Here is a 72,089-nt window from a genome sequence, read left to right on the forward strand (position 1 = left end):
TGCCAAGGGGCCAGCTGTGCATACCTTCAGGAAGACAGTCACTGGCTGCAGGCCTCCCACCCTGAGCCAGATCAGCATCTTGTGTCTGATAGCAGTCCACACCATGGAGAAAGGGGCAAATCCCTCATATTAAGTGGCCACATCATAACTAGCCTACAGAACAAGGTCTTCCTAAATGGGTTTGCTTAAGGGTTGGCGTTCAAGATGAAATAAAAAGCTTTACATCCCCATCTCTTTTCTCCTCATCTAATGTAACATGGGCAATAAGAAATTGTAATTACAACCTTATTTCAAAAAGTACTCCTTGCATTTGCATTTAGATGATAACTGATGATTTTACCTTTCTGTTTTTCTTATGAAACAACTCTAGTTTTGAAATATGTTCCTCTCTTCACTGCCACACTCCTGCCTTCCTAATTGCTTAGCCTTAGAAGGCTTACCCTTCCTCTCCTGTTTCCAGATGCTAACGCTTCCTGAAAGACAACTGCAAATGCTTGCCTAATGTTATTGCTCCATATAAGTGATCACTCATGTTGCCAACGGGATGTTATCCATTCCCCCAGGAGAAGAAAGCACATTATAACATTCTCTCTGCACAGAGGCAGACCTCTGGTGAGGTCAGGAAAATGTTTAAAAATCCCCAAGCTTAAATTCTGATCCACTTGTACCATCCCAGGCAACAAACAAAAATAACTCACTACAGCATTTTTCAAAATGCAGCCAGTGAACTCTGTCGTTGTCAGCTACCACTATATTTTCTGTTCACTAGCAGTGGCTTCAGACTGTGGATTCTCCAGGATTCAAGAGGGGTGTCTGACGTGTACATGGGGCAAGGGGTCAGGACTGCAACTACAGTAACAAAGCAGAGGGCTGTTTGTTTTATTTTCAGCGTTTATAGAAAGATTTCCAAGAACCAAAAATTGGTGAACCTGAGATTTAATAAAAACGAAGGAATCCTAGAAGTCCCTCATAGTACCCAGGGTTATCTTTGGTACTGGAGAGATTATGGCTTTAGTTAGTAATGAATTTTGAGTACCTTGTTCATGAATGCATAAGGATGTGAGAAACCAAAGGACCACAATTTCAGTCTCTTCTTTCCTCCTCCTGCTTTGCGGAAATGCAAGACTCGATAGGTCTTTTTGGACTATCATTCCATTGCTGTTGATGTTAATAGCATGGGTAAATTCTTCTGTTACTAAAATACACAAATGAAAAGGTTACTGTAGTGAAAGAGTTTGAGGAGTATTTTACAGGAAGAAAAAATATCAGTGAAAACCAAAGCTGAATGTTACTGATAACTTCATCTTTCACACAGCAATGAGGCCTGCAAAACCCGAGTTCATCACCAGAGAACTCTTTCAAGCTACGACAGTGCTCTGTACTGTGAATTCTGAATTCTCTCTACATAAATGTATTAAGCATAAAGCAATTTGCATCTTTTCAGACAATGGGTTCTCAGTAAGTTGTGATACAGAAGATGGTCAGTATTTGGATGTTACTGCTAACTTTTTACTCATCTAAATTTAGAATTGCATATGATGGTAGCCATGCCCTACTAAAATAAATAAATCTTTTATTTTACTCTGTTGTAAACATACAAAGCGACCTTTACCAACATCCCTGCCCTAAAGCTCTATGATCCAGCTCCAACAAATAGGACAAAAGTTCAGGAGCAAAGAGGTGTGAATACATCTTCATCCAATATGTCAATACAGAAGACTTCAGTGAACTCAACAATTTTAATAGTTTTATTTGGCAATTTTTTTTACTAAGCATACAGCAATTATCTAGTTTAAATTAAATTAAATTCCTACAAAAAAAATCAACGAATTTGACGTAGGCCAGTGAACAGCCACCATTACAGATTTTCAGCTGTTGCTAACCGTATCTGAAATCAAATTGTGACCTTGAAGCAAGGCAATGTAAACCTATTACCAGTCCCTGTAACTAGTCAGTTCTTTAGGTGTGACTTTGTGTTAGTTTCTCTTTTCCTCCTTGAATTTCCCCTTTTTGCATGTGCTCCTGGAGACATTAAAGGGTAATTTCACGGGCTCAGCCAACAGAAGCTACGCCTAACTTTCCTGAGTTACTGCCTTTTAAACGGTTGCTTTCACTGAGGCTAGCTATAAAAAAAAACATATAAAGAAATCTACTGAAGTCTTTGATGATGGAGGTGGCAGGAAGTTTCACCATTTCTTTGCTTCTCCAAGGACCTCCAGGTGATATACTAGTTTTTGATCTCAGAGTCTACTGGGCTGTTGCCATGAAGAAAGCAATAAAAAATGCTTTTAGTTGCTGATGTATTTGCCTTTGTTTTGCTCTTTAGCTGAGCTCTGCAGGACCAGAGGGGGATGTTTGACTCACACTAGTGTGACTTTGCATTTCACACAGCATGGTTCATTTGGTTGCTGTAGCTTTGCTTGAAGCAGGTCATGGGGAAGAATTAAGCTTATTCCTTCACCGGCATGCAAGCCTCCAGTTCAGGCAGGCTCTTGCTGTGCAACTGCAAGTGTGAAGGTAACCTGCAAGAGTCTCAATACCCCGGCACTGCTCGAATGCCTTGGTTCCACCTCCGACCTTCACAAACCTCCTGACTCTAACATGCCTAATCAGTACAAAAATTACTTAAATTAAAAAAAAAAAAAAAAAAAAAAAAAAAAACCACAACAGATGGCACCTCCCTCCCTTACACACACAAAAACATACCAATCTTGGTAAATTACAACTTCTCTGGGTCAATGGAGGGCCCAGCTGGACCAAGTGTAGTGAAGTGATGAGTCAGACCAAGATGAATTTTGCACAGGAGTCACAGGCTTTGTTGTATCCACTCTCAGGTGGGTATATAGCCAAATGGCAGCTTTTCCCCCAAGTTGGATGGGGTGTGCTTGCTAGGGCACAGCACTGCCGATGTCGGGTCACACAGCTTTGAGGCTGGCCATATCACTTGCATATCACTGGCACAGTGTCACTGAAATGAGGTTGGATCTGATCTCACTTGCGTGTGAAGTCTAGACCTAAGAAACTCAAAGACATTGCAAGATAAATGGGTCACACTTCCATGATCAGGGAAGGAGTACAAGAATTAGACAAATTCAACAACCTGGAAGAAGACAGAATCTGTAATGCAAAAGAAAAAAAAATAATAATTAGGATGAGATGAAAGGAATATCAAATTTTTAGGCTCATTAAGGGAAGGTAGTTGATGAATAGACTGGTGCCAGAGCAATGAAGAACTGGAGGACATATCCTTACATCTGTAAGGAAACTCAGCAGCCTCCTGAGCAAAACTGGAAGTGCCCAAATATCTGAGATAATCTTACTTGTGGCTGAGACAGACTTAAAGAAAAGAGTTGGGAATTGACCCAGACTGAGGGATCAGTACAAGTGTATTTATTAGCACGAGGAAAAATAAATCCTTCATGTATGTAAGTGTAGGTACAACCCCATGCAATCTATAATTTTGAAATGCAGACAAAGGAAGACACTTGGGCAGATAGGACACATACCCATTTTTTGTGTATTACATGTTTTGGCAAGCTGGTAAGATGCATGTCTGAGGCATTTGGCTTGTTACACATCACAGGTAATAGGCCAAGTCAAAGACAGATTCTGCTTACTGCATCAGAAGAAAATGAAACATAGATTTGCTCACACTCGTATGAGAAAGCTGTATTTATTCCAGGATATTACTGGCTGCTGCCCTCCTCCCTGGGCTGCTGGGGCCCTGCAGCTGCTGCTGGGCCATCACTCCCTCCTTGCTCCTATCTAGCTTGGTAGGGCTGAGGACCAAGGTATCACAGCTCTAACCTGTGACCAAAAGCACACATGCAGCTTTCTGTCTTACTGCAACCTGTGTAAGCAACCCATGCAATTAGTCTTGAGCAACTTCTCTATCTCCTAGATCAGCCTGAATTGTTCACAAGGCAGCTCCAGTGATCTGCCCACAGCCTGGCTCTCCCCACTTGCCCAGACTGCACTCTCCTGTGTCCTGCCCACCTCCTCCTCCACCTAGCCAGGCAGATTGCTACATCCTGGGAAGGAGACAGAGCATTAAATTGACTGTTCTGCTGCGATAGGTGCAAAATGTACATCTTTTATCTTCTTCCTACTGTGAGGATCAGGGAGAAATGCCAGGAACTGGAAGTCCTACAGAAATTCAAACTGTCCCCCTTTCCTTTGAACACTGGGTACATTCCCTTCTTGCCATAGAACCCTTCTTGAACTCACCTTTGTGTGATTTGTGGCAGGATCGTTCCTTACAGATCCTGGCATGACTGAGATCTGATCATGTTCTGGGTCTCTAAGCACTAATAATAGTATTTACATGCATTGCAGCAGTAACAAGGAGCTGACAGGTGGAGTGTGGAACACATTGATCTGAAACGGTACCAAACTGGGAAAGGCAGTCAGCACATGAAAGTCTAGTCTTAAAATACAGCATGTCAGCTCAGAGGAGACATGGCTCAGTCTGTCAAAATCAAATGCAAAATGACTGATTTAGGAAGAAATAAATAAATGTGTCGAATGCGGACTGATTCATTAGGCTGCACAGCTTCAGTGTGATTTCTAGTATTTAAGCAGAGAAATCAGACAGTGTTTCCCACTTCTAACTTCTGTTTGCTACAGAGAGTTTGAATAGATGCGGTGCTCTTCTAGACTCCCACCTCTCTCCTCCTTTTCACCCCCTGCGCAGTCCCCCTTAGTTTTTGCACTAGTGCTTACCAGGGGGAAGCTGCACTGTATAACTTAGATCTGTATGTGGAATAACAAGTGGATCGTGCCAAGAGGCACAGGGAGGCAGAAACAGAGCACAGAAGGCTCCCGCCATGGTCAGGAACTGGAAAATAACAAGCGTACTGGTTTTAGAAGCAATGTGCTGTCAATGTACTTCCTGGAGAGCACAGCAGCTACCCACTGACTCCAGGGGCTGCCCCGACACCTCAGGTCCCTGTGAGGAGTGGATAAATATGAGTCCTTTCAACACTGCAGCTCTTATACTTTCCAGATAATGGTTTGGAGAAGTGGTGCTTTCAGTCCAGGCATGAGTTCATAGAGATGTCAAATCAAACTCTTTTGATTCCTGATCAGGAGAAGCAGTGCTGTCCTTTACCTCATTTCCTAGGCCTAGACTCCTTGATGGAGAAGATGCCCAAGTCCTGAAAGAAATGGCAAGCAGAAGTTGCGCTGCGGGAGTCTGGGCACAGGGAGGAGTCCCAAACTGCCTTCCTACAGGGTCTGCTCCTTCAGCACTTCTCTGCTCGATTGAAGCTGCCTTGGTGACTGGAGGATGTGTCCCTGCAGCATTAAAGCCCTCCTTATGCTGAGTGCATTCAGATTGCAGCCTCTGCCACAAAGCTCAGGACGTTACCATTAACTCTGCAGCTTGGGAGCCTGCAAGAAGGAAGATGAGGCCTCCCCTGCCAGCCAGCTCTGGCCCCTGGGCATGTAGCATGGCAGCAGATGCCCCAGAGAGCCTGTATCATCCACACCCTCCACTCTTATTGATACCTGCACTGTCCAGATTTTCCTGTCCCACTGCGGTATAGATATCCAGTTTAACCACATATTGGGGACATTTGTCCTCACTTCTTTCTGCTGGAACATTTGAGCCCTCCTCCCTATTCCCCAGAGAAATGCAGAGTGAAAGGGGACAGAAGAGGGATAAGATGTGAAAGAAGCCTCAATACTCCTTGATTAAAAAGGGAGAGATAGAGAAAGTGTTATGGTATTGAGAAGGAGGAGAAGGAAAGAAAAAGAGAGAGGAAGGTGGCAAGCACATAAAGCGGCCAACAGAGCAGAAACGGAGAGGCACTGAGTGCAGAATGGGAGAAACAGTGAGCAAAAGTGCCTCTGGTGAGGGGAGGTTGCAGGTGTCCCTAGAGCAGAGAGGAGTGGTTGGGTAGTGCTTTTACAGAAAAGAAGCCCCTGGTATGGGCCATGAACCAGGCCTGCAACAAAGTGTGATAAATGCAGACATGTCCAAGACGCACACAGGCAAACATAAACATCTAGAGAGGAGCCTTGCTGTAGAGAAGTCCATTAGAGTTTTGTGACTGAGCTCAGGAGGCTGAGCTAGATCTTCCTCTTACCTTTAAAGGTATTTTTTCAGTCTCCCTTCTGGCTAGAGCTCCCTGTTTTGGTGGGGGGGGGGAAGGAGTAGAAATTGCTTGATTAATTGCTTTAAATAAGGAGCTGCTTCTGGTGGTACAGAGCCTGTGCACATAGCAAAAATGCTTACACTGACAGAGGGAATGTGTTAGGACAGATGGAGGTGCTTCAAGTCCCACAGGAGGTGAGTGGTACATACTGTGGGCTCAGGAGGGGAGAAGTCTTCAGGGAATATACAACAGGATAAACTAGAAAAGGGTCTAGAAATGGCTTCCTCCAGTAAGCTGATAACTCTAAGTCAGGCCCTTCTGACAGGGTCACACTGGCCTCAGGTTGTCCATGCTTTTCTACGTAAGTATTGGAAGAAGTATTGCACAACCTTCTCCCCAAGCTTTGCTGACCTCTCTGGCCTCCCTAAGCAGCCAGAGCAACATGCTGCCAGGAAGGCAACAAACCCAACCAGTGAGCCGAGAGCATGCTGCCCAGCACTTTCTGAGCCCAGAGAAGCCCCGACCAGATAGTAAGCAGATTTTGCTTTGCAAATTACTCAGGGCATTTCCCATAAACCCAATCAGCATCACCTAGAGGCTCTGAGCAGGGAAACACAGTGACATTACAAAATGTCTTCCAAAAGGGTACACTGCCATATTTTTTCCATCATTTCCCCATTTGTGGGGAGGGGGAGGAAATCCAATACTGATTAAGAGGGGGACAACCTTATCATAACCTCAGCATGGCAGCTTTCCAAAACTGCCCAAAATTGTGGTGTGGGACAGTTCTTTCCCTAGAAAACCTTGGCTGAGAAAAGGAGATGAGGAATGTTCTGATGGCCAATCCGTTTTCCACCTAGCTTCTGTGTGCACTGTGCCTGAGGAAAAAGTGCTTGCGGTCTAATATCAGGATAGAAAGCAAGTCTAAAGAGGACATACAGTCAACAAGAGCAAAACAGAGCTGCATCCTAAATAAAATATAATCAATCTTACATGCTTAAAAATTCATGTTTCAGGCTTCCCCAAATCACAACATTGGATTAAAGAATGACTTAAGGACTCTGCTCAAAAAACGAGAAGAAAACAGGCAAACAAAGAAACCTCGGCCTACCTGGAGGTCTTTTTGTCTTCTGATATCTTTGTCTTAAGGTTCACTGTTTTTTTTTAACCATCTCTCTGTGACCATGAGGCCTAGAAACAACATAAAAGTTGAAGACTCAGATTCTCATGCGATCGAAAACATATAGGCATTTGGAAAGCAACAAATACGACAAGATTCATGATATGTCACATGAGTGAGGAAATTAACATCTTTGAACCATCACCAACTTTTACCACTAACACAATGTCACCTTACACTGGCAGAGACTAATGAGGTGCTGTAAGAACCAGCTTCAAGGACTTTTTGAAGTCAAATTTACTTTCCCCTTGTTTGTTTTATGCTGGCACTTACCTACACCTCAGTCAGGACTGGGAGGTCACCTTGCTGGGAGCTTTATAAAGACCCAGTTCTTTCCCTCAGGAGCTCATAATCCAGAATGCTGTGAGGTCTAGTAAGAGAGACTGATAGGACTAAAGATCTGTAAGGCCTTGAGAACTGCAACTAGCAAGTTTCAAGATACAATCTGGGAAATGAGACCTTTCAGAATAGACAGAGAAAAAGGCAAAAAAACCCAGTCAACATACTGAATGATCACAAAAATGTGGAAGAAAGTTAAATATGCAGAGGCAGCTAATGCAAACTGGCAAGTTCCATGGCTCTATTGGTGCTGAGCCAGATGGATTTGTGCCATCTGGCCCACAGTCATGCTGGAGGCTTTGATTAGATGAGAAGCAGTGACTGATGAATGAGAACGCACAGATGCAGGGCAGGTGGAAGGGGCAAGAGGAGGGGAGACAGCACAAGACAGAGCCAGTCAGATGGTAGCATGTTTGGACTTGCACAACTGTTACAATAAAATCTCCAAGGCTTAATTTTAATTCAGATGTCTGAGCCCACTTCCACTAAGTTCTTTCATTTTCCAAGAATGGTCAAAAGTCTCTTTCTGCTGCGCACAAGAGCTTTATGTCACAAGGGAGTATGGTGTCTTATGAGATTCTCAATATTCATTTTTAGATCAGAACAATTTGGGACTATCCCAGGGAAAATTTCTCATACTCTCTCTGCTTCTGCAGATTAGCCCAGAAATGGAATAGAACTGTAGACAGGAAACCTAAACCCCCATTAATATGAATCTGTTTTGACTCAGCAGGATCAAAAGAGCTGTAACTGGGCATGTTGGATCTTCAGCCCGAGTCTGCCCCTTCCTTTTCAAAACCACTCTACTCTTGCAAGCACAGTTTGAGTTTCATGTGAGATGTTTCTTTGCTGCTCTCAGTGTCATTTGAAACTATTACCCCAAGTTACATATTGACCTACAGTGTTATGCCCAGTGAGCAGGAAAACTGGCGAACAGGCAGGCATTGTGCACAGCCAACCCGATACATCTTCTCAGTGTGGTAGCCAGCTCTCACAAACTCTTAGAGTTACTTCGCAAAGCTTCCTTAGTGATCCATTTTGCCTCCTAACAGCAGGGCCTTAAGTGGAGATAGCAAAGCAAGGAGCTTTGCCATAGCAGAAGCATCACCTAGCTCACAAAAAATTCCTATACTTTCTTCTACTGAGAAGGGTGAGAACAACCCAACTATTTCAACATGCATGAAAAAGTCCACTCAGAGTGTGCCAGGATGCCTGCCTGCAGGCCTGCATGAGGAGCATCTGGAGAGTGCCCCCCTTGCCATGTGCAAAGTCTGCCCTCAGACCAGAGATGTCTTGCTCACATAGCTGAAATATGTTCTTCAGAATCAGTTCCTTATATACCTTATATATGGATGTCCTTATAACACACTCCTTAAAAACAATGCTAATGGAGGTGTGGAGCCCAAAATTAGGAAATGCCATGATTAAGGCCACCTGTGCAACCTTACTTCATCACCCTTGTGTGCCTGCATTAGGAAATAATCTCTAATTATCTGCTCTGCAAATTCTTGCTTTACACAGCACACAAGATGGACAGCACAAGCAATGAGCTGCTTTTCGTCTTTGGCCTTTTCTGCATTCAGAATGGCTGCAGGCTTTATATACTGCATGCTACTCCAGCCCTGCTCTAGAAGAGATTATTTCAGAGCTTTTTCTAAATTCTCCATCATTACTGTACCAGAGCATTTGCAAAATGAGTTCACACCACTTCACAAAACCCATTTTAAAGATGGAAAACTAAGATGAGAAAGAGAAAACAACAAGAATACTCCAGTTTTGGCATCAGGCTTGAAATTCCCAGAATCTGGGCATTCCCAGCACTCAACATTATACAGTACTCAGTATCTTCAAGGACAGAAACCACTGAAATCAGCTGCAGCAAAAAGTGTGCAACATGTCTGCGAGTCAAATTCTAACACTTCCACTTGTAGCCAAATTGAAGGAACAGCTCATGATTGCCTGATTTCAGCCACTTGTTTCCCATTACAACATGAACTTTGCAGAATAGCCTGGAACAGAGTTCAATCTAAGGCAACAAGAGAATATTTGGGACTCAAACTGGTCCTTTTCAGGTAAATATACAACATCTTTGTATCTGTACCTAGATACCACTATTTCACTTATATGTATTTTATGCATCCATGGTACCAGTTTATACGTAATGACACACATACAACTAGGCAGCATGTTTCAGGAGGCCTTGCTGCCTGCAGAGCAACTTCAGGACTCTCCAGTTTGATTTCCATTCTCTGTTCAAGTGGTGAATATACAAGGAGGTGCATCCTTTTCTGCATGCTCCCTACAGGCTTGACCCCCTGGAGTTGAGAGGAAAAATAAAATTTCTTCCAGTCTTGCTTTCTTCTCACTCACAGCTCTTTGGCTATCCACTCCTCTTGTTTTGTAGCTGAAGTCCTAGTCATTCCAGCCAACCTCTCCACTACCAGCCTTGCAGTCGGCTGCAGTCAGTCTCTCTAGCACATAAGCTCCTAACAAGCTCAGCCAGCAGAGGATTAACGTCTCAATCCATCAGGCACCACACCAGGTGCCCTCGGTTGCTTGGTATCTCCCCTGACTGTAATCTCCCCTGACTGCCAGGCACCAGCCAGCCACATTGTGCCAGAGCCCTGCCTGCTTGCAGTTCAGACCTGGGGCCTAATCCCTGCGCCTTATTCCCATTTCTGCCCCACTGCACCCTGACGTTGAAGCTGAGTTCTCTGATTACACATCTCCGTCTTTGACCTCTGTTCTCCTGTCTCCTTCAGGGGACAAACCAACCTTCTTCCAACCGCTGGGCCCTAGCATGCATTGCCATTCACAATCCTACAACACCAGTCTCAGTTATTGCTTCCTGGGCCAGCCTCTCACTCTACAGGCTTGGTCCTCACCTCGCCTCAGTCTTTTTTCTTAAAGATTTCCCTCACCTTGGCTCTCTCCACACCACCACCTCCTTGCTTAGATGTCCCTTCCTCCACCCTTCATCTGAGCCAGACCAGCCTTTCTGCCTTTCCACCATGAACTCTGTTTTCTAATCTCTGAACCCTTTCCTGCCCTGCTGGTGTTCCCCAGTCCAATCTCCCTTGCTTTCTCCCAGGCTCACCCTTGTCTCTCGACAGCTCTTGCTTCCCATCTTCTTTTCACCCATTTAGCCTCCTCTTTATGTGCAAATCATAGGCAGCATTCATAATTTAAGTAGGTTTTTCACAAGAGAGAGGAAAAAAAATACCCATCCATAACACAGCTCCTGCCAGATTTCAGGACCTTTGTTCTAGAACACGGGTTGTGAAGAATAGATCCTTAACAAAAGGAAAAGTACTTTGTTTTGTCCTCGGAAACATTCTCCTAGGAAATACTTCAGTGGCTATCATCTGAGAATTCAACCTGATGCAGACATCTGCAATAGAAAACTTTGTTTCAAACTATTGAAGTCTGACAAATCTGTAGCTATCATAAAGCAGGATTTTATATAATGGGGGGCATCAGACAAGTTAAAGCATATACTCTGGTTTTTGCCCAACTAATAGTGATCTTGCCCTAAGAGAAGTGAAGGATGGAGAAAAGTCCAAGTGTCCTACTCTGTGTTGGACGCAGTGTGCAGCTCTGAGCTAATAAATTATGTTCAAGTCAGCTCTGCTTTGGGAAGGTGAAAGAAATTCAGAATCAAAGACAACAGAGCCAGATGTAAGTTCATTTGTGTTGTTACATGTCTCCTGTGCAATGACACAATGTGCTGACTGTGTCTCTAAAATTATTCAGATATGTTTCTGAAAAACTGGACACATATACAAGATAAGACAGCAAAACTCTGTCATACTGTTAACTACAAACTGCGTGCTTTTAGCTCAGGAAGGAAATATCATATTGGTATGTGCACAGGACAGGCTACAGGCATGTGTTTTGTGGGTTTCCTTGTTCAAGGGGGAAAACAGATTTGTCCTCAGAGAGAAGTCCAGAAATTAACTGAGGAGACAGATTCAGGGACAACCATGTCAGGTGATGTAGAAATGCCCCTCTCTTCCCCCAGTTAATTAACACCAGTCCATTTGCACGGGCACTTGACTAAAACATATCAACAGCTCTCCTTTCTCTTGGCACACAGAGTACAATGAGCTCCCATCCTCTCTAAAATAAGGGTGACCGGAGGTGAATGGCTGAATAGCTGAAGACATTTCGTCACTGATCATTATCAGTCAGGCCAGCATCATTCAGCACAGCTAATTCCACCCAGCAAAGGTTTGTTTTGGAAGCAAGATGATGCCATTCCTTGTTGTGGATGCACTGTTTAGGCATGTTACGGTATTGCCTAAGCTCAGCAGTAACGAGAATAACATTGCTAAGGGCAGGTGATGATATCATTTCTGACTGAAAGCAAGGACGTGTCTTTCCCAGCACCTATGTGGAGTAGACACACTGACAATAAATAAGTAGTGGGAAAGAGAGGGATCGTAGGGAGGTCCTGATTCAAGAGTCCCTGAGCACCTGCCTAATCCCAAGCTCGCGGTAGGCCCCAGCTTTGTCCAGATAGAGCCAGGCAAACGAAAGCTTCAGTGAATCAGGGCCGTAAAAACAGGTAGATACAAGACGAAAGCCTTGTCGTAAAACTCACTGTGCTCTCAAGGATTCAGCTGTCTTCTGCAGACATGTGGATAAGAAGGAGCAGCCAAACAGCCAAACAACAACATCAGTGATTTATTTTCACAGAGTGCCCTGATATGTAACAGAATGTAAATACATATTTAATGTGTCCAAGAGACAAACTTCTTTTAGGCAAGTAACGTTTTTCGCAGCTGAAATACAGCTGTTGCATCAAGACTAGACCCTCCACTTCTTCAAAGAATGCTGTGCAATCAAATGGCCACCAGTCACTAGGATCTTGGGTTTTGTATCACATTAGGGAGGAGAGGATGCCAGAAAGTTAGTCCCTGAAGTATCACAGGGTGCAAATCATCTGGAGACCCTGAACTTTTCCAAAACAGCAGTAGATGAGAAGTCTAAAAAGGAAGGGAAGAGAGAAAGGAGAAGGAAATTCTTGTTTCCTTTGAAAGCACCAGTGTTTGGGAATGAACAGGAAGCAATCACCTAAAGCAGATATTTCCACCTGAGTTAGCTGTTTATGGAAAATGGGGAGACGCGAACATTTCTAGGACACGGTTTGTTTCATCCTCATGTAGACGTCTAAAACAGATCAGATGATTCACGCCATGGGAATGCCTGCTTCTCCTTGGTGACGATAAAGGGAGCCCAGAGCGACTAACACAGACCGAACTGTCTGCAGGCACTTACAGCCGGACAAGGTACACCCGTCTGCAGTGTCCCCAAATGCCTGGGTAAAGACCTTTAGTGAAAGACTGAATCAGATTTGTGTGATTAAAAAGAGATCATACGCACAGCAAGAATTGTCTTTGGGGTCACCTTTTCCTGCATCTAGGCTTTCCTTGGAAAAACCCAGTGATGTAGCTGACAGTCTTGCGCCTCCTTGCTTTGGGAGGCGCTACAGAGTCACAGGCCCAGCTGGGAAAGGACGGAGAGTCCATGGTTGTGGTAACACAAACCCCACTTCCAAAACAGAATGGAAAAAAAAAAAAAAGAAAAAAAAAACCCACAAGCTTAAGAAATTGTAACTGCAATTTTTACTAGTCATTTTAGGGAATCCCTCCACACTGCTGAATAACCTTTGAGGTGGAAAGTAATGGCTGGCTGAATTTTCTGACATGCACCCGAATGTCGCAGAAGCTAGCAGAGTGATTCACGGTTTCGGTGAAACCCCGGCCGGGGGAAGGCTCTTCGGGGAACTCCTTTCACTGCATCCTTTTGCAGCACTGGGGGAGGGCAGGGCAAAAGCACAGTGAGGGGGAGCTGGCTGTAGGAAAAAGGCTGTAAGAGGAAGAGGTATGGAGGGGGAACCTCTCATTTCTCTGTGCTTTTGAAGTGTGAACCTTTGGGCTTTCCTCCTCCCCCAGCCCTCATCCCTAAGGAATTCTCTCGAGAGGCCAAAATGCAAAGCAGCACCAAGAAAGCGGTTCTGCGCGGAGCAGGAAGTGAGGCACAGCACTACAAACCTCCACGCTGCTCGGTAGGAAAGGCAGCAGCGTGCTGCAGACAGGGGCTGCCAGATCATTTCCCTCTCCTCAGGACGCTGGCTCCTTAAAAAAAGCGTGCAGGGTAGATGTGCTCCAGCTGACAAGTCCTCTCCCGAGGATGCAAAGAAGTAAATTTATATTTAACTTATTAGATTCGGCTCTGCATCAGGCTCAGTATTGGCTGATCCCACGAGGAGCCATTCAGGTGTCTGTACCCAACATTTCCCAGAACCTGTATTACCCAGGACTTTGTTTTCCCCTATTATCTAGTGTATCCTGGCCTTCATCAACTGTATTTGCATACCTTAACTGGATACCACTAGCGACCAGACTTCTTGCTGGGCATGCAAGTGTTGCACCACTCAGCCATGGTAATTGCCAGCCTTTATAGCAGCACCGTTTCCCAGCTTTTGGTTCTCCAGGGGAATATAACAGGCAGGTGTTATACCGAGGAGCACGGCAACTCAGAGAGTACACCAGCATGTTCATATGCTGAAAAACTATAGAAAATACCAGTCTGAAAACCCCAGTGAGTGTATGATTAACTTGTTGCAGAGCGAGACTGGTAGAAACTAAGAGGCCAGATGTTCAAAGACCAAGCCTCTGCTGTAGCAGGATTTCCAGAAACTCTTGTCCCCTGTCTTAGCACTAAAAATAGGAACTGGGTTTTCTGAAGTGTTCAGCCTGCTCACAGAAGATACCTCTTCGACCACAGGCATAACCCTCTGAAAATCTGGCCCTTCTTTAGACACTTAAGTATGGCTTGAGTTCTTCTGAAAGCCTCTGACTTGTGACGCCTCTTCGTGCTTAGGAAACCCCCCCAGCATTTTCCAACTTAAAATGCATTTAGCATAAAGGCACAGTTGTAAATGGGTGGCTGTTGCTTTGACCTACTGCTCGAAGATACTCTATCTCCAAGTGAGATTAGTGCACTGCTCACTTCGAGGCATGCAAGGGCAGGCACACAGCGAACTGACATTGCTATTTAGCAGCATGCAATAGTAAGATTTTTTTGTCTTTGGGTGGTCTACAAACTGGGTAAGGCTTGATCTAAGCAAAGCAAGGGTGGCTTTCAAAAGAGAGATAACCTCTCAAGCTTATCTGGGGTTTGTGTTGATGTGTTGCTGTTATTATTGTTGCCACAACTAAAAAGGGTTGTTGGTCTTCTGATGTGAGCCTGCAGTTATGAGAATTTTGTCAGAATAATCCTGCGAAGTGTGACTCACAGAAACGTCTGCCTATATTTTATTTTAATAGCAAGGAGTCTACCACAACAAGTTGTGCATGTTTCTCTCTCCTTTATGACGGTGCTACACATTCTCTTTAATATGAGCAACATTTCCACATTTTTTTTTGATTAAAAGAATCAATGTTGAGCATTTCAGTAGCACTATGTCACCTGTAGACAGCCTCAAAACCTCTCACCTGTCACATTTGCTTTCTTACAGGCCTAGGTAACACACAGTGCAGCCTTGAGTGCAGTACCTCTGGTAATGGCATCAAGTCTGGATCACAGGCTTAAATTATCAGGTGCCAGGCACAGAATAATCAAGGGATGCCCTTGAAAAGTAAGTCTTAAATCTGCAGAACCTAACAAACTCGAATAGTTTTCAAACAAAAATGGTGGAAAGCTACAAAGTTTCCCTTACTCACTGATCATTTTAAGTATTTCTGCAGGATTATTTATTCTATGCATAGAGCTAAAGACTGCCTATTGACCTACATGGTAAGAAATTATATTTTAAGGACATCATGATTTCTGATGGATTAACTTTGAATGTGTTAATTAGCATTTTTTTCTTAGTCTGATGATCAAGTTAAAAAAAAGTTACAGAAAAGGGTTCCGATCACATCATTTTTTCAGTTTTCTTACAAGATCAAAAGCCAGAAGAATTGCTTAATGCTGAATGTCAATGTTCCATTTGTCCCAAATCAAATAGTTTCTTCTGGAGCCTTGGTAAAATAGTCAAAGTGAAGAGTTGGTTTCCTGGGATGCTTGTGGGGTAGGCACACTACCTTATCTAACAGCTCAGTGGCCAGATCATTCGCCCAGGACATGGGAGAGCTGATGTTTCCCTCTCTCTATGCAAAGGAGCCTGACCCTCCACCTTATGTCCTTTAGATGACTGGCCTGAACGTATGAAATGACGCTCAGGAGACGAGGAAGGGAGAAGGGCACATCTCAGTTTCTCCTGTTGGCAATGTTTCCCTTTGCAGGACAACTTAAAACCTTCACTTAATGACAGAGGCGAGTGTTCCCATCCCATATGCCACACGCATATCTTCACCACAAGGCTAGAATTTCATCTTTGCCCGTCTGCTGAAGGGACAGGTACAGATGCCATGCAAACTGCAATGGAGGCAAGAGGCTCCCTTGCCCGTCGGCCCGCTACCCAGCACGGCTTCCAGCCTTCCTGCTGAGCTCTGTGAATCTTTACTAAATCTGCAGGAGCCCATCTCAGACCTGAGCCATGCAATTGGGCCTGACTTGGAAGGCATAACTACATGGTTTTGTGCTCTAAAACCATGTTGCACTGACACGGCCAGACATCTCCTGGAATATGCCATATGCTCACACCCCTAGCTTCTGCAAAATTGTTTCGTTAGAGACATAAATGCTCTGAGATGTCCAAAATTCTTTGACTAAAAGGAAAGACAATTCTTACATCTTATTTCTGACATCTTCAGGTAATCAGGAGGATTAAGAGCAAAACCAGAACTAGTCAAATTTAAGGAGCTTCCACAAAAAGACCGGTTAACTTACTTGAACAGGGAAGACTGACTGCACAGTACCCTTGTGCTTCTGGGTTCCAGATGCAAAAGGAAATCATTGTTCTTGCAATGTCCTTGCATTATACTTAGAGCCTAGCCAGTGCTAGTTTTTGACCAAGGCAGATTTCCCCTCCTGCATGTGTTTTCTAGCCAAAATGCTATAATGAAATGTTTTAAGTAAATCATACTTATGCGTTGAATCTGGGATGCTTAGCCTAACAAAACGAGAATCTAAATGTTTGAGGCTTCCCATGCACATCTAATGAAACCAAAAACTGCAGCCTGTGCTGCTGGACGATATATCAGTTTTTCTTGGCTTTCAATCCAATTCCACTGAATTTTTGTATTTTTATGGTAGGTTTGTAAATATCTATGTGGCTAGTAGCAATACATACTTTGAATCTTGATTTGTTGGAAAAGCTTTCAAAATATTACTACTCTTCACGGAGTCAGAAGAGGCAGCAACTGTATATTTTGAAGCCAAATTAGTCTCCTTGTTGCTAACAAGCTATCAAATTATCCAGAGTAGGCTTCATGCACAACTGCACTATAATTGCTGTCTTGCGTGCACTGTGATTTACAACAGATCCTAAGACACAAGATAAAAGCCACTAGTGAGTCAAAACCTAGCTGCACCCGTCTGCTTTGCAAACTGAAATTTTTACCTGGCTTGAGAAAAATACACAAAAGGAGATAAGGATGGAAAAGACTCGGCGCCAGCGACACGATCTGGGTAATTCTGAAGAGGAAAACAAAACCCACACTCTCAGCAAAGACACAGTAGGACCTACTATGATCACGTTGTTCTTTCTGCAAGACTAGTTTAAACCCAAAGTGCCTTCTCTGAGTGTCTGAGTTGTGACAGAGAGAATATGGCCCCAGGTGATGCTAAGATTCAAGTTCAGTAAAAGCAATTATGTGACCATGTCTGTGGACGCAGGGTCAGAAGTGGGTAAAGAAGCCAGAGGACAGTGATGTGTGTCCAGGAGGCTGCATCTAACAGGAAACATTTAAAGTGGTCCACTGATACACACCTTAGGTATATTACATAGTTGAAAATTTTTGCCCACCTGAGAATTTCAAGTGACCGCACCCAGGAATGTCTTAACACTGCTGTAATTAGGGGTGGGACAACCGGTTCAGATAAAATAAAGAACAGCCTGAAACTACACCCAAAACTTGAAATGAGCCTCTCTCATCCTGTTCAGAGTTGTTTCACCTTTAATCTTTTTTTCTTCTTCGCTTATATTTCAAGTTTTGAAAAAAGGGAAAGCAGAAGTACAGACTGTAACGTAGCTACTTCTCTCATTTCACTAACCGAAACCAGCATATATTGGAAATCTCATAAAAAGTCTAGACCTCAGCTCTCCACAATGTTTTACAGAAGTAATCTGCACCTTATAAAATTTTTCTGAGGCACATAGTTCATAGCCTACCATCAGGTTTCAATCAAGGAAACTTAATTACCATTCACTGATCGTATTTGTTTGCACCTCGTGTTTGCACCTTAATCACGTATTTATGATGACAGGCTAAAACAGCCAGGAAAACGCCTCTCCTTTCCGTCACCTTCCACACCCCATCTCCTCACGTGGGCAGCTATAACTCAAGACAGGACACGAGGCAGGAAGACCTGGTCCTCTTTATGGTGTTGAAGGCCCCTCAGATTCCTGACTGCTTTCGCTTGCTTCCATGCCCAGCAATCAGCTGGTTGGGAAATGGAGGATGAGGAGAGCATCTCCGCTGCCACCCTCCAGACAGACTGGACAGAAGACAGCTTTGGTCCTTCACTTTTCCCCACCATGGAGCATCAGCCACCTCCTAGGATCACCCAAGGGCTGAAAACTTGCTCTTTTCCTGCGAAACATGAGGATCTTAAGTCTTCTAGAGTGTGGGTTTGTGGAGGAGGGAGGTTACGAGGGCAGAGCCATTTAGTGACTATGCTGTGGGTCTCCTGGCCAATAATTTCTTATGTATTTGTATATAAATCATGTATGATCTTTATAGGTGACCCTGTTAAGGCCTAGAAGCAAAAAGGAAAATAAATCATGGCAGAAAAATTAAGAATGCCTTGGGACACGAATGAGGTTTTGTATTTCTCTTTTATGATTTATAAAGTAGCTCTGAAAGGCATTTTTATTTTTGCTCATTAAACCATTTGTTTGCTTTACCTTAATATTATCAGGAACACCATGGCTTCCTTTTTCCATGTTGTTAGAGGTCAGCCTGAAAAAACCCAGAGGCAGGGCTTGAGAGTGCTTCCAAAGGCTCCACCACCAGTAATGGAGGATCTGAATCCTTCCTGTGTGGGCTGAGGTTAGTCTGTCTTTTTGCCCCACCTGTCTCAGGCATCTGAGTTACATTTGGTTAGGTTAACCAAAGTAGAGTAAACTGTTAGTCTGACTACAAATTACTTTCTTGTCAAGCAGCATTTCTATGAAGGCCTACGTCCTTGGCTTCCTATGTTCATTTGGTGATCTGTAATCTTTAAATGAGCAAATAAAACCACAGCAACAGAACCCCTGCAGGAAATAAGCCATTTGATAAACTTCAAAACCCCACATGGTGTTTTACAAGTGCAGGAGCTGGAGAGGTTGAGGCAGCAAAGACGGCTCCCCGGCTTGCCGGGCACTGAATCGAGCCTGCTAGGGCTACCTCTGGTAACCAGGACTTCTGAAGTGTCCTCTGGCCGTCGCCGAGCAGACCACGGTCTTCTCCCCTTTTAATTCTTTCCCTCTCCCGCTCTGCCATTCCTCCCCCGCAAGCTATGACCTTGGTGCAAAATGAACACGCTTCATCAGAAAGGAAAGAAAAACAAACACAGCCGTTTGCTACCACCTGTAAACCGTCCTGGATATGTATTACCTGCCCAGTGCCAGACAGTGACGTTCACAGCTACCGTGAGTGAAGTGCAAGCACTACCTCATGCAAATGGCATGTACGTAGGAACAGAAAAACAACAACAGGATTCCTGAGCGCATTACTCCAGTCTGGCAAACTTTTCTATACTATTTTTCATCAGAATGGTCATTAGAGGGACACCTTCCGTTTACTTTGTTATTTCTTTCAATAGTCTTGCGGTCTGTTAGTTGGTTAAGCTGCTTCTTAAAGCTCTTTACAAATTTGCTTTAGAAAAGCTGAACGTTATTGCAAAATCATAAACAAGGCCCTTCATTGGTTTAAAGCATAGGAAATTTTAGAAGATAGAGACAATCCGGTGTTTACTATGTGCTTTTCAGTTTTTGTGTTCTTCTGGTGTATGTGGTCATAGTGCTAAGCTTCCCCGTCACAGGCACACAGGCCAGAAGCTGGTTTAGCCTTTGTTTTAGTTCTGAAATTCTCACGTTCTCGCCTCAGCAGCTGGGTTTCTGCAAAGCTTTGGGTATTTGTGTGAAAAGATTTCGTGCGAGTTTAAAACATAGATGGTTTTTGAAGGGCTGACTGAAGACTGTAGTAACACGTCTGACACTGGCACGCGAGGTCTCAGAAAGATGGTTTTCTCGCAGGCTCTGCTCGCCTGCAAGAGCCGCCGTGCTCTTCGCACGCTGCTCAGCGTTGGGGGCACCACCGAGTTTGAACCACTCCTGGTTAATGAGTACGTTTGCTGGATCTCAAACGCGGTATCTCCCCCTCCGCACGGGAACCAGACGGCTCAACTGTAGCAGGAAGCATCTGAAAGGCATTAAATCTGTCTGCTTTACAACAGGCCCTTTTCAGCGTAAGCCTCGCGCTAGCTGGGACTGGCACCTCGGTGTTTCCGGGCTCGGTGGGTGCCTGCAGTGTCGGCGTTCCTCTGCCGGGACAAGGATGTGCTGTGCCCTCATGACCTGCTCGGCTGCTTTTACTCCTGGGAGAGTTTCTTGGTGTTAAGCATTGACCAGAAAGCTGTCACCACTTTGTGAGGATTGGAGGTTTTTCCTTTCCATTTGAAAAGATAACCCCCTGTCTGCTCCAGTGCTTCTCTTTGGAGAGGACCCTCGGGGGCTGCTAACCTAGTCGAACTTCTGCCTCCTTCCTGAAGGCGGCTACTGCTTTTCCAGACAGAGATATTTACCAGGAAGATGGTATAAAGAGTAGCCACTTATTTTCCAGCTACTCTTCCTTCATTTGCCTGCAGAACCTGGATTCCTCTTTAAAAAGTTTCAGCTTTCTGTTATTTAAAAAACTAGAGCTGAAGCTGACAGTTCTTCTGGACTGCATTTAAGCAGCTCATATTGCAGCAGCCTGCGCCAGCCCCCGTTACGAAACGGGCCACCAGCGACAACTGCAGAAAGGCAAACACGGCCCTTCGTGGCAGAGTGACCTGGGCCCTTCACTGGGCACTGGGTCTCCTGCTGGAGGAGTGCTCCGTGCAGCACGTCTGCTTCCCTCTAGCATCTGTATGGGACACTCCTGGGAGGGGGACCACAATCTCCCTGGCACCTAGAGGGTGACTCCTGTTTATGAAGATTTATGGACCACGTCAGCTAGAGATGATGGATTCAGTATCTCATTACTGTTCATGAGGCATGCAGATCCCATACTTGCTGCTTAGTCTTGCCTCTTGAGGATCAGTTAGCTTCAGGTTCACAGTGGCGATAAATATCTTTTTTAAAAAAAAAAAAAGAGGCATTTCAAGACCACCCACTTTTGCTTCACAGTTCAGGCTCTTTGTTTTTCAAAATATCAGTCTTTCGGGTGTCATATTTTACCTTGTCCCTCTGCTAGTTCTCAAGCTGTGGTTTGTTCAATAAAATATTAGATCATAACGAAACTGCAGTGGTTATGTGTTCAGAAATGCAAAAAACCTTTTTGTCTGTGGTTTTGCTGTCATCCAGTTTCAAAGGTTCACTAGAAGACTTGTGAAACTAACCCACTTGAAGTGTGAATCAAAAGCTCGAGCTGAGCTCTCAAGCTGTGCCGGAGAAGGAAATCTGTCTTGCTCCAATGCTGAGTCAAGCTATTAACCCACTGAAGACATATGTACAGGGAATTTACAGAGCACCCACTTCTTACCACATCTTGTCTTGCTCCTGCAAGTCTGACACAGATACTGACTTCCACCTTCTCTCATCCCTGCTTCCCGTTTGTTTTTTCTCCACCTCATCTTCACGCTCACTCTTCGATGAAGGGGTAAATTCAGGCGCATGAAAAGAGGTAGCCCAAGGCCCACATATTTCTGAAGTTTAAGCACAGGCCTTCTGCACAGACCTCTGTTTCTGCAGCCTCAGAGGACCAGCCAGTCTCTCTACATAAACCCTTAATCTGCAGTCAGTGCAATTAACCCACTTCTTCCCAGTATTTAGTTGCTCTCCCAGCCTGCTACCCTCTACCCTGCCTTAAACAATATTAACACCTTCCCAGGCCTCCCAGTTTATAGCTGTTGTTAAGGCAAGAGTCTTGGCGCAATGGTGGTCTTCATAGCTTACAAAGCAGGGATCTTGCTGCCAGTGCCTAGACAGCAGAATAAATAAATAAATAAATAAATAAAGCAACAATAAAGAAAACTAGTCAGTCAACTTCCATTCTCCCCTTTTTTTTTATTGAATGAAAAAATATTTTTGGCCAAAGTTATCGCAACAATATAGAAAGTGCTTGTTCTTACCAGGGCTTTTTTAAAAAGTGAACATTTAGGGGATGGCTTTCTGCATTAAAACGAAAACTTGTGAAGCATCAAAGACCACTTTGAAAAAGTATTTTTAATGAAAATTTTTATAGAAAAAAGTATTTTTTCTTAACTTTTGATCACATGAGTTCTACACAGTATCCCTTCACAATAATAAAGTAATCCCTCAGGGACTGAAATTATGTGCTCTAGGTAAAATGAGGTCAAACCTCCCATTTTTTTGTCATATTAATAGCCATTAAACTCTGTATATGCTCAGTGCGGACCAGGAGTCTACTAGGAGTAGGGTACCACAGCTGTGGTCACAGGCACTTTAGGCTGTACCAAAGATTTGACCAACCAGTGATCAGAGCTGAGTAAAACATGCTTTGGACATGGTAAATAATAGAAGTGCAGATGGGGAAGATCAGTATTATTTATACATTTGAATGTGTTTGACAAAATAGATTAAAAAGAAGAATTAAAGATTGGGGGGGAAGTTTGGGAAAAAGCATTGAGAATTTCAGAAGCAAACAATCTGTTTATTTGAAAAGCATGCTTTTGTTTCAAATTGTACACAAGTAAAGTAGGAAAGATGCAGGAAAAAAAACCCTACACTGAAGATGAAATACTGTCTTTTGTCTGAGCTTGAATGAGAGCCTTTTGCTGACTCAGAAGGAAATTGTATGTGTGTGGAAGGGTCACTTTGGAAGGAAAAGACCCCAATCCCCTAGACGTATCACATGAGGATTTTTGTTCTTGTTTTTTCTTTATTGCAGTTCAGCCAGCAGATCAAGAATGTGTTATTTATACAGCTCAATTAAAAGCTATGAGCATTATTACGGACTTCCTGTGTTATGAACACCATGTGCTTTTATATTTAAAAGTGATTCCAAGGACCTGAATAAATAGGCAAAGTGAGCAAGAGTTTGTTGTAGCAACAACGCCTTTATTTCTACAGTGAAAACTCCTCATGGCCTCAAGACACTATATAAACTAGAGAAACCACCTTAGAGAAGTGGAAGATGCTGATTCAGTTCTTTTTCTCCAGAGAATGCGAAAAGGAAAATATCCCATGTTTTTTGGGGGGAAAACACTAAACTCAATGTCTTAAGTATATGTTCAGTTAGGCTTGAAGGAAGGTAGCTTAGTATTCAGGGATAACGAGAGGTATTTATACGGAACTGTCAGTTGTATAAATATTCCTGAGCTGTTAAGCAGAACATTCTCCATTAATCCCTCGATATTTGTTTAGCTAAGTGTTGCATCTACCCTGGGCAGCGGTAGCTACAGACATACACATTCAGCTACCGGCCAGTTCATTCCATACGCATACGATACACTCAGCATTTCCTCATTGCTTTTTCCTGCTGCTCCCATCGCCTCATTGCTCAACACACCCTCAGAGAGAGATTTGGTGACTACTGTCTATTCCTGCTGCTACGCAGACATTTTGCCTATGCTTGTCCTTATGTGGAGAATTCAGCCTGACTAAAACACACGCAAGCCTCTGACAACGACTCTAATTTGTTTATTCCCCTCGTTATTTAATATGAGATGTAAAGTAGCTCATCTGCCGCTAACAGTTCCCAGCAGCCTCACCCGCCCCACGCCGTGCCGCCCGGGAGGTCGGCTTTTGTTGGGATTCCTCGGGCAGCAACAGAGCTGCTCTTGGAGATATCCCTGACAGATTGTGGTTTTGCCCCCAAAAAGAGAAGGAAAAGGGTTTTAAACCCTCCTCTCCTCATCCCAACATACATTTCTTACAGAAAGACTAGGCCTGGGAAAGCTACAAGGAAGATACGCTGTAGTTACACAGTTGTCAGAACTGTGGGAAGATGCAGCAGAACTCATCACTTAACGGTGACTTATTTACCCTCGAACAGAAAAAAAAGATCTCATTAGATATTGCGGTATACTCTGAGACTTTCTTCTGAAAAGTGATCGCATGAAACATGAAGTCATTAAAGCCTTAGTCAGCTTGCCTGGGTGTTTAGAAGCCTTCTGTTGTGAAAGTTGTATTTTCACCTGCTCCTCCTTCCTACAGCTGTATTGGGTTTGCTAGAAGAAAACGTATTGCAGTGCTTCTTTCTACGAGAAAAATCAGTAGTTTTGAGGAAATCTGTCATACCTGTATAGGCTGATAAGCCATTCAGCACTTCTAAGATGCTTTTTAAAGCTTTAAGAAAAATAAATTTGCTTCCAACAAATCTAAAAAGCCTTGGGCAGCAAGTTCACTGGGTTGGCTAACAAGTAGATTTTTGTGAGGCTCTTTAAGTAAACATCATTTACCTTCATTTCTGTGAATCTCGAATCTTTCATTCTTTTATTACATTACCAAAGGATTTCTTCTGCTTACAGAGCACTTGTTTTTAGGTGAACAAATACACCGCAAGAATTTCACTGGGGCTATTGGGGGAGGGAGGAGAGGGGGACTGAAATGCCAGCAGAGCTCTGCTTGGGGAAAAAATGAGGGAGTATGGGGGGCGGAGAAGGTAACACACCCACACTTGGGAGCGGAATCATGGAAATAAGGAAGAATTAACCCTTAAGGCTCATTTTAGTAACTAACTAAAATTTTCCATAGCAGAGAAACAGATGATTCATAGCAGTGGGCTCCAGGAGCAAAGGCGGCTGCTGGAGGAGGCCTGGTACATGAACATGGACTTCCCCAGGGACTGGGCGGCAGCTCCACCATCCCGCCTATGAGTTGCTATCTGCAGTGTTGGCTCCTGCTGCTCAGGTCACTTTGCAAAGACCTTTCCCTGTTCTCCCTGGCACACCTGAACTCACCCAGCAGGATCCTGAACCCTAAAAGGAGAAAAGAGCTTGGGGCAACATCAATCTGACAGGCTCACACCTTCTTTGGGGAGAATAAGTTGTTCCTCTGGTATTAGCATGCTTAGAGTTAACTTTTAGTTCCTATTTCTTTATAACCTTAAAAATAAAGAATCTCTTTCATGAAAGAGCATTGCAGCCAATTCATACTAAGTACATCTAGCATCCACCCAACTCCAACAGAGTTCATGAGCTAAGAAGTGTTGTTATTCAGCTATATAACTGTTCATCTGATACCAGTAAAGTCTTGTCGTGTAGCTGGGGTTTAACAAACAGGAATTCCACATGCTAGTGTGGGGGAGAAAGTAGGGTTTTTTTGTTATTTCTTTTCAAATGAAGCACATAAGCATTTGAAGTTGGTTTCAGGGACAGTTTAGGTTGAACATTTTTGAAGCAGATGCAGAGAAGGACCTGTTGGCCACTAGAAGAGTTTTAAATTTTGAAAGTTCCCGGATTTTCAGTGGAGAGATGATATTCTGTGAGGAAAAAAAAATCCAGCACATGCTACCTGGAGACATTATCCACCTACCCCAACTATTAGTTATAAGTAAACATTAGATAGGGGCTTACTCTGGTAGAGTGGTTACCAATCTGAACTGTGATAAAACTTTTCTGTTCCATGCACTCATATTTGCCTCCCTTTGGAGAATGCTTGTCTGTAAAGATGCTTACTGATCCACCTCCTGTGGGAATTAACTGTATCAGGTGGCTGCAGTCATAAAAATGAAACGGAGAACAAAATCTTGGGTATTTATTTTTTTGTTTGCCATACAGAGTGAAGTCCTCCAGAGACAGCAGTCTGAGGCTTCTCCTTCAAGTTGCACCACAGAAGAACTGTCTACTAAAATCCCACACAGCAGCCCTACCAATAGTGGCCTGCCTTAGCTCTTATCAGAGTCTATCCGGATGAGAATAGTAGCTGCTTTTCTACTTCAGCCCAGAATGAGACTCCTTCTGCCCTAGGTCACCTCCCTAGTGTTAAATCCAAGATGCTGCTAATTAAATTAAGGTCCTGGGGACATCTGGAGAAATCATTATCATCTGGATAATGGAGACCATTTGGCTGATAAGTGAACACGGAGGCGTAGGTGTCTCTATAGAGTCATAATTCTCATATTATGCGTCACCTTTCAGAAGAAGTTTGCACCATGAAGTACCTCAGTGTATTTTCAAGGTACTTCCCCAGGTGAAGGAGGCTCACTTGGAAGGACATTCATAAAAGTAGATAAGCATTTAGCTGCCATTTGATGGTTTTGAATCCAAACCTGAAGTCTTCAGAAACATCCTTCATGGCTGCTTGTCTTTGCTACAGTTCTTCAGTATCCTACTGCTGAAGTGCATTAGGTAGCATCATTTTGCCATTTAGTTACATGCACAGCTACCCAAGCAGTTTGCTGTCATAGACTTAGAAATATTGACCAAATAGTGTTCTTCCACCTACTAGATCTGATCTGGCAGCCGTTCTCAAAACAAACCAACCAGATGAGTCTTCACACAGACCCCAGCAGGAACCAGTGCAAAACCCAAGGTCAGGTCCACCATCTACCTGACCTAGGACTGGTGTCACAGCAAAGAGGAAGGTATGGAGTCTAACGAAACCATGAAGGTTTTTCCCCAGTACTTTTATAAACTGGATTATTTTTAGAAATATGCAGATATCCATTCTTCATGAGCATATTGGCTTCATCACAGGTCACTGCATCTGCAAAGTCCTGAGAGGATCCTCTCCCATATGGAATCCAAGGACAGTCACAGAGACCACCCTCAAGAGATGTCAGATGTCCCCATACTGGGACAGGTGCTCTGGAACATCAGTTCTTTTCAGGATTGCCCACAGCACTGAGGGCAAGTCAGATGCATTAGAGCAAAAACACCTTCATTTCATATAGGCTGAATATGGCTTCATGGCCCTTTTCCTGACTTGTAGTGACAAAACATTTTTTTCTCCTTTTTAAAAATTTCATTTTTGTGATTGTGCTGCAGGACCAAGAGGGCTGTAGAGAATCAGCTGGATTTTATTCTCGGCCTTTTATTAGATTAAGTCTGTTGAAAGCAAAACCAAAAATACTGTCAGGTGAGCTCCTGAATCTTGCCCTATGTATGGTATGTTGGTCCTCCTCCTTCTCCCTCTGGACTGTAAGCTCTTTGAGGCAAAGGCTGGTGTGTTGCGTGTGTTTGGGCAGCACGTGGCTTATTTTAAGCTTACTGTCTTTAAAATACAAAGAAATCCCAAGCACCTCAGGCAAGCAGCTGCTGCACATGCCCACATGAATGTGGGCAACTGGCAACTCCATAGTAAAACCAGCCAGGTTGGTGGGAAGCTGGCCAGATGGCAGCTCCTGCAAGCTAAAAGGATTAATTATTTGGGGATCATGCCTGGAGAGCAGGCACAATGAATGCAATATATAATTCCTTGTCACGACTGTGTGTCAGCACTAGGAAATAAGGAACAACCAGTACCCTGGCATTCAGAAGCAGCAATCTTTACTTTCCCTAGGGAGGAGGCCCGTTCTTTATAAGGCCCTGAAGACTAAAAAATCTCCCTTTTAGCCTGAAACTACTTGTGAACACTGATTGTCTAGTAGCCTTTGCTTTCTTGTGATTGCACTGATGTCATACATTCTTATTTATATGATCATGTATCTCACAACTGTAATGTTAATTAACTAATTCATTGGGTCCATGAAATTAACCATGTATTGACTCAAATATCTACAAGACTACTTCGTTTTTTCCCTTTTAACTTAACACATATGAGACTGGAGCTGCATTTTTCCAACCTGGTGTTTCACTAGAGAGCTCTGCTGCTCACAGCCAAAGAAAACGGCAAGCTGACCTCCACAAGTTCCTAAAATTGTCCAATCTAATTAAAAGCAGTTTGTCTGAGTGGAAAAATCCACTTAGGAATTTGCTGCCAAATGTCCCTAGCAGGGCTCATCTGGGGTTGCCGATTTTGCTGTGATCAAGTGCAGTGGGGTCTGGTGGCCTCCTGTGACCTTGGCCCCACCAGCCGCTGAGCTTTGGGCTTGGGGAGGACATGATTCACCCGACACATGGAGTGGGGGGATTCCTCTGTGCCGTGCAAAGCTGCCGCCACAGCGTTTGATCTAAGTATCCTCACTCGGGAGACAAAGGCAAATCTCTGACATGGTCCATTCCTCACGCCGGGCACAAAGGTCTTGGCCGTGCTCCCGTTCAAACTGCACTAGCGACAGCCTGTTTTTAACAGCTATGCATAAGCACAGTTATTTCTAGCACAGTTTCCCTGAACTCTGCCAGCAGAGAGGCTTTTTTCTTCAATCCCTCGCTAGCCAAACCTTGCTATAGTCTCCACCTACATGTGCGTATAGTGTTGCATACCCTGGCTGAGGTGATGGGGAAGAGGAAGGACAACCTGGGTTCTCGTCAGACACCTTTACCACAATACCTGCACTTCACTGCACAGACCCATGCATGCTTAACCACCTGGGACAAGGATGTGGACAGATGGTTTGGCCCTGACCTCTGCATCTCTCCCTGGGCTAAAAGTAGCACTTTGTTCCTCAGGTGTTGGCACTGCTGCGAACAAAAGCTGTGGCAGAACAAGATATTTGCTGAATGTGACTGCACACAAACGCGTGTCAAACCTACCCTCCCTCCATTAAACTGCCCTCATTCACATCAGTGGCCTGGCAGGGTTCAAAGAGGGTCTGCTAAAAGGAATGAAATTGAGATCTTTGTTTTGCCAGTTGATAGAGCTTCCCCTTCCCTCTCCTTTGCCACCCAGCACTATGGCTGTCATGGGCTGGAGCTCTGGGGCCATCACTCTGCTTTGGTGCCCAGGAAAGGGACTCCCCACAACCCATGGGGATTTTATGTAGCTACCTTCCCTGGTGGAATAAAATGGCCTCCTTCAATAAAACTGCCTTCTCTTGATTCAGCTTACAACTTTTTTCAATTCTTGCTTTCCCTTGTCAGGTGCAAAAAGACACGCCACTTGTTTTCTGTCATTGCATCACTGCAGAGCTACCAGGGGACTTCTGATGAACTGCCTGGATTTGGCTTTGGCCCCCTAATCAAAGGAGCTTCTGAGTGTAGGAGGAAAAAGCCCAGATTTCCAGGATGCATTTGCATTGCTGGGGATTAGCCCAAAGGGCCCTTCCCTCACCCCTCCTAACCCCCTCCTTATTGACCTGACTAATCTGCAACTTTGCTGTTGTGGAGCAGGAGCCAATGCATCAGTAATGCAAATAACACAGGGAGAGTCCTCTAATGCCTCTTCGCAGCGTTGTTACTCAGAGTGGAACTGGATTTTAGGAGCTTGTCTGCGCCTGTTGCCGTTTTCTCACCTGAAACCATAATCCCGTCTTTGTGCTTTCAGTCACTTACATAGCAACTATTTGTGATGACTCTGAGGATTATAGCTTCAGGAAGGAAATAACTAGTGATGCAAGAGAAAACCTGCAAGAAACACTCTGATCCTGTTTTTATTATGATGGGACAAACACATTCAGATAAAATAAAGAGCACTCCTAGCCTTCAACCAGTCTCAAGACAGTCCTCAAACTGAATTGTGAGCTCATTGCAAAGTTAGGTTTGTCTCCTTTTTTTTTTTTTTTTTTTTTTTTTTGAGTGTGAGTCATTTTATTTTGGCCTTCTAGCCAAGCCAAGGCAGCAAGAGAAACTTACTCGTCAAGAGCCTGCTCACCTTGCTCTGCTGACCCCACCAGTTAAATCAGTTCAGACAATCACGTAGACTTTCTTCAGAAAAGACCATTTGTCTGTCACTAACAAACCACAAAATATTTGTGCAAATTCCTCAAGTAATAAAAGTGGCCCAGGAAAAGGAGATAATACATGCTCAGTAGGCCCACAGTGGAGCCTAGTAAAATAAATAGAAAAGCTTTCTAGGCTTTTGGTCAGACCAAACTGATAAAAGAGTCCTTTAAGTAACTATTTTAACTCAGAAGAGAGGCTTTAGACATTGCTATGAGCATCTCATTTCTCTTCAATGCCTCAATGACGTAAAGCAACCCAAGTATCTAAAGACATAGGAAACAAGACAGAGAATAATACAGGGGGAAAACTGCAGTGCAAGTCTGTGAAGCAATGTCATGGCCTCTGCCAGGACAGTGTGTGCAGTACAGCTCCCCTCAAAATGTTGGAGTAGGAATAGAGGGAGCAGAAGAAAGAGAAAATGTGGTTTATCAAGTCCTGGAGAAATGATCATATGCAGAGTTTTTTTAGCTTGAGCAGAGGAATGAATTAGAGGGGATTTGGTGGAAGTCTATAAATTACCAAGAGGGCAGATTTATGGCAGTTCCTCTTCCTGTCTCAGAGCTGTGGAGCCAGTGTCACTGTTAGGGGTAATGCCACCAGGATAAGGAGTTGAAGAGGGAAGAAACCTGCTGCCTCGTGACCTAGGTCTGCCTTTGCGGCGATGGCCTCCAGGAGCAGCAGCCTGTTGCACGTGTAGCTGAGCCCTCGCGTGTGCCTCCCCTCGAAATGTCTGGCACTGACCACGGTCAGGGAGGAGATATTGGTGCAAAAGGCTCTCTGTGCTGTTCTTATCTTCCAGAAATGCCTCTTTGCAGTATTTATCATTGTTTTCCAAGAAGGGCCAGTGCGTTGCAGAGAAACGTGCATTAGTTGAGCAGTTCAGCACCTTTTTTTTTTTTTTTTTTTTTTTTAGTTTTGGATAGAAAATAAAGTTTATTCCTTAGTTTATTCCTTCAAGCAGAGTATTAGCACTAAGCCCGGCGGATTGCCCTCTGACCGCGGTGGGCAGCCTGCCCGAGGAAGGAGCACCTCGGCGCTCGCACGGGGAGGCACTGCCTGAGCGCCAGCGGCTCTGCAAGCGGTGGCCAGCACGGGGCTCAGCCTTCCCCTCGCCCCGATCCCTGAGGAGCCCAGGAGAAACGGCAGTGAAGAGGCGGTGGGATTTGCCATGGCGGGGGGGGGGGGGGGGCTGTGGCGTTTCTGGCCATGCGGGTGCATGGGGCCCCTCCTCCCTCGCGGCCCTGGCCCTCCTCACGGGAGCCCGCAGGACCGGGGAGCTGGGCTCCGAGGAGAGCAGAACTGTGACCTTGGAAAGCTGGCGGGAAAGCTATTTGCATGTGTGTTTTATTTAGTAAATATCTCCGAGGAGCCTAACGAAAGCTTTAATCTCCAGCTACCTCCCAGCGTTCAGTAATGACAAAGGGAAGCTCAAACCCATGAACGGGATGATGTGCTAAACTAATACATATTCACCACCCTTCCCACGGAGGTGGCATCAGTCACGCATAATCTTTTTCTTCTAGCTCCCGTGTGTGCCGGGGACTGGTGGTTACCAGCTCTGTTTACCAGACTGTACTGGTGAAGTGGTGAAGCTGGTGACTTTGGAGTGGTGAGTTAAAAGGATTAGGTCCTTTGTGTGCATACACGCATATACGTATAAAATAATGAGATTTGCTTGTTGAAAATTGCTATGGGAAATCTATGCTAAAATATATCTAACAGAAAATCCCAAAGGGACATCTTTCAGATTTTTATTTTTTCTTCCTGCTAATCCTTTTTTTTTTTTTTTTTTTTTTTTCCCCCAGGGGAAAGGAAAAGGCAAGGAAGACAAGGTGAGAGAATAAATGGCAAAAAAGCAGACCTCAAAACTTTACCAGGATTATTAGAAGGAAAGCATGCAAACCTGGGGTTGCAGAATCACCTAAAAATAAGACTGGAAGATTACACAGTCCCACTACATAGAAGGTCAGCCGAACATAAACCTGCCATATTGCAGGTCTGAAAAGTCCGCAGTCTGTTGAGAAAACACTTCCCGTTCCCCTGTGTCTGTCTGTGCAATAACTTGCTTTTTCCAGTTACCTTTCTCAGATTCCCTTGTTCCCAGAGAACAGAGATGATGGAGCACAGGTTGAGAACTGCTGGTCACAGATATACAGACTGCTTACAGGACAATAAAAAATAAGAAAGAAACACAAGAAAACAAAAAAGACTAAGGATGTATTTATTAAGTCAGTAACTCAAATTATTCACACAAGCATACTTAGAACCACTAAAGTAATCAGGAACGTATCATTGTGACTGTTCAGTCGGTCATGACAGACCCAGCACATTATAATCGCATCCCCACCTCAAGCCAAGTTCCTCGACGCCTCTGCGACAGCATCCTTCAATATCTCCAGCGCTGCAGCCTAGAAAATAAATCAGGGCTGGATATTGAAGTAAATCTGTATGCTATGCATGCTGAAAAATATACCTACATATAGCAACTACCTACAAGCCACATAAATCCCTAAATCTAAAACCAACCTGGCAACCTTAACTCCGGCTGTGTCTCCATATTACAATTACTCTGGAAGCAGATCTAGTTTAAAAGGTGCCCTCCCTGAGAAGCATGGCTCTCCCCATCCCTGCTGTGACCATCTGAGTGCTTGACTAGCTCTGCTCTAAGCTAAATTCAATGAATGACCTTAAAAAAAGATGTAGAAAAAACAAGATGGGGGAGAGGGTCTGCAAAACAGGTCAATTCACAGCTCATTTCGAGCCCGCCCACCTAAAGCTTTGGGCTGGTGAACTGGAGGGTTGCAGGAGCTAAGTTTGGGAGCCGGAGTGGCAGTGAGAAGCTCAGGGAGAAAGGACAGGGACTGCACAAGCCAGATATACTGGCAAAGGGGTCAGGGTATAAATTCCTATTCATCTGTCACTTAGTAAAGTTAAACCTCAGCACATCAGCAACATGACTCTCCTGTACATGGAGGCCTTTTCCATCACTTAGACAATATAAAATGTCCTCAAGGAGATGAGTGACATCCCCATTCACTTTGAAGCCAATGCCTGGGGTGCAGGGGGATCTAATTCTGCACAAACAAGAATCAAATAATAGTTCTAGTTCTAATATGAAATACTCGGGTTGTGGAACAATGTCAAGTTCATGTTGTTTAGGAAACCTCAATATGTTATTATTACATTCTTTTGTAATTTCTTGACTTCCTGGTGGCTTGTCTTCCAACCTGAACTTTGCATTCTTTTCTCACTTTCCCATCACTTAATAATAATTAATGAAGGGAAGGAAGGAAATGTTAAAGAAAATTTCAACAGAGGATCAAAATTCCTAACCCACAGTGGTTATTTTCCAGGTCTCCACACAGTTTTAAGTCTCATTCTCGAATATCAGTGCAGACACATTGCTTTCATACCAAAGCATAAGAGATTTGATCTGAATGAAAATGAGACGGAAAAAAACGTATCTGTGCAGCTACTGCCTCGATTCTGGCCCCCAGCAAGGTCCATAGGCATCTATCAGCACATCCCAGTTGAAGCAGGACTGAGGTCTTATCAGAGGAGTGCGAGATGATAAATACCAGGGAAAAGGGGATTGGGCAGGCTCATCCAAAAGGTATAACAGGAATCAGCTAAATAAGTAAGAAATAAATGCCTATAGTTCTGTCCCTCGTCAACGTAAAAGAGTAAGTAACTAAATTAAGCAGAAGAACCTTTAGAAGGAATACAATGGGAAACAAAATCCTGACAGCAAGGTCTGTTAGGCTCTCAAATAGTCCCCCAAGGGAAGCAGCGGACGCTTGAGTCATTTGAACAATAGACTGGACAAAGCCCTGGAAAATACACGGGAGGGAATAAATCTGCATTAGGAGAGGAATGCCTCCGATGACCTAATAGGTGGTTTCCATCCATAAATCTGTGATTGTGTGACAAGACCTTAGCCAGAAGAGGATTGTGGCAACATCAGAAATGGACATGCTCATATTATGCACGTTGGAGCTTGGAGTGACCGCTGCGACCTGTGTTTTAGGTGAATGACAGCTCACCTTTCTGAAACATTTCAATACGTCAACTGCTTCCCATCGCCCGTAGATTCTGGATCTGATTTATGTGTGCGTCTCACCATCCACTCTGCATAGTGTTTACAGGGTGCATGAAGAGGGCTGGAATATTTGTATCTGCTAGTTGTTCTTCATAGTTTAAATACTCAGTCTAAAGCTGGAGCAGTGGCTTTGGGGACTTTCCTGCTTCTGTTTTTTTCTTCTAATGATTGACATCTAGGGGGGCTCCATCTGGGGATTTTTGTGGGAAGAAAGTGCCCATAAGTCTGTTGATCTTAATCTAGGAATGATAATATGTAAAGCTTTCTCCCTGTACCACAAGGAAAAACTCACAATAAGAGAGTAAATAAACAAACAACAGGGATAAAATGAATAGAAAAATAGTGATCATCTTGGTTTACAGTAGTGCACACAATCCACCTTCCACTGGGTGATCAATGTTCCTAGTACCAGCACCGTCCCTTCAATGACTTTAATTCTTAAAGAAACTGTGCTCTTCCCTCGTGGTACAGTGTTGCTCTGTTTGACCTTCTCACTGACTAATGGCACCAGAGACTAATTCAGTTTTCCCGGGGGTGTAACACAGACACGAGGAAGCAGGAGCTTGTTCCCCTACAGGAGATTTGGGGTTAGCGTTAGACATTCCCTTTCCTATTGCCTTAAAAAGAAGGCTCTCCTTCATACCAATGCATGCACAGGCCTGCACTCCATTTCCAATGGCTTACCAAAAGCCAGTTCTTCAAAAAAAAAAAAAAAAAAATCAGGGTTCAAGGCCACCAGTAGGTCCCCTGAGCTCCTCTCCCTGCTGCTCTTCGCTCTCCCCCTCCCCAACTTTCGCCGTAAAACAAGGCACGTAGGGACCCTCTCCACGCCGTTCTGTGCTCTGCATCACCCAGGCTCAGCATCCCTCCTCCCCGCCACTCTTTGAATGCACCAGAAACCGCCCAGTGCTGACTGTCACCCATCACGCCTCAGCAAGCGCCAGCCGGCCTCTGAGCACCTTCTCCCCTCTCCTCACAGGACCCTGCCGAGAGGGAAGAGCGCAGTAGTGGAGTCCGCCAGAAAAAGTTTTGTTTGCTGTTAGTCAGTCCTGAAAAGCCTTATTAGCGCCTCATTACCGAGCCGGACTGACAAAATGAGCCACTTAGGCAAAGAAAGAGCACTGGTGACTGCCATTATTAATTCTGGGAATATAATTTTGTGCAGTACTGAGAAATCTCACGGATTCGGGCTCTGCAGGCAATACATGCGGCTCAAAGCACACCCTGTACGTGTGTATTCACACATCTAGGCGCAAGTGCGCACGTGTACTCAGTCTCCTGATATGTATCAGCTTGGGGAGAGGATGTGAGCTAGTCTGTACCACTCCGTTTTGACCGGGCTTGTCTACAGCTATAATGCTATCTGATCCCTTTTATTGCCCTGCCAGGCGCCAGCGCAGATCAGCATATGGCAAAGACAGCTCTGGTTTCACCGCCCCATAGCCAGCTCCTACCACCGGAATACGAACATCAGTTTCTCCAGACATCTCAAAACTCAGTCCTTCCTGTTGGGTCTGAGGAAATAGTTTAGATTTCCAAAAGGACTTAAAAAACAAAGGTAGACATTAAGCAAGACCTGAAGCCGTGTGGAATTACTCCCCTCACATGCCTGGGTTAATCTGCTCTGAAAATCCGAGTAGACACCTAGCTGCAATTTTAAGAGCTTCAGTCCCTTCAGAAAAGCTGTAACAGCTTGGCCCCAGGGGCAAAGTGCAGAAAACCAACTGGCAAGGGGCTATTCCTGGCTCCCACTGCAATGCGACCCACTGAGGATGAGGTGGGAATAGAAGCTGGCACTTGAGAACAGCAAGAGCTCACATAACTCATCTCAGGGAAGAGAGGGAACGCTTTTCTTAACACTTCAGCTGAGGCGTACTTTGATGATGCAACAGGGTTTTTAGCACGCAGGGGAATGACTAGGACAGTCTTGACATGCAAGGCCTGCTGCCGAGCGCAATTAGAAACTGCTGCGATTTCCTCATAGACTTTGTGAAAGGCTTGTTTGACAGTAAAAGAAAGCACTCTAAGCTTTTATTCTTTTATTGAGATATTATTCCTCCTAAAAACAACACACACAACTGGAAGTATAATCTCAGAGATAACAAACGCAGGTGAAAGTTTCCTCAGTGCCCAGGGAGCCTTTTCCCCAGCAAGGCTTGGCTGTGGTGCTAGAAGCCATGTGCTGGCATATGAGACTGTCTGCAGCGAGCTCCAAAGCAGTCTGCGTCCCGGCCAAATGTGCTGGACACAAGGAAAAGGTCGAACACCAACACACGCCAGGGGGAAGAAAAAAACAGCTGTTCTTTGTTAGCTCTGGCCTGCCCACATGGCCAGGTCATGCAGAGCAGGCTTTCACGGTGCCACAAATTTGCTAGCCAGTGACGGTGGCGGAGAAGACACTGCTTGGACACCTGGCTCTTGCTCGCTCTGCTGCCCGGTGTGTTGATGTTTAATGCTGCCCTGAGGAATTGGCTAAACCTGCTCACTCCAGGGATGATGCAGCCAGTGATTATATTGCCTTTGCAGAGTTAAGGCAGTATCGAACACATTTGGTGGATGCAGGCAGCTTGCGGGGTCCCGCATGCAGAAGAATTCACCCACCATGAGATCAAGAGAACAGCTAGTGCCCGGAAAGTGCTGATGACTGCCCTTGTGCAGTAAAATTACTTATTTTCTTTCAAAGATGAATAGTAAAGCTATGATAAAAAATGAAAAAGATCCAGACAAATATGAAATAGGCCCAGCCTCAGGAGGCCCAGCCAGCACACATATCCCGGGTGCACACATACTTGTGTCTCAGAGGAGGACAGACCCAGCATTCTTCCTCCAGGGGCCTTGAAAAGTCCCAGTATTTCCCACTACTAATGCCATTAGCAAAAGGTAACTAACCGTAGAAGAGAAAAATGCAAGAAATGCCCTGCTTCACGGAAAGTTGTTCTGATGCCTGCTTCCACCAGCAAGGGGCCCAAGAGGGAAACCAGAGCTCCTGTTCTTCCCTGCAGCTCTGATATTCATCTGCTCAAGCTGAAATTCAGCTTTTCCTCCCTTCCCTCTGGCAAACACACTTACCTCCACCTGTCAGACTCCTGCTAAACATGACGTAAATCCAAGCAAATGTCAGTTTACCAAAGCGAGCTTAGTGGCTTGAGCTGATGGCAGCTAGTCCCGTCAAACGTCTGCTCCTCTCAGCTTCTCGTTGTTCTCATGGGAATGCAACCCACTGGGCCACATAGTTTGGATTCCTCACAGTCATCAGGTCTGCTGTTCTGTGATTTACAATAAAGGGCTGAATAGTTAAGAATTAAAGCTGCATCTCTGTGTCAAAGCTATTATGAAGCCTTTTAAAACCATCTCACCCTAACCAATTCACAGAGAAGCCTTTTTCCCCTCCAGGACAAAGGAGGGGAAAGCTCTCCTTTTCCCCCTTTCCACTCCCATATTTAGTTTAATTCAAACTGTTCAGACCTCTTTCTGCAGAGATTTCCTCTCCCCGCCAAAGAACATCCCATTAGCAGTAGAGCAAAGTGAGTCATATAAATAATTGCCTAATCTGTCCAACTTTGCAGTTAATTTGGTGGCCCTGTGTTCTTGTTCTTGTTGTGTTCACTTTCCATGAACAGAAAGCAAAAATGTTCATGGAAAATGGGTTTCAATGGCATGTACGTGAGTGTTCCTGGAAATCTAATTTTACATTTTCAGTAAAAGCATCTCCTTCCACACAAGGGTGAGCAAGAAAAACAAGACACTTAGCTGACCACTGCATGACTGCCTTCCCTCAGTCCAAAGAATGGAAAGTGCAAATGTATCCCAGCAAATACAAGAAGAGTAGTATTGCTTGCAGGTATTAAGTAAGCAGGCCAAAGCAGCTAAAATCAAATGATGCGCTATGATCTGCTCATCTGGCATGAACAGATGTGCTTAATGTTCAGTTTTGGCAAAATGTTGCTTGCAGGGTGGGGGGGGACCTGTTTGTAACTCCAGAAGGTGGCTGGGGATAACGTATGTGATGACAGGTCCTAAATTCCCATCTACCTATTGAGTGTGTAGAACAGCTCCCAAGAACACAGTGTTACCTTACCAGGAAATGTGAAAGAGATGATTAATAAGAATAGGCTTTAAGTTTCTGCAGTCTTGGCTAGAGTTTCTACAATCCCTTCCAGCCCTTGACTAGATATATCTGTAGACACAAAATAAACAACAGACTGGTGAAAAATCAGTTATTTGGGGTGAGGGAGAAGGGATATAAGACATGGGAGGAAAAAAAGAGAAGAGAAGACATACTCCTGCATGATTAAAGAAAAACACTGTCAAACAAAATGAATCTTAATTCACAGCCTCAATGACTGAAAAAATAAAGGATGAAATCATCTGGCTCTGGGGGCCAGGGCTTTAATGTGCTGCTAATAGCATTTGTAACATAAAGCAGTGCCGCTGCGTTAGCATGGTTTCAGCAACCCTGCTTTACATCAGCAGCAGAAGCGATTCATAAATTAAACCCTGTTTCTCTGTAAGCAGAGTGCAGAGGGGCGGCACTCCTGGGCACTTGCCCCCCCTTCCCCTCCCCCCTCCCCCCGTCCCGGTGCTCACCCCACTGCCACTGCTCTCGCACCCATCCGCCTGGGCAGCTCGGCTGACTGGCTCTCCAGACCCTGCCGGCCACTTCTCCAAACACTCCCAAGCTGCTGCCACCCAAGAGATGATGGGTAATGGGAAGGGGGCTCCTCAGAGGGGTATGGCCGTGCTTGCGGGACACCCCTGGGAAGGGACGCTGCGGGCACCCGGCCGGCTCCGAGACGAGGAGCATGCGCGAGGGAGAGCACCGCTGTAGCAGAAATGCTCAGGGTTTGCTTTGTGCTCGCATTCGCGAGGCTGGGGCCGGACTTCGTGCCCCATATCAGCAAGCTCAGCTGCTGGCTTCATGGGGAATGAGCCTAGGGGAATGCTCCAAAACTGAAGTGTCAGTAGAAGAGGTTTTAGGATAAAACAATAAAAATAATGGTAGCAGATTACTAGGGCCAGACTACTTCACTCAAGAGCTCTAAGGGAGCTCAGATGGAAACTACTGACCTGGTCAGTACAATAACACAACTGTTGCTGAGATGGTGTGGCACCACGGGAATGGAAGGTGCCAAGTGTTACATTCATTTTTAAAAAGGGCTTTTAGAGGCAATCCAGAGACCCGTGGGCTGGAAGCTGGAGTTCCAGATGAGGCAAATTGACAGAAACCATACCAGAGACTAAAATGGCTAGATACACAGATAAATGTGATACAACAGGAAAGAGTCGGCACAGTTTTTAGAGCAAGAGGTCATGCATCACAAATCCATTAGTGTCAAGACCTGTGCAAGTCAGCATATTCATAAAAGTTACAACTGCAAAGAGCTGCAGAGCAATCTCAGAAAACCGAGTGACAGGTTGATAAAATGACATATGAAACCCACTGACAGCAAATACAAAGCAAGGAGCACAAGGAAAACCAGACCTAGCTACATGAAGATCAGGGGCTGTAAATTAACATCACTCAGGGAAGAAACCTCAAAGTCAATGAGTTAGCGGCACACCCCCAGCTCACTGCTCAAGGATTGTCAAAACAGCAAAAAAGGGGGAAAAGGAGCTGTAGGAATTACTACAAAAATAAAAGAGCATCAAAAAAGGACCACTTCTGAGGTACCTGTATCTCAAATACTGGGTGCAGTTCTGCATACAGTCAGTCTAGAAAGGATGTAGAAGCTCAGTGAAGATAGACAAGAGATGGTATGGAAGTGTGGGATGTTTTCCATAGGCATGCAGACTAACCACGCTAGTGTTTTCCTGCTTGGTCACCTCAACAGAGAAGGGAGGTGAGTGGGGTCCTATCAGCTCACGAGCACCCTGGAGAACTGAACAAGAAAGCATCATTCATTGTCTCACACAAGGGAAAAAGGGCAGAAACTGGTCTAGTGGGCTGCACATCTAAAACAGAGAGAAGGAAGTACTTCCTTCACACAAAGCAAAACTGAATTATGGCACTCATTGTCACAGGATGCTCTGGAGGCCAAGAAAACAGAAGGATTCAAAAAGTGGTTAGCCAAATTCTTGAAGCCTCAACCCATCTGCAGCTGTTAAACACAATGACCCAGATGCCGCTGAGGAATGCGCTTAACCACAGTTCGCTCACAACTGAGCTGCTAATACTACTGAAGGATCTTGTTATACTTGCCCTGCCCTTACATGCTTTTCCTAAGCATTTGCTTCTGAAAAAAGCTACTTTTGCTGGACCCTTGGTTTGGGCCAGTATCACTGGATATTGTATTGTATATAATATAAGACCTGTATTAGGAACCTAGGATCTATTGCAGGTGATCATAATGTTTGTTTACCTCCCATAACGTCTTGCCTCTGGTAGGGGGTAATATATAATGCTCCATCTGATGGCCTCCATCTGATGCTGCAGAATAAGGCATTTCTGTCCTAAAAAATTATCATGCCCCTTGCAGTCTGTACCAAAGACGAGCTCTTTCTTGACCTCCCATAGATGCTCTGTTAAATCCATAAATCATGACACTGGATTACCTTTATCATTGATTTAACTGTCACCACAAAAGTAGTTAGCAGTCATGAAATAAGCCAGTAGCTGTATTTGAAGCAATGCCCTCCTGAGGCACATATTTCCTTTTATTACTTCTTAAATTAATTCTCTCTTCATTGCATGAAGTGTGCCTTATTCTCACATTGTAGGATGAGTAAAACGGAAGTGCCGATCACTTTCTACCTCATGCACCATAATTTTGTACGCTCAAATGCTCTCCCTTCTGCCACTTCTCCTTTCCAGCTGACACAGGCCAAGATAAAACGGCGATGCCTTTGAATAAGTGGAAGTCCTTACGTTACCAAGGTGTAACTACTTCTCTTCGCACAGTGAGGGAGAACGTAATGGGTTTGGGGACCAAGTCATCCATCACCTGCAGGAGGGGAGCGGGAGAGGGACAACTCACTCCCTGCCATGGCTTGATCATACTGACGCTAAAGGGCTTGGCTTGGTGTCTGCTCTTGACTTGCTCAATGCAAAAACAGCCTGTGTTTTTCATTGCTACCAGTCTAGCATCTCTTGCCAGCTCTAAGTACTTCCTTTAAAAAGAAAATGGGGGGGGAAGGTTTGCTCATTTACTTTTGGAGCCGTGTTAGACTTGCCAGCATCTGTTCCTTCTGAAATGGGGGGAGCGGGGGGAAGCACCAACTCCAGACTGGAAAAGAAAGGAAAAGGAATTAGCTACCAAGCTGCAATGTGAGAAATGAAGTCAAGAAAAACAACATCTCTGAAGATACTGAAGACAAAAACAAATGTGGTAAAGAGGAGCAGAGACAGATTTCAGAGGAAAGGCAGTGACTACAGCACCAGGAGTGAAATGGTGCGCACATAGAAACTGAGTCCAGAGTTTCAGGGTTTCTTTTTTCTCGTTTTTCCTACTATTTCACAGAAATCATGGTCCTGTTGAGATTCCTCTGTACTCAAGAGTCCGTTATGTCAGTGAAAGCTGATAGAGCTGCACTTGTTTCTTTTCATTAGGAAGCAACTTTTTGATATTTCTCGGAATTACTGTTCTTTAAAATAATGCGCTGAGAACCTTGCTGAAAACAGCAGTTAGGATTATTCTTAAACTAGTTCACGTTACAAGCTAGATTTAAAAATACCACCATGATTTTTAATAGTTGCAAAGATCCTAAGTTTGGATGCAGTCCTGCAGAAAACAAAACACAAAAGAACAGTCGTGACTCTGCTACCAGTTCAAGAGTCATGGCATATATGTACAGAGCTCTGCCATTGCCAGCTCAGCAACCAACTCCTTTCCATCACAAAATAAGCAAATATTATCTCTGGTTGCTCCTAAGCACTTGCTTTAATTTTTCAGATTTGCCCCATCAGTGGTTTCCCCTCTCCTTCAAAGTGAGATATGTGGATGTGAAAATAAAAAATTGAGATAGCAGATTTTCAAACCAAACATTATTTGTTGTGAATAAAAAAATCTTTTTTTTTTTTTTTTTTTTTTTCTGTGAGTGCAGCAGGTGAAGCTGGAGCTTGCAAATATTTTGGGGGTTTCTTTGCAGGTGAACTCCTTTCTCACCCTCATTTTCATTGCATATGCAAAATACAAGGTTTTATATCACTCAAGTCCTGTGCTCAGGCCATGCAGAAGACAACCTACAGCTATCCATGTCTCTGTCCGAGAGCTGACAACGTTACACATCCCTCTGTAGCTAGTGTGCTGCTTGCCAGCAATGCAGTGATCCCCTGCCGTCTCACCTCCCAGTACAGCACACCAACTTTTTGTTTAAGTCAGCAGAGACTCCTCTGCCTGTGTCTAAGCCAAGGCTCAGAGGAAAGGGAGCAAATGAAGTAAAACTGGGGAAGAGACTGGGGATCTAGGATAAGTTGATCCACCGTCATGGAAGCACAGAGAGGCCAGTCTCGCAGGCCCCTTCTCCTGTCAGCTTCCTGCCAATCCTGTTCTTCCCCTCCTTTCGCCACTCCCTCCTTCTTCTCTAGGCCCCATTCGGCAAATAACATCTCCATTAGCTTCAATCCCACCGGCTCAGTTCAAAGGCAACTGCTGTTGCGAGAGGTAAGGTGCAGCCCCACCACAGCGCAAAGGTGCCCAGATTAGCTGCAAACCTGCTCCGAGAGAGAGTGCCCAAGGCAATGCTGCAAATGTTGGCACAGTGAGGCTGCAGCTAGTACCTCAGCTTATTCAGAGCTAGCCAAAGCATCTCTGTGCTGGAGTGCAACCTGCGCTGTACATGTACTCCCAGCTTATTTAAGCCTGTACCTTTCCAGAAAGTTCCTTTTTTAAAATTCTCGATTTATATTTGGAAGGTTCTAATTAAGGTGAAAAAAACCCTCATTGGAATCCTTCTTTCATCTCTCTTGCTCTCTGCTTTTTCCAACGCTGCCTTTACCAGATAAGCACCCCGTCGAGGTCACTTTGACCTAGCAGAGGCCCCAGCCTGGTAACGATCGAACCAGTCTTGACCATTTTTGCTCTGTAGAGCTTGTTTACTGTCAGATTTTATAACCCGATTACTACAGACTTTGGTTAGATTCAGACAGATTGCCTACCAGTGAAAGGCTCAATATCCCATTATCAGATTTGTGAGTTAGCCATTCCTCTTCATTTAGTAATGTAATAGAAAGTGTCAGTAATGTCCTACGGACTTAGGCTTAAAAGGAGTCTCACCTATGCAAGTTGTATGTATATATCTTGAGCTGATATTACACTGTGGAGAGCACCAGGAAAAAAATACTTCACAGAACCATACGCAGGACAATAATTTTAAAACATTTTTTATTTAAATATTAAATAAAACACATCAACTAATCATTTTGGTGTACACCTCATTTAAACATAAGAAATAAAATGATTGTTCAGTCATGATAAAAAATAAACTATACATCTTAATTAAACCAATCACATAGTGTCTTTAAATACCCTATTGCATTGCAGTCTGCAGAACAGCACTGTCAAAGATACCTACAAAAAAACCTCAAACTTTTTACAATGACCTCTTTCTGCTCCAGCAATAATTCCAAAGAGGTTCTACAGCAATTGGAAAAGGAAAAAAAAAATACTATGAAAGTAAAGTGCTTGTCATTGCTTAGGACAGGAAACAAAAAGAGATCTGTGGCCTTTTGATCCATGGTGTTTAAACAAAACGAATATTGAAGAGGAAACAATTCTGTGTTTTAAGTACCTGTGCTATCCCTTACAAAACTGAAGGCAGTTGCTGCTCTATGATGAGTTTTTCCTCATCTTCCCCTCTGGTCATCTCCCACAATGTTTTTCTTAAACCACAATAAATTAGCATGAAACTTTGGTGTTTTCTCTGCTGCAAGGCACCAATCATTTAGAAATTCAGCTCAAGTAATTTTTCTCATTTTGAAGCTTCCACACTATGTAGCAGCAGTGGCAAGCTGGAGATGCACCTATACAGACACACAGGTATTGCACACAGATAAAGAGGTCGCTTATGGAGAGCCACAGACAGAGCCACACGACATATTCAACCCTTCCCCCTCCCACTAATTAACGTGGTCAATCTTTGGCTTTTTTAAAAAAGAAGTATCTATATTATTTGCAGATGTAATACTGCAAGTTGCAAGAAGCCAAGGTAACTTGAAGGCACCCTGTGTCAAACCAGGGAGATGGGTCCTTTACACATCTAGACAGAATGAAACTATTTTCTGACATCTGAACGGTAACTTCTGGTCAAGCTGGCTCACTGTTTGCTCACCTGCTTCCAAATTTTGAACACCCGACCCTATTAATTTTTGTAGGGGCATGGTCTGTTCTCCCCTCTATACCCAAGCATAACTTCTATTGATGCCAATAGGAGTCACGCTCTGCCTTAGCAGAGGGTTTTATACCAGAAACACAATATAAGCATATTACAAAATATAAAAAATAACTAGTGTTATAGTTTTCTGCTTCCTATTTATATACATATACAGCATTAAAAACCATACATAAAAACACCTAATCCAAAACTTTATTTTTGCTAATATGCCAAAAACAAAGCAACCATAAACAAACACCCGAAGATTGTGCTGTTTTACTTGCTTTTTAATACAGTTTTGTTCAGAAATACCTGTACTCTGTTTGAGTAGAATTCTGTTCTAGCCTATTCCTTTTGTCTTTGTCAGTATATAATTATAACCTCAATATTGCACATTTCCCCAAGAGTCAGTTCTATTTGGACCCTGATAATGAAATGCATAAAACATAATTAGCAGCGAAAATAAAAATGTGCAGCACTAAGAAATACCTCTCAGGCATCTTTACAGGCAACCTTCATGAGGGCTTTTTAAAAAGAAAACCCTTCCCACCACCCTGCCAATACTAACGCTTCCCTCCTCAGTGCCTCTGCAGGAATATGAAAAAAACTTAGCATTTATAAAACAATTTCTAAAGATTTAAACCAACAAAATACATGCATGTGTGTGCACAGTTATACACACACAACACTGGGCCTAAACAAACACCCTCCCACCCCCAAAAAGACCAGATACTATGTAATTTGGAACTTGATATAAAGGGATATATTTTCAAGAGACTATTTCTTCTGTGCTAATTAGAACAGTCTTTTAGTTTTTCCAGCTGACAAATCAAGAAGTTCACAGTTTTCATTTGAAGTATATATATCGGGGAGGTATAGGATAGTGATGTTGGTTCCTTTAGAATAAAATGAATGTTAACTGAACTAAAATAAAATAAAATAACCCCAAATGGCAATGCTTCCATTTGTGTCTTCAATGAATGAATGCATAATGGTGCATGCCACTGTTTTTTGTTTATTTTCTTTAAAAGAGGTAATTATCTTCACAAACCCATAAATGAATATTGTGAAAAAGGGAGGCTCTGGTCCCTTCTTTGAAAAGCCTCTCCCTGCTGTGTTCACCACTACTGACAGCTGCTAATCTTGCATAACAGCAGAGCTGTATTGGTCTTGAGTACAGTACCAAAGAGTTCTTCCCCAGCCACTTCCCTCCCTGTCCCCACAAAAGCCCCACCCATCTTCCCCATCATTATTTTTTCTTAAAAAAAAAAAAGAAAAAATCAGTTTCTATTCATATTTGTTCAGTGCAAGAATAGTAGAAGCAAAAAGACATACATATTGCTTGTTTCAGTTCTGTAAAGTTGCTAGCTTTCTGAGCCAGACAGCCTCTTCACAATACTTCAAAATTTATTGCTTCTGAGTCGCTCATCCACACGACACCACCCAGCCACACATACCATGGAACAGTGGTGAAAGTTCTTTGCAAAAAGAGCAGCGTGAGCTGTAGCAGTCAGGGCTCTCATTTGACCAGAACAAATTTCCCTAGTTGGCTGGAAGTCAGGTCCTCCATTTCACAATCCCCATGCTGCAAAGTGACAGCATCATAGCTTGGAGACTGAGCAGAGAAATTCTGTTGCTGAGAGAAGGTGGTGTTGACTGGAGAAACGTTGCTGCTGATATACAGGTGAGTGTCTAGAAGGTGAGCTGCTGAGGACACTGGTGACACGCTTACACCAAAGAAATGGGGTCGGAGCAGTTGGCTGTTGCCACCAAAGGTGAGCTCAAAGGAGTTCTCTCTTTGCAGCTCTGACAACAGAAGCGAATTTGATGTTTTGCAGGTGCCTGTGCTATCAGAAGGGATGCCATTTGTTACAGATGTCTGGGAGGTGTGGGGACAAGTTGGCTGCAGTAGCTGGTGATGCTGGAGCTGGAGCATTCTGAATAAAATCCAAGCGTGGAAGAGGTTAACTTACATTGCTAAGATTGGTTCATCCCTCCTTTTTTGCCCCTACCTTCAAAAATAATTTTCCCCTTTGTTTCCTTCTCTACATCAAGCCTCTCCTTATCCAGCCAGGGCAATTAAAAACAACCACCACCCATGTCACTGTGTTTTCACTTGGCTTTTCCTCATGTTGGGGAGGGAGAGTTAGGTAGGTAACCAAGAGTTACCTAGTCACAAATTGGCCTGCTAATAATAGATGTTCTAGGGACAACACATGCAGATAAACCAGAAGTTCAATTTTCTATCTCACTTCTATGGGAATGAAGAGGTGCCACCACACATGACATGTGAGGCCACTGGAACTCTGCCTCCTTTGTGGGCTGTAACTTTTCCAAATTACAAGGTCTTACACTTCCTTGTCATGGGAAAATTACAGGAGGAGGCAGAGGAGGAAAGAAAGCATTCCCAAAACTAACAAAGAAAAATACAGCCTGCAAAGGGGAGAAGTGTTTTCTCCCGCAGTACCAAGGGCTTCTCAATTCAGCAACCTCCAAGTATTTGGACATCATGATTTCTGAGTCGAACTGTATGCCCTGTGTTACATTTCCCAGCACAGGGAGCCACAGAGGAAATTAAATAGTTTATCTGCTGCTACATAGCTAAGATAAGAAAGGAATTCCCAGTGACTAGAATCACAAACCTCTTTTGTTGTACTTACTCCTCCTCTACTGACCCCCAGCAAAGCAACTCAAATGGAAACAACGGATCTCCAAGCCAGCTTCTCACCTCTGCTGCTGTAGCACCTCTTCCAGGAGGCTTCTTCCCTCTCTGCTACTTCCACTGCTGCTGTACATGCAGGTGCTTGTCTGTGTGTGTTGGAAAGGGCTCATGCCACTCCTTGCTACTCGAGATGAGGAGGACTGACACACCTGCCGAGCAAAGCCTTTGATTTTATTCAAGCCGAGAAACCCCTTGGCTCGAGCGTTCTTCCGCAGCTGCTGCCTAAAAGCCTTCAAGCCTGTGGGACATGAGGAAAAGAAACGCACTTTAATCCTCCTTAGCATTTGCCTGGGAGCCTACTTTATAGATCAACCTTTCTGGGCAGCCGCCTTCATTTATATGAAAACTAAGCTAAAAGCCATGATTCTTCAGTTCACGTTTACCTCTCTGCCTGACAGCCAATGCAAAGCTTATGCAACAGAACAGGGCTTGGGATGACTCCACTCTAGTGTGGATGGACACATGCACAGCTAAGGGGATCGCTGCCAGAAACCATGATGTGCAGTCTGTATTTCTGGAAGCAGGAAAGGGGGGCTGCAGTCCCACTCACATCAGGAGGAATATCTTTATGGGCTTGCTGAATCAGTATCCAAGAACCTCTCATCTAGGCAGCTTCTTCAGGGAACTTCACCCTCCTCAGGGACCATGATTATGAGAGGCAGAGTACTCAGGCAGCTCCCATATAATACTAATATTAGGCAAGCAAGTGTCCCTGCCTGCTACCCTTCCAAATGACAGTTGGAAGGGTGTAAACCTCTGGAAATAAAGCAAGGTAGAAGTTACCTTGAGTTAATGAGGTATCAGATGCTCGCCTTCCTTCCTGGAAGCTGACAGGCAGGAGAGAAGCACCTCCCATGCAGCCCTGGGCTTGTAACACCGGAGCGTCAGACTGGGAAGCTAGGAAGGGTGATGTCACCCTAGCTGCAGCTGGGCTCCCCATCATTACTTGACCTGCCAAACAACTGCTCAAGGTCACTGAGCTGTCATTTGAAGACGAAGTAAGGCAGCTATCTGAACTAGTTCCTTCTGTGGGGCTTGCTGAAGAGGAAATGACTATACCTACGGAGAGGAAGGAGAAAAAGAGCATTCCCAAGATGAGCACAGGAAGAAACAAACATGACATCAGAGCATTCTGCCCACCCACACTGGCACTAATGAACAGCTGCGAGTCACAGAGGTTTCCAGCAACTCGTGTCATAGCAAAGCTTGACTCCAGCAAGGGGTCACGAACGAATAAGCTAAGTTTGGGTTCCTGCCCGGCCAGCAGTCCTCTGCCAGCAATTCTAGCACCACTGGGCTATACTAGATCAGGCCCTGCAGTGCTTCTTTAGCATAATATCTCTGACAAAGGAGCAAAAAAGACTCACAAAACAAGACTCCTTCATTTAGTTTAAGGGTCTAGTTGTGTACCAAATATTAGTTAGTGGTAAATTGTTTTTAAACTCAGGCCCCACATACAATAGAAGGCAGTGAAAGCAAGCAGGGATGGGTTATGTCCTGCTTGTGAGAATGCTTCTTTCTAAAATGATCTAGATGAAATACAACAGTGCAGTGTCTCTTCCTGAATATCTATGCTTACTTACAGTAAGACAGAATCATAGAATTGGTATGGTTGGAAGGGATCTCTGGATATCATCTAGACCAATCCCCAAATGAGTGGCCCGTACAGGGATTGAATCCACAACCTTGGCATTATTAGCACTGTGCTCTAACCAACTGAGAATCAGAGAAGGCAGAGCGCAGACCACGGGGCTCGTCTACATCAGTCAAGACAAAAATCAGCACATTGTTCTCTGAGCATGTCTGCCACCGCGCTCCTCCTCTGTCCCTTCCCTCTAGCTATGGACACCCTTCTTTCTTCACAAACTTACTTACATGGAGGGGCATGCTGATAGAAATGAGTGGTGACTTCAGCCAGTGTGTGCCTCCTGCTAGTGTTGTTAGGGATGCGGATGGGGTCATATGCCTTAATTTCATCCTCCAATTCCTTCTCTTGCCTTACTTCTTCACTAATGGTGGTTTCCAGTAGACTGTTGGGGGAAATGGATCGGTTCCGGAAAAGTCCATTGAAGTTGGGATCCACAGGAAAGAAAACAGGCTGCAAAACATGTCAGTTCACAGGTGAAGCACCCTTCACCCTATTTCTGCACTACTTGTTAATCCTCTACATAGTTCTCTGGCATGTCTTCAGCATGCATACTGTTGAGAGGCTACTACAACACCATACCCAAATGCTGAACAAAAGATTCAAGGAAGAGGACAACAGAAATTGTGACTGTTTCAGATCAGTAGAACAATTAAAAAAAAAAAAAAAAAGTTGCACACAATTTAGCTCAGAACACCAACCTGTAATGGATTGTTCATGTCACAGTCCATTTCTGCCTGCAAGGGTGGCTGAATCAGGCTCTGATGTTGCTGGTAAAGCAGAGATGATCGCAGGGTTTCACTAGTGAGACCATCCTGAGACATCTGAAGACAGAAAGACCCACAGAAGCCATCATGTATACTGCAGTTCCAGGTGAGTTTTCAAACACTGTCAGCTCAAGGAATTTCAAAGACACTATCCCTGCAAGCTTCTTCCATGCACATTCCATCAAAATTAGCAGAGTTACTCTTTCAATGCCTACACAAACACAAAGCTCCTTCTCTTATATGAGGCGATTAAACTGGAAGTGTAATTTGAAAAGGCATCCAGAGCATCCTTTAAAGTGGATGAGGAAAAGAAAGGAAATGTCAGAAGAAAACATAAAAACTAACTCAAAGGATACTTCTGAGGATCCTACAGGATGTGTAACAAAGAAGAGCAACTGAACCATGCCTGAGAGGGCAAATTTCCATGGCAGACTTAATCCTCTGGCTCACTAGTGACCAGCACCAGAGGCAGACTATTCTTTGGATCACAATCTACAGCCACTTATTAAGAAATGGGCCATTAGTATTTAATCAGCCTTCTGCTGAAGAAGAGTAGGCCTTGTCCTCTGGTTAGAGGATGCAAAGATCAGAAATGACTCTCAAAAATTTCATAGTTACCATCTTATTTTTTCCCAAAGGAAAGAATAGGGGAGGGAAGAGCGCCAAAAGACATAGCCTTCCAGGGAAATAGTTCTCTTCCTTACCTCAACATTGCTGATGTCAGAGCTCCTTGGCCTTTGCTGACGGCCAGTTGCTGGACGACTCAACATCTGGCTGCTTCGATACTCCTTGAGGCGCTCCAAGAGCAGGTAATAAATTGCAGCAAAATGGTTGTAGCTGCTGTTTTGTAGAGACTAGAAGACATTGAGAAGACCTTGCTGTTATGGATAACTCAGGACACAACAGCCAGAACTCATCACTAAGGCTGCATAACAACACACTTAAAAATAAGTTAAAAACCCAGATCAGTGAACATTTTATAACAATGAATCAAGGCTGACACTGAATGACACTGAATCAAGACTGAACAACATACACAAGTGCAACATCAGATGTCTGAGAGTCACTGAGGAAGTATCTAAGGGGCAAGCACTTCTCACCTCAACAGTTCTCTGCCTGTCAATGCCAAGTGTTTGCATGATTCCAAGGACCTGTTCATTGTAGTCACCTAGGTTAGAATTGTAGTTTTGCATGGAGAAGGACAAAGACTGCTGCTGTTGGAGAGATGGGTCAGCTTGCATCCACTTGTGCTGCTTTATCTGGGAAATGGTTATTCGCTTGGTTGGGTCCACGACCAACATCCGTCGGATTAGTGTTTCACAATCTGGATGACAAAGAAAATGCATGAGCAAGGAGTAAAAATAAAAGTCCAGCCCCAGGTCACTGCTAAGAAACCTTCCCAGTAACACTACTTCTGATGTCTACGAAAACAGAAGTTAAGTTTCTGAGCAGCTGATGCCAGGTCTTAGTACCACACAGTCAAAACCAGCAGCAGCAAAATCACAAGAGGTTTACATATACTTTATAAAACCAACATGTCACTACAGGAAACAAGCCTGAACTGGATATCAGCAGAGTTCAGGTAACCTTTCACTTTGTAGGAGAACTAGCTTTGAGTGGATGCAGTTTACTGATACTAAATCCACTTGAAATAGGTCAGAATTTAGCCCAGAACCAAGTCATTACAACTTCCTGAGCTGCACATACTGCTCATGGCTAAAACTGGTAAAGGTCAGACTTCAAAAGAGAGTCTTCGTCTCAGGAGAGAGAAGCATCTAATTGTTTTTGAATCCAAATCATCAGAGAGGTGATAATACTCTTTCGTTCCTTTTCTTACCAGACTGTTCAAGTGTAAGTATTCAAGAAACAGTGCTAAACCTCACTATTTCTGCTCTCTTTGACAGCATAGCCACGCTGAAATGTACCCCTTTTGCATAGTTAGAATATTCTTAGAATTACATCCATCTCAGTATTGCAGATTAGTCTCACTAAACTTCCCCCCCCCCCTTTTGTAAGTGGGTATTTCTCCAGCTAAGGAGTCAAATATTTTTCTCATCCACAACAATATTCTAAGAAAAGAAATGACAGCCTTTTAGATGCACCATAAAGCAGATACCAGAAAAGAAAATATGTACAACCATCCCATCAACTGTAAGTGCTGCCCTGCAGAAATTACTCGATACCCAAGAAAGAAAGTGATAAAACCATCTCCACCTGTCATTGCCCCAAGAAGGAACATGACAGCTATTCCTTCCTAATCACCCCTTTATTCATAGCCCCCCTTTCTTTTTTTTTCAACATTAAGGATCTGAAAAAAGTACCTTCAGACATGAAGTAAGGGATGCGGAATCGCCCCTCCAGCACTCTTTGCCTCAGAGTTGGTAAATTGGGTCCATCAAAAGGCAGAGAACCACAGACAAGAACATACAACACTACCCCAAGGCTCTGTCAACAAAAAACAGCACAGTCTGAATCATTCCAGTAGAAGCAATGATTATGAAAGACTGCAGACCCTAATAAAGCGTGAAGTGCAATTTCTAAGTAATATCAAGCTCACCCATATATCAAGGTGAGGTCCTTCATATTCCTTGCCTTCAAAAACTTCTGGAGCTGCATAAGGTGGGCTTCCACACCAAGTGGAGAGAGGCTCTCCTGATTTGTAGAAGTTTCCAAAGCCAAAGTCTGTAACAAAGGTGAAAGTCTGGAATGATACATCACTAAAACAGACATTAACATTTCAGAAGTAGCAAAAAAAGAGAGAGAAGGGAGCAGATGTGCTTGTCATCTCTGTCTGTTCATTTAAGCTATTCTCTTTTGAATAGAGATTAAATTTGGAGAGATATCAGTAACTATTATTTTCAGTTACAATACATCTATAGCATGAATCTAGGGAGACTGAATTTGACTATGTGCCTGATGTTGTTCATAGAGTAACTGTGCATTTATTATTACCTGCTAACTTGATATTCATGTTAGCATCTAGCAGAAGGTTCTCTGTTTTGAGATCCCTATGCACTATATGGTGGCTGTGACAATATTCCACTGCCGAAAGGATCTGCCAGAACTTCTTCCGCGCTTCATTTTCACTTAAGTGTCCATTGGAGGTCAGATGATCTGCAATACAAAAGAGGCATGAGAATTAGAAACATCTGGAGGAAGTTTTCATAATCCTGCAGGTGCAGGTTTTTGATCAGGATATATATTACTTGGGAAGGACCACAACAAAACAGTGGTTTCTAAATCTAAAGGATTGATAGCCTCAGTAGGGAGAGCTTACCAAACATTTCTCCGTTCTTTGCAAACTCAGTAACAATGTAAAGCATATCCTTTGTCTCCATAACCTGTCAAGACACAAGAGGGGGTATGTTAAAAAATGCACACCTCTATAGATTGATTCTTTTTTTAAAAAAATGTATTCTCAAAGACATCAGTTCAATTTTTGTTTCCCACAGTAGCTGGCATCTAACTTTGCACCGCAATATTCTTTCCAAGTAAACTGCTAATGAAAAAAGATAACAAATCAATGTATATGCACCTAAACATACAATGGCTTCCCATGACCTTGTTCTTCTCACCATACCATGCCACCTAATCTCCCTAAGATAATTGATAAGCATTTCAATACTTTTATACACATCCCTGCATTATTTTATGTTCATATATATACATACAGTTTTACAATTAATTTGGCATGCTTTGTACATGCAAAGACGTTTGAAGTTTAAAGTCTTCCTTTTTTCAAGGTTAGCAGGTACTCAGATCAGGAGAAATATTTGCAACTTGGACAAATAAAATAGTAGCATCCAATACCCCACTCCCAATTGGTATTGACCAGGGCTATGGCAGGCCTGAGAGGCAAGTAACAATAATTTGCTGTTTGTGCAACTGCAGCACTTGATGCATGTCAACAACTGCTTATACATAGCCAAAAGTTCTATCAATCTATTATCAACTTTTGAATACATCTGATACTGATTTAAATACCACAGAAGGATGTGTGATAAATTTAGTCAAAATAGAGCATGTCAATAGAAGAAAAATAAATAAATAAATAAAAGCTGAGTATTTCAAAATTTCTCTTCAGTTTCTATGGTACATCTTTCAAATGCTGCACTTCCCAGAAACTGGATGCTCAAGGTGTTGATGTTTTGTTTTGGAGGCAGAAGGCTCATAAAAGGTTTTTCAAAAAATAATACTAAAAATTAAACAACTATCAATGCTACTTCAAAGGCCCTAATTTCCAGCACTCTTAACATACAACCTTTTTCGAAGACTCTTGTCCTCCCTTCACTACAACTATATACGGACACAAAAGAAAAATAAACAAACAAGGAGCAAAGGAAAAGAGGTTCCCAGTTTTACAAAACTGAAGGAAAGTGTTCTGGGAAAGATGCCAGTTGGATGAAATTGAGACGCTGTGCTGAAACTAAAACAATGATGAAATAATACAAGAACACACACCCTACATTGGTATGTCATCTAATTCCATCCCTGCTTCTCAGCCTCCACCAAACAGGTAAAGCATCAGTTACAACAACAAAGAGAAGAAACTTTGCTGAAAAGAAATTATGGTCCACTACCAACGTCATTTGCTCAATCAAGTGAGGTGGTTCAACTAGATGGAATTTAACCTGCTTCTATAAAAGCTTCAAAGTAGTATTTTCACTCACATCATTCCACTGAAATGAAAACAACAGAACTGTTAGAATGCTTCTGTATACCTTATACTGCCCTATGGGCAATAATGATGTCAAATGTTACTGCAGAATAATTTCTCTTATGATGGTTAATACTATAAATATCAAGTACTTCAAGTACTTCATATGTGTCAAAGTCTTTAAAAATAATGCCTTGCCTAAGCACCTGTCTTACTGGCTCTTCAACTTTGCACATAAAAAAAATAATAAAAAAGACTGATTAAAGTTAACAAACACTATTATCAGTATAATTTTAATATCAGGTTTATTACTCCACACAGAATTTCAGACCTGCTGCTTCATTTCTTAATCCATTCCTTTCCCCTCATGCTCTTCTATACAGGTCTAGTCAGACTCTGATACATCATCTTTTTAAATTCACATGGCACTATTTAAGATGATTAAGAGGAAATTACACCAAATACTAATTAAATTAAATATTTAGACTTTGCAAAGCAGTCCTTACTCACTGTGATCCTGTTTTCCGCATATTAATTAGTTCTTACTGATAAAAATGACCACTTGTAGGAATTGAACAAATCTAAACCAAAATTCACATTGTGAAGCTCTACAGCAATAGCTACTTTAAATTCCCTTTCAAAACTATGCAAACTAGAACAGAATAACCAAATAGGTTATTTTTTGACAGATCTTAAGATATAAACATTTATTTATTTATTTATTTATTGTACTTAGACTGACTGGGTTTGTTTGATCGTGGGTTTTTTTTTTTAATCCCTTGCAATGATGGTAAATGCAACTTTTGCACTTGCTTCTGTGATACACTACATGAGCCTAAGTCTTCCTGTTAAAGTAAGATGTTCCAGTGTTCTAAATTAGAAAAAATGGGGAGTCAGGAAAGACAAGTTAATCAAAGAAGGACAGGTACTCAGTTCCTCTCCCTGAAGCAAACTTCAGTCTGTTTTTTTTTGTAAGTTCTGTAGAGCACTTTGCCAATACTGTCTAATGTACCAGAAACTTACTCAGAGATTGTTGAAAGTCTTTCAAAAACACCAGTTTATTATAAGTCTACTTTTTAAAAACTGTTTAAATATACATTTTCTCTACAAACATTCGATGTAAATCATGTGCAGGAGAAAAGCACAAGCACATCTTATCTGCACTTGAAAGCTCATCTCTTACCTGATATAGCTTGATAATGTTGGGGTGATTCAAAAGCTTCATTATCTGAACTTCTCTATAAATTTTCTCCAGATTGCTTGGATCTAACCTCGTTTTGTCTATTATTTTTATTGCAACCTGTGGATTAAAAAAAAATAAAACCCCAGATATTACAAAACAGATACTCCTTCTGTAAAAATCTCTTAAAAAAAAACCTATAAATTCATAAAAATCCAGATAAAGTAGACTCAAAAGTACAGACTCAACAAAGCTGATTTCGTTTTTCTGAACTGCACAAAATTCACAACACATAATGTTTTTATTTTTCTTTTCTACGTAGAAGGACTACACATAAGGTAGCAAAGAGAACTGCAAAAATTAGCACTAGACAGAATTCAGTAAATCTTTTAATCCATCGCAGGCTAGCGGGAAACAGTTTCTTCTAAACGACTATTTTCTATTACAGTGACCAATACGATTTCAACAGATATTGCAAAAGGAACAACAGCTGATGTACATTAACAAATTGCTTTTGCAGAAAGATTAAACATTAAGAGATCCGTGTGTCTGAAACACATACACCGCATGAAAAAAAAAAAAAAAAAAAAGCCTGTCTAGAGTCTACAAAAGGTCCTTAATTTGCTGGACTCTTAGTAAACTAAGGCTGAATAATTCAATGAAGCTATCACAACACCTAGCAATGTTATTTTTAATATATTCTTGTTTTAATTTTATGTCAGCTCTATTTAATACACCAGGAAAACTTTAAGTTCCCAAGAACAGCCGCATCAACTACTGCTGTATACTCAACAAACCTTGCTAAGTTCGCCAGTCCACTGGACTTTGCATAGCTTTCCGCCTTTCTCTTCATCTTCAGTATCAGTTTATTTTACTATGTTTGCAGAGATAAACCGTCTCGCCACTGCCAGCTCAGCAAACAACATGCTTTTTAACGCACCATACCCCTAGCAAACTCCAGCCTCCGTACGCACCTGCGTTTTGGTTACTCTGTGCCTGGCCAGTTTGACCACCGCAAAATTGCCTTTCCCCAAGGTCCTCTCGATATCATAAAACCCGACTCGCAGCGGCCTTTGCTGGGCTTGACTCGGAGCGGGCACGGAGGTGTACTCTGACATGATCACCATGATTTAGACGGGTGGTGGGCAAGACACGCCGCGCTTACGAAGTGAACATCGGCGCTGCCCGCGGCGGCCGGGCGCTCGCACCTGCACGGAGACAGCACGCACACGCACCCCCGTCAGCCCCGAGCGCTCCGGCCCCGCGGCCGCTCGGCTCCCACCCCGCCGATCCGCTCCGCGCCCGCTGCCGGCCCGCCCCGCCCCAACCGCCCCAACCGCCGCCGCCGAGCGGCCGCTGCCCGCGCGCCGAGGCGCCGTACCTGGCGGGCGGCGGGCGCTCCCCGCGGCCGCTCGCGCCGAGCTGTGCCGCCGCCGCCGCCACCGCCGCCGCCGTCGCGGGGTGCGCGAGTGCCCGTGAGTGAGTGAGTGAGTGCGTGCGCGAGGGGTGGGTGTGGGTATGCGCCGGGGGGCAGGCGGGAGCGCGCGGGATGTCCCGTCCTCCCCTGCCCTCCCCTCCGCGCCGCGCCCCGCCCCGCCGCCCGCCCGCCACGCACGCCCCGCCCTCCCTCCGCCTCTTCCCCCCGCCCACCGCCGAAAGCCGAGACGGGCCCATTGACGTCACTTTGACGCCAGAGCGACGCGCGCCCAGGCGCGAGGCTGAAGGAGAGCGAGACACCGGGCCGTTGCCAGGGAACGGGCTGCGCTGACGCGCGCGCTGATGGAGCCGTCGCCCGGGAGACGGAGGGGCGGTGACGTCAGGGCAGAGGGAGGGAGGTGGCAGCAGGGTCCCCTGCTCGCTTCCCCCTCCCCCCCGCCCGGAGGGAGCGCTCAGGGGTCACGTGACGCGTCCCGCCTGGCGCGGGTCGCCCCCTGCCGGCGCGCCCAACCTCCCGCCTTAACCGCCGGCGCCGCCGGCCGTTAACCCGCGCGTGGCCGGCGCGCCGTGGCTAGTCCCAGCGCACAGCTCGGGACGTGGCCGCCCGGCGCAGGGCCCGTGCGGGGCCAGCGAGCCGCCTTGCCCTCGCAGGGGGCTGCGGCAGGTTTCTGGGGGTGATGGAGGCCGGGTGGCTGGGGGCGCGCACACGAGGGGAAGCAGGAGTAAAGCCAAGCAGGCTCTCTAAGCACAGCCCTGCGCTTCTGCGGCGCCGCAGCCATGCAGGCTTTGCACCTGCGCTGCGATTCCCCCGAACCATCTGGAAGGGAGGCCCCGGCGGGGGCGGCCCATCTGCAGGCAGAGGCTGAAGCAGGCTGGTTGGGAGCCAGCCTCAGCAGGCTGGAAGGGTGCTGGAGGCACCTCCCGAGGCCTGCTGTTAGCTGTAAAGTGGGAGACGGGCTGGGGGCAAGCGTTCAGCAGCTTAGACTTGAAACAGTAAGGGGCCAAGATGAAGACAAGGTTTGAATCCAGTTGTCTGTGTGGCATGTCGAGGCTGGCACCTCTGTTACTCGACTTAATCTCTGTTAGAGCCATCCTAGACCTTTTTTCTGACAGGTAATCCCAGTTGTAACCCAGTTGGCAGGTGGGCTCCCGACCATTTCAGGAGGCTGTACACCTAACATAGCAAGCCTGTCTAACTGCACACTGGCCAGTAACCCTTGCCTTCCCTACAGGGCATTGTGCTACCACAGACAAATTGGATTTGCCAGGCTTCTTGAAATAAGATGATGCCTTGGATGGAAGATCTACAGCTCTGTCCTTCATGCTGAAGGTCTCAAGCAACTGAGACAATTGTGTAACTGGTGGTTGACAGTCTCCTTAGGGTCCATGAATGACTTCTCTAAAGGGTTCAAGAGGGACTCTCCATGTAAGAAAAGCAAGCTGATCATCAGTCAGTGTAAATTTACAATGACGTCTATGATGGGAAAAATGTAGTGGTCTATATAAATCAGATTACGTGATACGTGAGCACTGTGTCATCTGTGCATTCCAGAAAGATCCATCACGATGTCCCAGGAAAGCAAACAAGACTTTATCTGCTTCTCTTAACTAATGAATTATATTGCTTTTGCTACCCATAGTAACTTGGGCACTAAGCCTTTGGAAGGTCAGGTACATTGCACGCTCTTTCTGCTGGAAGCAGTAGATGGGGAAACAGCACCTGAAGCCTCAGGCCTGAAATTAAATCCCCAAGCACTATTTAGCTTGACAAGTGCATACATTCGTGCAGGAATGGCACACTGTCCCTGTGCCTCTCTGTGGTGAGCAGGTACACTGGCAATCTGCAGGCCTTGAAATGCAAGTGGGAAAGAGGCTGGAGATCCTGTGGAACAAGGATTCTCTTACAAGGAGGCACTGGTATGACCTAGGTCATGGGCCTGCTATGCCATCCTCTGTCAGGGGGGTAAATATATGGCAAATCCAGGCTATTGTAACTGTAGCATTCAATTAGTGCTTACACGATGCTTTGAGTAACTCGCATGAAAAGCTGACTTATTATTATTGTTATTATTAAGCTAACAGTCTGTTCTCCATGGAGCTCATGAAGAGGAGGTGACGCACAAACAGCGTATACAGTAGCAACTGCATATGAACAGTGCCCCAGGAGTTACAAAGAAAAAGATTACCTTAATAATAGTTCCTTTGCTGTAGTGGGATTTTCCTCCCCTTAATTATAGTTGCTGTTTTCATTTGAAATTGATTAAGTGTTTTAGAATGGCAAACAGAACTGATCTTTTTAAAAAGAATGCTTAAGACAGACAGCCTCAGCCAGAAAAGTAACATTTCTGTTTCTTTTTAAAGGATTCACGATTTCTTTCTTCCCAAATGGGAAGCAGTAGGCTGCATTTGGTGCTCTGACTTGTATCCTGATTTTTCCATCTAAGATGAGGCTGATACCTGTGCCACTGGACTGCCTGGAGAGTGTGAGACCTCACCAGAGGGCTACATTGAGGAGAATCCACCATCCTGAATTTAATTACCTGTATAGGATGGAGGAGATGAGAAATAGGCAAGTGTGGCTGTCTGTGGAGGGTGCTTTTACAGACCTGTGATTTCTACCCACGAGGGTAGGGTATAAATAGCTTTTACAGTGGAAGAAGAAGCATATAATTTTTAGGACTTACGATGTAATTGTATTATTTATTGAGAGTTAAATTAAAGAGCTCTTCTTACATCTATCACTCTTAGCAACCTTTTGGTATTTCTCCTCCATTTCCATACATATGGGTCGCAACAGTTTCCAGCACTGCTGCTCAGAAGTAGCTATTGCCCAAATTTGGTATTGCCATAATTAATCATTTTTCTACCACTTTTAGTATGAATTGATACTATCAAGTCATTACAACCTTCTGTGATCTCATTTTACCACTCTACAGTTGCTAGTGCTGGGGAAGTTTACTTTGCAATTTCTGCTTTAACTCTTGCTGCCCTCTGGTGTTTTGGGTATACTGAATGAGAAATCACCTCTGAAAAACGTCCATGGTAGGAGAAGTATAATTACAGAGCCAGCTTGTACATAATGAGGGTAGACAAGCAAAGAAAGTGAAGAGGCACAGTGCCTCCACAAAGATTTTATTTTAGGCTTTCTAGGAAGAGGGAGAACCAGGGAGGACACAACTGCTAAGTTTTTCTGTTGCAGAAGTCCTGTGCTCCCTCACCACAGGTGGCATGATCTATGAATAAGAATAAGCATAAAGAATGCTTCCTTCAAGAACTCATCTTGCCGATACTTCCAGCAATTCAATCTTCAGTTATTTCACTCAGCATTTTCTATCAGTTTCAAAACAAACTAACAACAATAGCAACTTTTTTCACTTGGAGAAGAAACAAAGCCCAGAAAATAGAAGCATTTCTTTATACCCGTTTCACCCTCTACAGCTAACATCAGACTGGTTTAGTACTGTAACTCTGCTGGAGCACTGCTTGTAGTATACCTCATCTTTCCCCTCCCCCCCCTTTTTTTTTCAGAAAACACCATTGTGATTATTTTGAAAATCAGATTTGTTCGGCAGCTTTTAGTGTCCCATCGTTTACACAATATAATTAAGTAAAATCTTCCTGAAGTCAATAGAGTTGCTGCTGGTAAAACTAAGTCTGAATCTGGCCTAGAAAAACGTAAAAGAGAGGGTATTGTGTTCCAAATAGTATAGTTACATTTACAGCAAAGAAGATGAGATAATCAAGTACAATACTGGTAGGCTCATTTTAAAGGCAAAAGTGTTATCTTAAAAAAAATGGGGCATAAATGTTTCTTTTGACTTCAAAGTGTCTTTGAATTTGAACTGTAAAAAATCAGGGCTGACACCAAATTTTTTGCAAACATATTCCTCACTTTTAAAGCTTATGTCTCCTTACTAATGCATCACAATGGTATCCAGAAATATATTTCAGATCACTGGAATTCCTTTGGTCACAGTATTGCATCAGAATTACATAATTATCATCACAACAATGATCTTTTGTCATTATTGTTTATGACATTTCATAATTAATAAGGCAGTGACATTTCACTGACATAATACATTGAGCTTGGCTTGCAGAACAAAAGTAGGTAGGGCTTCTCTTCATTCATCATTATTTAGGGCTATAAAATACCTTTTTAAAGGGTTACCACCAGGTATATTAGGGTTCTTTCCTTTTCTAAATATAATATGCTACAAAATCTACCATTAATGCTAAGGCTTTAGCTGTGTTTGTTTGTGTTAAGGGAAGTACAAACACAGAACAAATAAGATAGTCTATGCCCTTGAGAGCTTCTTTCTTTTATTGTAATCATTTCCCTTCCGTGTTTGTCACTCTAATAGTGTTCCACTGTGTTGGAGCATGTGAACCTGACTTACAGCTGACTATGAACACATGAAAAGATTATGTAAAAAGATAAATGGGCCAGGTTATTTCCATCGTCCAGTAAAGTAAAATGCAGAAGCTAAACAATCAACACTGAATAGTAACTTTTAACTTTGAGCTTTCTTTTCAGGTGTTTGGGCTTAATGATCAAAGGTAGGGTTGGTACTAAAGCTTAATATACACCTGTAACCTAACCATGTCCCTTAAACGTGACTGAAATTCATTTCATAGTTTGTGGAGTGATTTTCCAAGATAGTGAGCATCCACAATTTCTGCTGTTTTTAATAGAAGCTGCAGTTGCTAACAGCTCTGAAAGTCCATCTACATATCTTGCAAGATAAAGTATGTATTCTACTAAGGGCTTTGATTAAAGAGGACTCCAAGAGCCTGTGGGGCTGGGTACATCTACATTCAATTATATTGTTACTATTTTCATCAAGGTTAGCCAGATGGGCTCCTTCTCGGAACAGAACTGTGCAATGTTCAGAAGCGTATAAGCAAATTCTTGGAAATAGCCCTTTGCCACCAAGAGTACATGATCTTCATAGACAAAACAGACAACAGATAAGAAGAAGATGTAATATCCCCCACTTACTGTATCTACTTTACTACTGGGAAGGCAAAAGACTACAAGATGGAGTGTTTTGTGCACAGTCACATGGCAGATCTGTGGCAAATTCATTTCTGTGTCCTGAGCCTAGGCAAAGTGCTTTAACTACAAAACTATCCTTCACTCTGCAGTTGAATTGATTAATGTTAATCAAGAGCTAGTATAAAGCTATGTACTTATTGGAGTTTGTATGATCTATACTATTGGCAGCTCTTATATGTGATTTTTCAGATCAGGCTGGACTTTCTGTGAGATTAGCACTTGCAGTTTAATGTTAGTCCCCCAATTCCAGCTGGAATGTGGGCAGAGAGGCCAGTCAAATATAGTCAGCTAGCCTGCTGGGGCTCCCAAGGCTTTGCAATTGTTTGACTGCAGTTTCTCTTGAGAGTATATTGCTTCTTAGTGTTCCCTGAAAGATCCTACAAGCAATAGTAGTTCATTTATTGTTTTGTTGTTCTGGGCTTTTTAGGCCACATCTGACAGAGTTTAGCAGTGTTAGTTCTGTCAAAAGCTGCCAGCTTCAAAGCAGAAAATAAACAGTAAATAAATAGACATCAGAGCAGATAGAAGAGCAGAGATGGGAGGAGGACATGTCCATGGATCTATTTGACAGAGGGCTTCCTTCCTGTAAAATTACTTCCCTCCTTCTCTGGCCCAGTATCCTCCCTGCTCCCTGCTAAATCCCTGTGACATATGCAAACCTTCAATTTGAATCTATCTTTTCTCCCAGGGCTGCAGACAGGCTGAGAAGGAGATAGGGGATCCATGTCTGAAGATGCTAGGAATCAAGGAAACTGGAAACAGCAGGCAGTAGGAAACAGCAGAGAAGTAATGTTGGAAACCCCCTGCGTGGTGAAGGAAAGAAATCCCTTGACATCTGCAAGAAGACTGGCTGTGTGAAGAAGCCTTGCTGGCACAGGGAAGAGCTACAGATGCTGCTGTCTGTGGGCTGTGCAACAGGAGCCTGGAAGTTTCATCTCCCCATTCTCCACCCCCAGGTGGCTTCACAGCAGCAGGACACCCCTGATCTGAAGCATGGCTCCTGATGGGAACTCCTCAGTCAAGTTCTGAATAAGGATATGAAGATGACATGAGAGGCCAGACCTCTTGTGTCCCCTTCTTGCTTTGGCCAGGATCTTTTCTCTTTGGGATCCCTAGAAATAGGTAAGGGCAATTCTGCCGGCCTATTAGAAGTGGTGGGATACCAGCCCCTATTTAAGAAATTTCAGAGCCCTTCTATGGGCAGGCCAGAGAACTGAAGGGAATCTGACTCACTGTTGCACTTGGCTTTACAGCTGCTAGGGGTTCCACAAGGTTTTTCCACTTGGGCAAGGTCTGACCGTTTTTCCCAAGATACCCTTACTTGGACTGGATGTCTGCTGCCATGCTGGGTTGGAGGGACAACCTGTGAGTGTAGGAAGGTAATTCAGCTTCGTTCGTTATGGCGTGACCTTCAGCAGACTCCTACTGTTTTTTACAGAAGCCGCATAGGATGCGGAGGTGCCCTTGTGGTGCAGCTGTGGGTGATGTGGACACGTGCCCAAAAGGAAGTAGCCTGAGACAATGGAATTCATTGCACATGTATATTGTTTATAGCCACTGATGTTTGCTGATCACTATGCTGGAAATAGTGACCCAAATGTGACAGGTTTTATGTCCTTTTGCTCCAGCCTCTGCTCCCCTCCCCTCGTTTCTCTGTGATTTATGCAGATACTTACACATCCTTCCCTAGAGACAAAATGAATAAGGGCACCCCTCACCTTTTTTCCTTATTAATTTATTTGCGTCTGTGATTTGTCATGTTTTCACTGCAGTTTGAAATGGAAAGGCTATTGCTTTTCTGATGTCCCAAGTAATTGCTTAATCTGCTTTTGCCTGTCTGTACATCGGCCAGGCAGGGGGTATGCACTGACTCTTTTGAAGAGGGTAGTAACAGCATTTGTCTACTGCATACCAAACAAAAATCAGAGATCTCCCCTCCCCCTTCCTATCTTTACTTTGCTCACTCTGAAAGAAAACAGAAATAAAATAAAAGTCATATTTGAAGCATGGTGCCTATGGTACAGTTATTCCACAGGGAAAACCTGATATATCCACCTATTGTCTGAGCCACTAATAAGAGACCTTAGTGACTGAGCAAGTTACGAAAACAGGTATCCTTCCTTAGAGACTAATGTGATATTTACGTCTGATATTTCCTGCCATACAGCACAGATTGTTTGTGCTGATGGACAAGTGAGAAATATGGCCTTTCAGAGGGGGGGAAGGACTGTTGCAACACACCTTTATTGTCCTCCCCTGGAAGAGCATATTAAATTCATTTTCCATCCATCCCTGTAAATACATTTCCTATAATTGCTACTATGTCAGATGCACTGTAATCCGTGCCCTCCTACGTCAGCTGCATTGTTGTAACCCCCCCCCCCCCCGATGTCAGGAAAACTGTAATCCTCCTCTTAAATTACATAGGAGCTGCATCTCTGACATTTTCAATTGCATTCATCCAAAGTTAGACAGAGCAGGGACAGAGAACAAAACATCGATTTCTAGACCATGAATGTAATGAGTTCTCCAGGGTTTTGAGTGTGCACATGAGTGTTTAAAGCTAAAAGATAAAAGCAAGGTCAAATGCATTTTACACTCTCAAGAGCTGTCTTTCTCCAGCTACAGACCAGTTGAAGATTATTGTTGCTGCAGAACATGAGAAGCTCAACAGAATTTATGCATGACATTGAATCATACATCATGCATTCTTACATACTGCTCCTCCATGTAGGCTGTGATGAAGGGGAAGACAATAAATAACATTTTAAAGAACAAAGGGTTAGCAAAAATCTTGCTTTGTAAGCCCTGACTGATCAAATGACTCCTATGAGGGAGTGGGGGAGGTGGGTTGGCTTGCAGTTTGTGAGTGGGACACCAAGACAATCTATTTTCAAATATGTATGCATGTGTCACTCTTTAGTTCCAGGGGCTGAGCAAGAACTTACGAACAATGGCACAAAACAGCACAAGTTTCTTACGTGCAACTGTTGGCACGAGTTGACCCCAGGTTTCCAGGGAAGCAAAGAATACAGGGCATATGGCATCTAAATATATGCGATGATGGTTGACAAGAAACACGGAAGAACTTTTTGGATAGAGCTGTTTGTTAACATCCTGAAAATATCTTTCACAAGACGGATACTGACAAGACTACTCAAAAACAGATGGTTCTCCAGTGATTGTTTCAAAAAAGCTTTAACTTTGGGGTGGAGTAAGCAGTTTGTGCTACTGGAGAAGATTGCTTGTGACTCCTGAAATAGGAAACCAGATGTTTGTACTTCAATTAGACCTACTCCTCTTGTTATAGAACTGATATAACTGGAGAACATACAGCTTTGTCCTTATATTTAGCAGGACGTATTGCCTTCAGAAAGATTTCATGTTACACATTTTAGATGGGTTTTGGGTTTGCTCACACTCTGTTTCCTTTGTGCTGGTAGTCATCACTTGTCAGAAGATCAGCTCTTATTTCCCTGCCTAATTTGTGCTTTTTCATTTGGCAGATATTTCTCCAATCTTATCCTCCATACCTGGAAAAAAAACCTGTACAATTATACCTGCAACTACCAATATTGGTGATTAAGATAGACTAGTGTCTAGGTCTTAAGAGATGCCTTTTAAGAAAGTAATTTGTGTTCAGGTATCCTTGGAAATTACTTTCTCTATTAGTATGTTATTTTTTGACACTCAAGCTTCGTTGCGCTTCTGGTGGGTCTGTATGTGAGCATACGTGTGCATTACCCTGTAGCTGCACATGGCATCTCTTGTCAGCAGTTAGGATTTGGGATTGAGAGAAGTGGAGCTAATAGGGTGTATAGTATGGAAGGCCTCCAGAGACATCTTTTTGCTTCACTGCCTGTCAATAAAAAACAGTCTGAGGGCCAAACCTGTCCATAGTCTCATTTGTTAATGACAACTAGAGATAGTAGATAAGAAAGTCAAGACATTTTCCAGTGCATTCCTTTGACAGCATTAAATTATTCTGTTTTTTTTATGTCAAATGCCGTTTAACCTGGGATTCAAGGTTTTAACCTACTAATGGTATTAGTAAATATTTTTCTCTATCAGAAAGTGAATTCCTCACATTTGAAATCAAAATAATAAGCCATGAAAGGATGTGTGCCTTCTCTGTTAGTGCTAGTAGGTACTTCTCCTGATGGCTTTAGAATAATCTTCCTTACAGAGCAGGCTCTGAAATGGGTAAGCACAAGCTTGTGGTGCAGTATCAACAAAATACAGGCCAGAGCAAAGCTCATCACTGTAGATAGGATGGGGCTGTGGTGCAAACATCTATTATTGTGTCTTTACAGGACAGAAACCTATTGTGGAGCAGTCTACAGCAAGCTCTTCTGTTTTCAGACTCCATCTCCCTTTTTTTTTTCTTTTTTTTTTTTGCTGTTTTTCATAAACAGAGGGCTTCTCAAATAACACAGCAGCCACATGAGTGTTTATAGAGTGTGTACTTGTGCAACAACCTTTATGAAAAGGAAATACAGGTCTGGGAGTCAAGAGCTAGAAAAAAAATGCCAAGACTAAACCCACAGAATGAGCAACAAGTATTAAAGGCATGAATGGCACAAGTTCACCAGGCAATCCCATGCCAGTCGCTGAAGCCATTCACTAAGCAATTTCCAGTGATAACAAATTCCCTGAAATCTGTGTCCCGCTTCAGAAATGGACAAATTCTCTTGAACGTATTGTTAATGATGCACTGTTCACCTGGCTTTAGAAGAGAGCACAGTGGGGATGTGTGGCTGATGAGCACTCTGCTTTAACACAGCCTTTAAAAGCTGATGACTCAGGGTCTCTGACTGCTGACAGTATTTGGAGAATCTGGGAATGTGCAGAAGTGAAATGGAAGAGGATAAGACTGGAGCCTAGGTGGTGGAAACAGCGTTAGGATATAGCAATATTGGACTGGCACTGCAGATTGGGGATGTCACAGCCTCCTGAGCAGAGAGAAGCCTGGAAAAAATTGCTGCCTGTTGTCAGAGAGATGGCTAGCAAGGAGGGATGTTATTCGTGGTAGGGAAGGTGTGCCTTTTGCTGACAAATGAGTTGATGATCCACAAGAATAACTCAGCAGTCTCCGCAGGACAGACTGCTCAGGCAGGAAGCAGCCCTGTGAATCACCACCAGCAGCTCTCCTCATTCAGAGCTTCACTCTCAAGCCTACAATATGTGAATAATGCGTGTGTATAGGTGCACACATGTATCTGGAGGAGGTATCCCTTCTAAGTCTTTCTGCTGCTGCCCACGGAGGCGATGCACCCAATCCTAGGCATAGCTACTACTATCACACTGTCATGGCACAGGAAAGGGGGTGAGCAGTGAGGAGGCAGGTGCAGGCGCTCTTTGATTCACAGGCTTTGACAGCTCACATTTCCATGTGGTACGAGCCCTCAGAGGGCAAGCGCCTGCCAAGTACACTGTCGTGTCGTAATGTCCTGATCCAGAGGGACCAGCCGTTCCCCACTGCCCCAACAAATGTCACGGAGAAGGACAAGGAAACGTTGCAGAAATATCATTGAGTAGGCTTCTGGCCTTTACAGTCTCACTAGCAAATCGTTTTACACAAAGCCATTTGTGGACATAATAAAAATATAGAAAGTTATAAAACAGTCATCCTAACAAACCTGAAGCAAGAACGGCCAGGTCCCAGCCTGGCTGCAGCTTTCTGTTGCTGGAGTAGCGCAGGAAAGCTGGAAACTCCTGCTGGATACAGAGCTGGGCATGCTGCTGGAGCAGGGGACAGCCAAGCCCTCTCAGGGAAGAGAAGGGGAGGGAGGACACAGGGCAGCGTCACTGGCGAAGGCCCCACCGGATGATGCCCAGCTCCTGCAGCAGTGGGCATCAGGTATTCCTCCTGGGCTTCCCCTCCCACAATGCCAGTGGTACACAAGGCTAGGTGAAGGGTTTGTAGGAGGAGTAAAGAAAAGCAGCACTAGTTAGATTATGGGGGGGGGGAAGAATGGAGGAAAGCAAAAATTGCAACATTTTTCTCTCTTTCTGCATATGCATTTCAGTGCTTTATGGAAAATTGCATTTTTCCGTCCATATCAAGTGCAAATTGCCCTGTGTTGCAACTTTTTCCCCTTCATCGCCTTTCTCTCTCTGCCTTTGTTTCCCTGCCAGTAAAGCTTGTAATGGCGCTGACCCACCTGGCAGGAAAAGCGTATCTGTATGGCACCAGAAGAAGCTGGGACATGCGTAAAGTACTATTGCACACTGTTGGCATAGCCCCTTGCAGGGAAATCGGTGGAAAGGCACCATGACTGCACAGGGTCACTATGTGCAGCAGTCACACGGGCAAACTATGATAAAATTGCCTTCTGCCAACTGCCAGCAAGTGCACTCTGCCAGGCAGCAGGGACACACTGGGAGGCCACGTGCCGCTGCAGAGCGGTGCAGTACTGCTCCAGAGACACATTTTCCCAGGAACCATGACCCTTTTGTTCAATGTCTGGAGACTCCATTTAATTCCAGCCAAGTGCAGGAAGCTCTATTCCCCTTGCTAGTTCCTCTCCCAGGAAAAATCCTGCTCCCTTCTCCTCTGCTGCTGGATGTCTCAACAGCAGTAGGCTTTTTTCAACTTTATGGGGTGTCTGCTCGAGCCACAGAGCAAGGATGAGCCCATGTTGTCCTCTGTAACTTTTAAAGCCAGCTGCCTTCCCACCTGGTGTGGACGGCCATGGAAAGAGGTTTGCTGTGCTCCTCACCTGCAGTTCCCCAGGGACCTCCAGACATACAGGTCACTCCAGCCTCCAAGAGGCTGTATACTGGCCTGGGGGCTGTTGGAAGGATGAATTCCTCTTGGGGGGCATGCCCAGATCACTCAGCCTTGGCTCCCAGCAGCTCCCTCGGCGGCTCCCTCACTGGTGCAGTTTGTTATCCTTGAAAGCCCTTGCAGCTGTTGAGTCTTTCATTAGCTCTTGAGCCAGGATAATTGGTATGCTCCAGGTCCAAAATAGTTGAAGACAACTGCATCCTGTCTACCTAAAAGTTACTCCGCAGGTTCTTGTGGGTAGCACCCAACAGCTGGTTAGTGTCTACATGCGCTGCTCAGCGGCTATGTTTCAGAAACAGAGAAGGGACTCCTGTAATGTGTCTCAACCAGTTGTCTCAACTCCCTTGGAAAGAAACAGCACATCATCTGTCCTGGCTTGACTGAAAATGCCTTCAGTGAGCACTAATTGTGCCAAAGCCATAATTACCTAGCCTTCCTTGTTCTTCTGGGATAACCAAGAGTTGTTTTTTTATAGGCAGTTATAATAGTGCTTCTTCTTTCACTAACAAACTCATGCGAGCATTTCTGACATTTCCATTCCTTGGATGCATAAGCACAAGCAAACGAAATCCCCTAAATGCTCCATAATTACATGCTAAACACAGAACACAGAGGCCCTATATTCTGCCCACTTTGAGGTTGATGGGTGGCAGCATCACCTGGAGTTCAGAGGTTGTGGAAGAAGGTGTACTCAGCTGCCAAAAAATAGATTGCGGTGGTGTGGTCTTGAGTTTCAAAAGCTGCAGTGTCTTTCTGCGTAAGCAGCCCCACACAGTCAGTAGATCAGTGCATCTTCATCATTCACCCACGAAAAATATGAAGCGTCTGCAAAATTTGGCTGGGCGCATACAAAGGATTTGGACAAGTTCCGGTAATGCTCTGGGTATCCCCACCGAGGGGATGCGGTGAGTCTGGCAGGACTGACTGTCCACCCACTAGGTTAGATTTTCTGCTCAGTGACCAGCATTAAGCTTTGACTTTAATTAATTTATGCTCAAGAAAAAAAAGTCTTTGCATCATGAGCATTCTTTTTCTTTTTAACCACTGTGACTCAGCATTCACCTTCCTCTTGTCCCAGCTTCTAGAGAAAGAACCTTTATATCAAATAAGCCTGTCAGCACACAAACCTATTCGCCAGGTCAGTAAACAGCGGTGACATACAAAGCTGCAAACGGGCTGAACTTCTGTTTTAACGACTAGCAAATTCAAACAAACAGCAGGTAAGAAAAACTACAGTCTCTCTGCTTCTGCTATCACTTCTGAGAGCAAAGATCCGGCCAAGCCAAGACACTGACGCAGATGTCTGAGGGCAGGAAAATCCTTTTTACTTCTACACCATGAGTAGGTCAGTCCTGAGGGAGACTGATTTTTTTCCCCTTCCTTGATACCCGGTCTTTGCAGCAGTAGCAAACACCTCAGTCTGCAGCTGTGTGGAGGAGCCCAATGCAGTACATGGATAGTCACTCATGGCTAGTCTGCATTAAAAAGTGGAGACAGGCCTGCAGCCCAGCTTGTCTGCACTGCTCAACTACTGCTCGCTCCCTGGGTCTTCTTTGGGCTGCTCCAGTGAGCCCTCTCCAGCTTAGATCTGCTCTGCACTTTTTCTTTTTTTTTTTTTTTTTTAGTGCCTGCATTGTGCTAAGAGTGAAAATGAATGTGTTCCTAATAATTGCTGTCATCCAGAAGTAACATTATAGTCAAGGTACCCTAAAGAAACATCATGAGTCAGAAGAGAGGTAACTCCAAGATGATCTTGCTGCTAGTTGGGTCCAAAGTATTAACAGTTTGTGCAGTTCTGAGCAAACAGACCCCAGCAGGACTGTAACTTCAGTTCTAACATCCTTCATTTCCCCTTTTTACTGCTGAGATGTTCCTACTCTGAACCCCAGCCCAGGCTTATTGCATTAGCCATGTTCCCAGGGGTATATGGCTTGTGTCATTTGTCACAGACTTTGAGCCTTCTGCTCCCATTTTCTCAGTGGCAAGAGCCCATCTCTTTTTTTCTGACACCATTCTACAGGGCTCAGTTCTTTTCCCACTGCACTGAACAACACTACAATGTATTCAATAGCTAATCAGGAATCCAGTGACCTAGCTGCAGATGGAAACACCAAAAATATTCCGATACATATGTGTTAATAACATCTAAATATTTTTGAGCACTAAAATGCAGCAGGAGTATAGTGCAGTACTCCTGGAGGACTGCAGAGCCCTGTCTGATGATTTGAGATGGCCAGCTCTACATACTGCACAAGCTTTGTTAATGGCTTGGATATGTCAGACCGATGGGCTGGGGACCAAGGCTGGTGCATTTAGTGTGTCTCTCAGATTGGAAACTTCTAGTGCCAGGGGTTGTGTTTTACAGGCAAAGAGTTAAGCTGTTGGCTCTCTGTAAATACTATATGAACAGCTGGTGTTTTTGGTGGCCAGAACATCAAAAGCAAAAGCAACTGACATTCTCTGGGCATAAGGGGGTGGTATCAGAGGTGCACCAAGACAGGATGAAAGGCAACTGACATAAGCTACACAAGGGAAATTCTGATTTTAGGAAAAAAAATCATGATTCACAATTCTCACAGTTTTCACGAGAGAGGCTGTGTAATCTGCATCCCTGGAAATATTCACAGCTCAGCTGGATGAGTCCCAGAACCACCCAATCTAAATTGTCCCTGCTCTGAGCAGATGTCACCCGAGGATATCCACGAGGTGGATATCATCCACCCAGTGCAATTCCATGGTTTATGACTCTGTGACCAGTGCAGGCTCAAGTCCCCATGATTCAAGAAGACACTCCAAGTTTGAAGCGTGAGCTAAATTCTCCTCTCCTTCATAACTGTTAAACTAGAGGATCCAAAAGCTTTCTAGCTCACCTCAGGTACCGTGGGGAGCTACTCTTCTTCAGGGACCTGAGAGAACATATCTACCATTGCATATCCCTAAGTTACAACTTTATTAAGACATTTTTTTTCCTTTGCTCTCCTGGCTGATAGCTTAGTTGCAAGGAACACAGTCCCAGTCAATGCCAGGCCCAGCAGCTGACATTTCAGGAGAAATCACAAAGTCATCGGGACAGCAGCAGCAGCAGCGTTTTGTGGTTAGGGCATGTCATCCTCCCTTTAGTTCACTGAGTATTTAAAGAGCCTGTGGAAAGTGGAACGACTCAGGATGAGAGACTGAGAGCTGCCCACCCCAAGGGAGTCTGGAGAGCCGCGGTCAGGACATTGTTGAGGAAGCTGGAGATGTGGCTTTCCCTCAGGCTCGGCTTCGCCCACATCCTGTGCAGGAGCCCTCAGTTCAGGGTGTGCGGTGGCGGTGGCACCAACGCCACCCTCGCTTTGCACTTTGTTCCTCCCATTTTTGTGTGCAGTGCCCCATGCCGAAGCGGAAGGGCTACCTTGGGCTGTTTGCTGAAGATCAAAGAAGATGGGCCAGCTCACACAAAACTCGTTTCTGTGTTCTTCTGCTAGAAGGACAAATCCAAGGGGTCCCACTTCAGTCTGGTGGCTGGCAAGGAGGCCTGACCTCAGGCTCCCCACGGCAGACAACAGGGCACTGTGGGAGCGGGAAAGGAGCAAGGGTGCAGCTATGTCTCCTAGGCCTCCGCCACCGCCCTCCCTTCGAAGCCTTGTCCCTGTCATCTTCCCTGGGAGCTGCAGAAGGGGACGGGGCACCACTCCACCCCCCAGCTGCTCAGGGATGGGGTAACGGGGCTGCAGCCAGGCTTCGAGGGCCCCTCCAGAAAAGGCCAGGGGGACGAGAAAGCTTGGTGCTCCCCTACA

The 72,089-nt window shown here is 44.2% G+C and overlaps 1 protein-coding gene across 2 annotated transcripts; it reads right to left on the reverse strand.

The window, feature by feature from the left end:
* Nucleotides 1–43,048: 43,048 nt before the first annotated feature.
* SIK1 (salt inducible kinase 1) lies at nt 43,049–56,590 on the reverse strand. 2 transcript variants are annotated; one of them, XM_062599352.1, is made up of 14 exons: nt 56,406–56,590; nt 55,999–56,232; nt 55,028–55,144; nt 52,465–52,528; nt 52,140–52,301; nt 51,745–51,869; nt 51,509–51,632; nt 50,288–50,511; nt 49,892–50,041; nt 49,122–49,244; nt 48,651–48,873; nt 47,559–47,834; nt 46,782–47,013; nt 43,049–45,990 (listed from the first exon to the last, which is right to left on the reverse strand). In XM_062599352.1, exons 2-14 carry the CDS (start codon nt 56,149–56,151, stop codon nt 45,573–45,575), a joined length of 2,391 nt encoding a protein of 796 aa, XP_062455336.1. In that variant the 5' UTR covers nt 56,152–56,232; nt 56,406–56,590; the 3' UTR covers nt 43,049–45,572. The 2 variants fall into 2 exon arrangements, with proteins under 2 accessions (XP_062455336.1, XP_062455346.1); XM_062599362.1 differs by lacking the exon at nt 56,406–56,590 and having other exon boundaries at nt 55,999–56,295.
* Nucleotides 56,591–72,089: the final 15,499 nt, after the last annotated feature.

This window comes from Rhea pennata, chromosome 1 (assembly GCF_028389875.1).
Source record: "Rhea pennata isolate bPtePen1 chromosome 1, bPtePen1.pri, whole genome shotgun sequence".
NCBI classification, from domain to species: domain Eukaryota; kingdom Metazoa; phylum Chordata; class Aves; order Rheiformes; family Rheidae; genus Rhea; species Rhea pennata.

Bases quoted from the DNA above. Each gene is read 5' to 3' on its own strand.
- SIK1 (XM_062599352.1), bottom strand. From the start codon at position 56,151: ATGGTGATCATGTCAGAGTACACCTCCGTGCCCGCTCCGAGTCAAGCC. The intron at 52,529-55,027 runs GTAAGAGATGAG...GTGTCTTGACAG, and splicing joins ACATTATCAAGCTATATCAG to GTTATGGAGACAAAGGATAT. The intron at 47,835-48,650 runs GTAAGTAAGTTT...TCCTCTCCGTAG, and splicing joins CTATCAGCATGCCCCTCCAT to GTATAGTCATTTCCTCTTCA.